At 39.6% G+C, this 72,089-nt stretch overlaps 1 protein-coding gene across 2 annotated transcripts; it reads left to right on the top strand.

Annotated features, from left to right (window-relative positions):
• The first annotated feature begins 28,252 nt into the window (after window positions 1-28,252).
• LOC148022170 (tRNA/rRNA methyltransferase (SpoU) family protein) lies at window positions 28,253-56,200 on the top strand. Of its 2 annotated transcripts, none has more exons than XM_087696710.1 (4): window positions 28,253-28,651; window positions 28,832-29,012; window positions 29,256-29,306; window positions 55,349-56,200. In XM_087696710.1, exons 1-4 carry the CDS (start codon window positions 28,317-28,319, stop codon window positions 55,751-55,753), a joined length of 972 nt encoding a protein of 323 aa, XP_087552836.1. In that variant the 5' UTR covers window positions 28,253-28,316; the 3' UTR covers window positions 55,754-56,200. The 2 variants fall into 2 exon arrangements, with proteins under 2 accessions (XP_087552836.1, XP_087552835.1); XM_087696709.1 differs by having other exon boundaries at window positions 28,254-28,651; window positions 28,832-29,132; window positions 55,349-56,199.
• The last annotated feature ends 15,889 nt before the right edge of the window (window positions 56,201-72,089 follow it).

Raw genomic sequence — 72,089 nt, 5'->3', positions numbered from 1 at the left:
CCTAGTTGGTAGAGTTGGCTAACAATCGATTGAGTGGGTTGGCTTAATAGAGCCCCCTTCAAATGCAAAGTCTTCGTTTGGAGAATATTGGTGGGTGGACTCCCTCTTGCAGCTACCCTTTCGAGACAACATTACCAATGGTTATTTCTTCTTTTGTATTACAAGTGAGGAGACCTATCAACGTCAATTTCTCTCTTGCCTGGTGGCAAGACACATATGGTCTCTACAGTCCAAGATTTGGCGACATGTTGTCAAGGCAACCATGCATCCACGAGATTGGGTTTTTGGCAAATCCAAATTGAGACTCTTTATAGCCACACGTGATAATTGTTTTCCACTTTTTGTGCTTTTGGGGCTACCGGCATAATTGGGCTATCCAGAATGCATACATTATTATCATTCCAGAGTGCACAATCATATTGGCTAGTTGAAAGATCTCCTACGCTGGCAATTTGGCACTATATTGTATGTAGATCTCATTTCCAGGGATGATTGGTCTCTTGGCCATATTCTAGGATATGTGGATTATGTTGTCTACCCAATAAGGTGTAAAGTCTACTCTAAATAAATCTCTTTTTCTAGACATTCTAAATAAATGTGTATTAGATAGATAATCTACAATGCCTTACTTAGCTGCTTCTCCTATGGTTATGCAAGACATATGGTTTGCCATGTAATGTTGTTTACCCTTGCATACTACCATAGAGAATTCAAATTCTAATAACAAAAGTAACCATCAAGCAATGTGTCCTATTGCGCAGGGTTTGTTCACAAGATAAAACAATGCTTGATGGTCAACAAAGAAAGTAAAGGGTATAGCTAGAAGGTAATGTCAAAATTTCTCAATTATAAACACCATAGCCCTTCCCACTCTATTGTGGAGTAGTTTATTTTTGTATCGGTGACTTGACTACTTGCAAAGCTCACCAAGTAATCCAATTTATGCTCTCTAGGTTGGTATAAAGCTGCTCCCACAGTAAACTTTGATGCATCAACGTGCACATGGAAGATAATGGACCAATCTAGCACTCATAGAATAGGTGCGATTTTCAGAGCCTTTTTCAATTCTTCGTAAGCGCATTGGCACTCCTTCATCTACCCAAATATAATTAACAATTTGTAAAGTGATTATGCAATGAGTGTGTAGTTCTGTGGAGGGAGCTCACACTCAACCGCCAAGACCCACGGACCGCTTATTGTTTCAAGCATTTCAAGCGAGCTCTAATGGCTATCTCTCACCTACCCGACACACCTTCGAACCTGCGAGTGTAGTAAGCTTACCTCAATGCCGAAATGAGTTGCCTCCTCCCTCACACACACTGGTAGCTCCACGATCCTAGATGCTAGCTCAAGAATCCTCAAGCCTTCTCCATCAAGCTCCATCCACCATAGCCACACGCGTACGAGAAAAGAGAAGAGAAGAGAAGAGGAGAGGAGATGATGAAGAGCTTCACCCTCTTGATCCCTCACTCTCACACACTCTCAACTCACTCTCTCAAGAGCACACACACAAGCAAAAGGTGAAGAGAAGAGAGGACTCTTGTTAGCCATACACCAAAGAATGAGCTTCCATTCATTTTTTGAACTTTACATACAAACCCTAAAATCCCATGGGCACCCATTCCTTTTTACATGACCAGCCGTTGTGGCAAGGTCATTAAACCTATTTCCCTCTTCTTGCCTCATGCCTTAAGCCTACACCCGTCTATTCTTTTACAAATGGCACACGAGGGAGCTTGTTGCTCTTTTACAAGAGTTTTTAGAGTTTTTTGAGGCGCCTTCCATTTAAAATTGCGCTTTTTGCCTCAGCTTAGCTTTAGGGGCTGCCTCTATGCCTTTGCTCTTTTTCTGTCATTTTTTCACTCTTTGCTTCATATTTTCGCCATCTCGAATTGAGGTTAATATTACCTCCCTCCGAGAGGCAGGTGCCAGTCCCATGGTACTTCGAGCTCTTTGTTATGGAAGGGTGGGCTCTCAGCAAGTGCGTGGTGGGATGATGATAGGGCCACATGTGGACTACATTAATTGGGAAGATTTGGTAATTATTTGGATGGAGAACCCAAGGCATGTCGAGTGGATGATGGGGGTCTCCGAAGTTGGTGGTTTGCAGCATCTTGTTGTACCTGAAAGGAGAAAGTGCTCTACCTAAGGGAGTGTCTACCTCACCATGCAGTGCTCTATGCTCGTGCTGGTGGAACAGGGAGTTGGATCTAATCACAGGTAAGTCTGGGTGATGTTCCACACTTGAGGACCCTGTTCATGTGGAGGGAGTTGCGGTGTGCATAGCTTAGCATGATAGGTTGAGTGTTACCTCCCTAGGTGTGTCCTACCCTCCTAAGTGTGAAGTGGGGAGTCAAAAAAGACTAGGGGATTAGAAACGAAGCCGAAAGACTGAGGCCATTGGACATGCCTAGCTTGAGGACCCCTAGGTGCAGTGACTATGAGCTGTGTGCCACGAATTGTGTTTGGACGTGTCCTGTGCTCCTTTTATTGTTGTTTGTTTGTTGTCTTTGTGTTTGGCCTTCTCTTTTCTTTTCTTTTCTTCTGTTTTTTTTTTCTTGCTAAGTTACATGATTCGGGCAGTAGCTAATTGTTAGTTATCATCGTCAGAATGTGGTGGGGAAGGGGATTTAATGGAGTGAATAAAAAATTTCCAGCTCTACATGTAACCCTTAAGGTTCAAGGGGACATGGAGAGAGGTGGTGGAGAGGAATAGGTGGTTATAGTGGGTGAATTGGCTATCACTCATTAGGAAGGTAGAAGGCTGGCTCACATCATTAGGCGAGTCATTGCGCAGCTATCTATGGCATTAGGATAAAAAAACAGTGGGGGGAGACCATGTTTTGTCGGGGTGGGATCCTGCTTAAGTAAGATTTTTAATAGCTTAAGGTAGTTGCATGTGGTAATGAAGGCGGAATTGGGACAGGAGGAGAATTCATCAATGAAGCGGGTCATGGTAGTATCTAGACTGTCCGAGGTGAAATTGAGAGCTTGTGCTAAGGTAGTAGTACAGGGGTTATATATGATGGGGAAGTCGTAGTGACCATGGATGTTTGTATCAAAATCTACTCCTACCCTACCAGGATACGCCATGAAGGTGGGGTTTTTTCTCTCATAGGGGAGGGTATTACAAAAAGCCGTCTAGGAGAACACATTGTCATCGCAAATGCGTCTCCGTCACAATGGCTGGCACTCATATCGGGGCACAAATCAAGGCACTTTAAAAACCTCATTTTGCCAATATTCCTCATCCTCGGTGCCCCAGAGGGTGGGATTCTTCTCTCTTTATTCTAGCCATTGTTGGCCTAGCCGGCTTCCAATGCCGATGACCTCTCCCACTACTTTAAGGGAAAGGACTCTGCATAGGCCGTTGGGGAGGAGAAAGCTGAATTTAAAAGGTTGTTTCTCTTTTTCTTGTCTCTCCTAGACTACGAGTTCTGCATGGAAGCTAGGTGGTAGGTCACTTGGGCATGGTGGAAGAGGTGCAGACAACTATGCCATAGGTTTTGGCCCTCAATCTCTGTCTGGCTTCTTCCACCATTTTCTTTCTCTTTTCCCTCAGGTCGGTTTTTCTTTCCGCGAATGTGTTTGTTGGCTACTGCTGTTCTTTAGAGTGGGGTGAAGGGGGTTGTGGGATCACTTCTTCTTCGAATCTCCCATGTCAAATTGTAGTTCAGCTTCACCCCTTTGACAATCTTTTTATTGTACCTCCTACAAGCCCCAGTGCATCAATCTCCTGGGGGGTTAGACCGGCCAACAAAAGATACTTATGTTGTTCAGCAAGGCTCAACCCAATTGCAACAGGTTGTGGTGGCATGTGTAGCCCTGCTTGTTGCAGAGCTCTGTATGCTATGCTCAGCTTCTTCTTTATCACCTCAAGGGACTCCCCTTCCTTTGTGTGAGTGGCATCCACCAAAGCATTTAGGAAAGCTCCTTGTTGATGAAGCCCACTTGGACTGCCTCTACTCTGCTTTCTGCTAGGACTTTTTCTTTTTCCACGAGAGCCAGGCGATGAACAAAGGTCTTCACTCTTTGTTTATTTTGGCATGCCCACTCTTTGGCTCTCTTTTTCATCTCCTCCATACTTTCTCCTTGTCTTTGTACCAAGGCCATGAGTCTCTGCTCCTGGACTTTTGATTCCTTGCTCATTCTCTCCTACTCTTTTCTTTCAAGGCTCAACTTTCGGTCATGGTTTCCATCTCTTTGTGCTGTTGCTCCTCTTCTTGTTTCCTTTCTTCTTGCGGCAAACTCTTCCATGCCTCGTTCGATCTGACCTATTTTTGCTGCCAAATCCTCATGCAAAGAATAAAGAATAAAGTGATAGTGATAGGCACTTGGCACTTGCCACTTGCAATGTATAGTGTATGGTCACAATGTGTGAAGTAAATATAGAACAGCGTAGGCATATGTCCCTTTACCCCTAGCAACCTCCCACTTAAAGGTGAATGTGCCTCTAGTGAGAAGAAAAAAGTGACAAAGTACAAATGCACATAAAATGCATGAGAGCATGGAACTTATGGTACCATTTCCAAGGTGTATGCTTAAGGCCATAAAGGCTCTTTCTCTCAACTTGTACACTAGGCGTTCCCTGTCCTTTTCTATAAAGCCCTTAGGTTGTTGCATATAGATATCATCATGCAAGTTCTTATGCAAAAAAACTATTTTCATATCTATCTAATAAAGTCTTAGATCTAACTATGCAACCAAGGCTAAAATCAAGCATAGAATGGTCATCTAGACTAAGAACAAAAGACTTCATCAAAGTCAACACCATGCTTCTATGTAAAAGCCTTAACAACCAATCTAGCCTTATATGCTAGCTTGGGGTGTCTAGGGATACTCTTCAACTTGTACATCCACTTGCATAGCAATGCATGTTTTTCACTAGGCAAAGGAACCAAATCCCATGTATGGTTTTTTTACAATGAATCAAACTTGGATTACATAGCCCTCTTCCAAGAGTGATATCACCTATGCGCATGGCCTTCTCATAAGTAAGGGGCTCACTAGAATCTATCACCATAACATAGTCCATGGAGGGCACGAATCAATTAGGCTAATATCCATCTCCAGTAGGCTAATGTCCATCTCTAATGGACTATCTCAAAATAGGTTGTGGAGCATGTACATCCTATCCAACATTATGATCTTGAGCCACTATAGCATCAAATGTTATAGGTTGTCTGGTTGCTTGTATGATAACAAAAGGCTCCTCCTGAAAGATCGCCTTGTATGACATGCTCTAACTACTTATGCATCTTCTCCTCATGGGAAACAACATCATGGCTACATGTGACCTTTTGAGCCTATAGATCCTATAGTTGATAGCCCTTCTCACATGCATCTTTATAACCAAGAAAGATGTATTTCATTGACTTAGGATCTAGCTTATTGTGTTTGCCCTTGGGTACATGGCAAAAAGCCTCACATCTAATGACTCTAAGACATGCATATGAGGGATATTTTCTAGACCATATCTCCTCTACAACCTAACAACCAATAGTAGTGCATGGGGATCTGTTTATCAAATGTACATCAATATCAACTAGCTCATCCCAAAAATATTATGGTAAGTTTTCCTAACTAAGCATATTGCCAACTCTTTCTTGAATGGTCCTATTCATGAGCTTGGCAACACCATTCTAAGGTGGGGTGTAAAGGGCGATTCAGTTAATACCCCTTTCATCACAAAAATGCTCAGATGCTTTAGAAATATACTCACCCCCATTGTCAAACCTTAGGTATTTTGGCCAATTTATAGACTAGTTCTCAATAAGAGCAAAACAATGTTGAAAGGTAGACAAGATATCTCATTTTTGCTTAATAGAATATACTTAGACCTTATGCAAATAATCATCAATGAATATAACAAAGTACTTCACACCACTCCATGACTAACACAGCATGGAACCACATATATTAGAATGCACAAGAGCTAGAGACTCATTCATGTCCATAATGATAAAATTCTTATGAGAATTGTGTGTTTGCTTGCCATAAATAAAGACAATGGTCACAAGAATCAAAACATTTGTAATTAAGAGGCAAAAGATACTATAAATGAGTAAGCATTTTGATTACCTTTAAGGACATGTACCCAAGGTGATAATGCCATAAAGATACATGTGGTATGTTAGCCATAGCCAAAACATGGTCAAGGGATCCAAACACAAATAAAAGATAGAGACTATTAGCCTTGTCACCTCACGCAAAAACAATATTCCTATGGGTAATCTTCCATGCAGAGTCACCAAAAGATACATAATAGCCTGCATAATCCAACTGTCCAATAGATAGAAGGCTTTTAATCAAAGCTGGTACATGATGTACATTATGCAAAGTAAAAGAGGTACATAAAGAAAATTGTAGACATACATCCCCAATTCCCATAATATCCAATGCCAAGTCTTTTTCTAGTCTCACAAAACCTATCATTCTACAATACAATTGAAACCAATCCCTATGTGGGGTAACATGAAAGGAAGCCCAATAATTAAGTAGCCAAGACTAAGAATATGTAGATGAATCATTGGTTAACTAAGAAGCATAAGGAGAGGAAGCTGCTAAGATGTACTTATGATCTGCTCCACTACATTTATCTCTTCAGTCTTTACATTAAACTGGACAATGATGCAATCATTAGACTTATCCTGCACATTTCCCTTGCCTTTCTCTTTGCACTTATTATCATGTATCTTATGGCACTACGGCATTACGATCTTGCTTTCAAGAGTGATGACATGCTAGAGAGGCATTACGACCACAAGACTTAGTATGAGACTGCCCATGAGATTGAAACCTCCGTAGTCTCTATCATGGCAATCATTACCGCATTTACCATCATATCTGTCTCTAATAGTCAATGCATAAGAAGTACAAGTTGTGTCTACATTCTTTTTATTTATCTCCTTTGTTAGTAAAGCACCCTCAACATCCTAGAGTTTCAAGCCATCCTTAGGTATATTATCACACATGGTAGTGCAAAACGTGTCCCATGACTCAAAAAGTGTCACGAGCAAGAATAAAGGAGGTAGATTATACTTGGACTCAATGTCATGTGAATTTATTTGGCTGAAAATTGAATGAAATTCATTCAAATACATAGACACACTAGTCCCTTCCTTCATGCAAAGGTCCATGAGTTGTTTCAACCAATACGTCTATGAGGGTGTCTCATAAAGATTGCAAATATTTTCCCATGACTGCCAGGCATTATCATCAAGTGCCACAACATTGAAATAAACATGTTTAGATATGACAAGAGAGGGGGAGAGATGCGCAACAGAGAGTGGACAACATGGGATATGGAGGCTCAACCATTTTTCATGTTCATCTTCTTCTTTTTTTCTTCATTCTTCCATTCTTGCAGTCTACTACAAGTGGTAACCTCGAGTGATGGATACCCTCAACTTAAGGACACTTTACATATGCTTCTACTTTAGATACATACAACCATAGGATATGACTTAGGATATATCATATTTATCAACACTCTCCCTCAAGCTCAATATGAGCTTGCACGCATAAGAATCCAAGTGCACTCCTGAAGTACTCAAACGTATCTTTACCTAATGCTTTGGTAAAGATATCAATAACTTGGTCATTTGTTTTCACATGGAGCAAGTAAATCTCTCCATTAATAACTTTTTCTCTAATGAAGTGATAGTGCACTTCTATGTGTTTTGTCCTTGCATGGTACACTGGGTTCTTTGCCAACATAATGTTGCTAACATTGTCACAATACATAATGACTCCACCATCAATCTCTATCCCCATGTCATATAAGATCAATCTCAGCCATTTCTACTCACATGCTCCCAATGCAATACCTCGATACTCTGCTTCAGTGCTTCATAGAGCAATTGTAGATTGCTTCTTACTGCTCCAACTTACCATGGCTGAACCAAATGAGAATGCATAGCCACTAGTAGATCTTCTATCCATAGAGCTACTTGCCCAGTCTGCATCTGAGTATCCAAACAATGTAAGCTTGATTCCTTTTTCATAAAACAATCCATAGCCAAGTGTCTTCTTCACATACCTAAGAACTCTTCTCACTACATCCAACTATGATTTGCATGGTTTTTGCATAAGTTGACTTATCAATCCAACAGCATAACTCAAGTTGATCTTGTAATGGTCAAGTAGATAAGACTATCAACCATCTTTCTGAGCATAGTGACATCCTCAACATAAGGTCCATCATCCATCAACTTAACATTTTGATCCCATGGTGTATCAACCGGTTTGCATCCTGTCATGCCATATTTTTCCAACATCTCCAAATCATATTGACTTTGTATCAGCCATATACCATAAGGTGTGTTAATAACCTCAATACCCAAGAACTATCTCAACAAACCAAGGTACTTTATATCAAACTCTTTATGTAACTCATGCTAGACTTAAGCAATCTCCTTCTCAAGTGTACCTGTAATAATGAGATCATGAACATAGATGACAACAACAACCATACCATCTTCTATATGACTCACATAAAGTGAATAATCAGCTTTGCTCTACTAAAATCCCATACTGCATAAGAATTTGTTGATTCTATCACACCGTGCTCTTGGTGCTTCCTTTAGTCCATATAAAGCCTTCCTCAACTAGCATACATAATGTGGGTATTTTGGATCTACATAGCCCTCTAGCTGATCCATGTACAGTTCCTCTTCTAAGTTGCCATTCAAAAATGCATTTTTCACATCCATTTGATAAAGCTTCCAACCATAGATAGAAGCCAAGGCAATCACCAATCTCATTGTCGTTGTTTTAGCTACTGGACCGAATGTTTCTTCATAGTCCAAACCATAAGTTTGTGCATATCCTTTTGCAACCAGCCTTGCTTTATACCTCTCAAGGGAACCATCTGACTTACATTTGACCTTATAAACCCATTTACATCCAATGGATTTCTTGCCATGAGGTAATTTCACCGAATCCCAAGTCTTGTTTTTCCTTAGTGCATTCATCTCTTCATCCATTGCTTGTCTCCACTATTTGCTCTCTACTGCTTCTTCAAAGCAAGTAGGCTCCACATGTTGTAAATAAGAAACCATGTATGCATAATGCATCTTCATGAACCCATTATAAGTCAATCTATCAATTGGATACCTTACCCTTTTTTACCTTCTCAATTGACGTGCACTACCATGTGTCTCAACTGATCTAGCATGTGGTGGAACATACTTTCCTAGACTTCTAGTGCCAAGTGTTTTAACATGTGGAATGTCATATTCATCATCTATAGATTCATCTTCTGAACTTTCAGCCATAGGTCTCTTTCCTTTTGCAACTTGTGCACTCCTTTGTGCACTTCTTAACCTACCACTCCATGGACTGTAATTGCCACTGCTTTCCACATTCTCTTGAGGTCCTAAAGCATCTTCCACATGATGATTTTTAGCCTTGTTGTTTGCTGAAATTTCCCTTCCATAGCCATCATCATCACTACTTTCATAGGAATCAACGTCCACTGCAATTTTGGGCTCGTAGCATGATTCATATTCACTGAATTTGGCATCCCTGCTTATGTATACTTCCTTACTCATTGGATCATAGCATTTGTATCCCTTCTTCCCATCAGGATCCAAGGAAAATGCATTCTACAGTCTTTGGTTCCATCTTCTTTCTCAAATCATCCGGAACATGAACATAACAAACACATCCAAAGACTCTAAAGTATGCAACAGTGGGTGTCTTTCCATACATTTTCTCATATGGTGACATATTATGAGTCAAAGCTATAGGTATTCTATTCATAATGTGAATTGCAGTATGCACTGCTTCTGCCCAATATGACAATGGCATGTTCATTTGGTTCATCATTGCCCTTGCAACCTCTAAAATGATCCAATTGTTCCTTTCAACCACACCATTTTTCTGAGGTGTGCACCAGCATGTCAATTGCCTTTTGATACCATGATCTCTCAAGAAGTCACAAAACTCATATGACATATACTCTCCGCCATTATCTAACCTCAAACATTTTATATAGTATCCAAACTGCGAGCCATAGATTTAAATTCCAAAAACTTTTTAAATGCTTCACTTTTATGCTGCATAAAGTACACCCAAGTCATTCTGCTAAAATCATCAATGAGTGTGAGATAGAATCTACATCTTCCGCTCATGGAAACATTCTGACATGGGCCCCAAATATCTGAGTGTACCATTTTCAAAGGATAGTTGCTTATTCTCCCCCTCTTTGGAAATGGCAATCTGGACCGCTTGCCAAATTGACAAGCCTCACATACATGATCAAATTTCACATATCCAAAATGCGATAGACCACGAACTATCTGCCTTGATTGCATTTGCTTCAATCTTTGCAAATTGACATGACCGATCCTTCTATTCCATAATTCCACATCCTTATTTTGCCCATGTTCTCTCTCAACATACATAGAGTTTTGAATCACTGGAGTACCTGCATCCAAAGCAAATAATCTCCCTTTCTTTCTACAATGAGCAATCACCCTGCCAAGTCTTCCATTATGGAACTCCTCAGTGAAACATCCAAACTTATTGAAACTCACCTACAATCCTTGATCAACCAATGCTAAGTTCTTAATTATTGTGGGCACATAAAGTACATCGCCAAGCTTATTCTCAATCCCATCTTTAGTAACAAGTGGCATACTACCAATATGAGTAATTTTATGTAAAGTATCATCACCAGTGGCAACATATTCCTCATTCTGCATATAATGCTTGCTATCAAACCACTCAGCATGATGAGTCATGTGGTTTGTAGCTCCTAAATCTAGAAACCAGTCATTCTCATGAGGAGAGTGAGTCACGCTCCCAAGCACATGCTCCCTGCATAGTGGCCATATTGGGTCTTTCCACAACCCCTAGACATGGCATTTTGTTTCTGATAACAATCCCTCTCAAAATGACCAAATTGTCCACAATAATGACAAGTGCCATCTCTCTATGAAGGAATAGATCACCCTCTACCTCTAGGGAAAGATCTCCCCCTGCCTCTATGCATGAAGTCACCACAACCAATGTTACCTCCTCCATGAGCAAACCATCATTACCATGGCCAAGTGAAGAGCCTCTCACTCTAGATGTGCTGCCACAACCTCTCTAGTGATAGAAAACACTCTCTCCACCTGCATTTTTGCCACTACTAGATGCATTCAATGCCAATTTGATTTCTTCTATAAGTAGCAATCCAATAAGCTCCTCAAAGTCAAGCATAGAGCCTCCTCAAACTGAAATAAAGGTACGCAAAGATTTGAAAGCTGGTCCAAATCCATTTACTATCACTGACACTAAATCATCACCATCAATAGGTGCATTAATGGATGCAACGTCTTCTATAATTTGCTTGATTTCTGCCACATAGTCACCGATACTGCGATTGCCTCTCTATGCACCATGTAATCTCTACTTGAGTTATATCTTACGAGCCTCTGTACATGTTTCATACATTTTTTCTATGATTCTCTAGATTGAATATGATGTCCTCGACTAGTCTACAGTGATGCTCCATTTTGGTTTATAGGTCATATTGGGTCATCAGTTGTTGTTGATGGATGTCGACTGGGAATTCTCCCAAGTCAAGCTCATCATTTTTTAGGTTGGCACTGGTTCCTAACATGTTGCTGACTTCTTAAGCCACTAGGGTGTCGATTAGATTGATCAAGTCAGGTAGAATTGTGTCCCTAATCATGCTTATCGTTGTTGCTCCCTAAGCGACTTAATGGTTCAAGTCTCTCAATGTTTGATGATTGGGGTGGGGGTCCTTGGCCACTCTTTGGTGTTTCAGGGTATGCTTCTACTGGTGGGTTCATTCAATTTATCTTATCTTTCATGAATTCCTTGTTATTCAAAACAATCCTCAATGTTACGTGCACTTAGATGCTAGTGGGATGCTCCTAAAAGTGCGTAGTGCAAAATCAGCTGTTCTAGTGCACTCCAAGTGTTTATGTGACAAAATGTATAAATTGAATAGCAATCAATGCAGATCACACTCCCTTTAATCAAATTTGACTAGTGCTAGCTCTTCCATGCAAGTGGCGACAGCTCGTAGTGGTCCACTCAGGTCCTTGCTATATGCTTGAAGCGTGATTTCAAGGGTAGCGGGTTCAGGTTGTCTGTCCAAATCTCTATCGGGTATGATCAATGACAACTAGAGTTGCTCTTGGATTGTTGAATGTCGACTCTCAAGTCAATCGACTCTATTGCCTTGTTCACTCACCTAGGGATCTATTGGGTGTCCTACAACTAGGGCTTAGTCTCTATAGGGTCTAATGAGGTCAAAGTTTGTTGGAATTTTATGTTCAATTTTCACGTCCCTTTTGCAGGTTTTTTCATCTAATTGCTAGAATTGGATGCTTGATTCTGGACGATCCGAGTTTCGATTGTTCAAATCCAAGTGGTCGTTCTATCCAAGTCCGATTCATCCAAATCGAATGATCAACTATCTGATTTTTGGGCCACGCGGTCCAATCGAACGAGCCGATTACATCCCATTTTGAAAATGGAATGACTTTAAGGAACTTGGATAGTCCGATTCTAGGAATGAGACAGTCTGAACACGACAGTGGAAATTCTAGAATGATAAAAATCTTGCCGAGTCTCACACACGCCTAGATCAATCTTCCATCTACGATCATGGGAGCAATCATCCAACACGAAGGTACACTCAAAGCTTACCTGCAGGGCTCAAAGGCATACCAGTGAAGATTGCCAAACACAAAATGGTTTCTAGTCATGTAGCTCTCTCCCTCAACTCAGAAATGACAAATGAGCTCTCCCCCTACCCTCTTGGCTTCTTAAACCCTTTCTCTCTTGTCCCTTTTACTTCCCCCTTTTCTCTCTTTGCTGTCCTCATGCCTAGAAGCTCCCTATTTTGGGCCTACTATTACAACAAAAACCCTACTGTGTATTTCTATGTTTTTCTTGATTTTTCCTTACCTAAATGCATCCAAATCTCAAGCAACCACTTACGCTAATCCAATCCACTTACCTAAATCCAAAAAACATAAAAACTTACTTGCAAAGGTGATCGAATACCTCTTCAACTCCCTCGCTTCCTACTATCTCAAGCACTGGTTCAGGGAAAAGTCTACTTCAATGCTCAATTCGGAGCACATAAGCACTCAAAGCTTAAATCCATTAGTCTCAACAACAGAACCAAAATGTGGAAGCTTCTCGCTTGACTGCCAAGACCCACAAAGCACTTATTATTTCAATTATTTCAAGTCAAGTGTAATGGCTACCTCTCACATAGTCCTACATGCTCTTATACCTATGAGTGTAGTGAGCTTACCTCCATGCTCGATTGAGTTGCCTCCTCCCTCAAGCACTCCGATAGCTTCACAATCCAAGGTGCAAGATCAAGCAAGCTCAAACTTGAAGCTCCAAGCTCCATACTCCATTTTTGCACACGAGACAAGAGAAGAGAAGAGAAGATGGAGAGCTTCTCCACCATGGTCCCTCACCCTCACACACTCAATCCCTCACACACTCTCTCTCAAGCACAAGCTCAAGCAAGCAAGAAGAAGAAGAAGAAGAAGAAGAGGAGAGCTAGTTTTGTCCACACATAAGAATGAGCTTCTTCATTCACTTTTTGTCTTTTTATACATAACCCTAATCCCCTTTTGGACACCCATCCCTTTTTTACATGTCCGACCATTTTAGCCTAGGTTCTCTTTTCCTATTCCCTTCCTATTTGCATTGTGCCTTCACCCATGCCCACTTACATTTACAAATTGCACAACAAGGAGTCTAATGCTCTTTTACAAAGATTTAGAGTGTGTTTTTATATTTAAAATGTGCATTTTCTCTTTTATATTTAAACTATTACATACTTTACTAATTTGTTTGATCCTAGTTTGGCATACTCAAGATTGATCTATACTTTAAGATGTTTTCCTTTCATCAATTTGTTTGCTAAATCCAGGTTCTTTTGAAGGTTGGTGGGATCAAGGTTGGTTCTTCTATATTTTTAATTGTTTTTTGTTGATTTTTGGATGGTTTTTGGTTGATATGAGGGTGTGTTAATTGAATTTGGACGACTTTAGAAGTTTTTTGGATAGTTTGATTATGTTTGGGAGAGTTGTGATGGATTTTGCTTGAGATTTTATGTTTTAATAGATTTTGTAATGAGTCTGTTTGGTTTTGTTATGGTCTGCTTTACCTTTATTTTGATCTTTTTTCTTTATATTGGTGCAATTGAGATGGTGAATAAGTCTTTTGAGGATTGATCGAGAGTGTGTTGAATGGTTTTGGATTGTTTGAAGTGGTTTTGGTTGAAGCTATATGGTTTTATGCTTTTTGTTGACCCTCTGTTGAGCTTCTGTAAAGCTTCTATTTATGTTTCGTTTGCTTTGTAAATGTTCTATGGTATGGATGATTAGCTTGGGAATGTTTTGTAATCTTGAAAGAGGAAGAATGAAAGCTCAGAATAGCTCGAAGGAGTAGCTAAAGAAGACTTAAAGTGAAGACTAAAGAGACAATGATAATAGTGAGCTCTCAAGGGACACTATAATGGTTTTGGTGACTCTTCATACCAGACATACTTCTTGGGAGGGGTATCCACAACCAAGAGATGGTTATTGAGGATTATTGATTGTAATTCTATTGTACTATTGAGTGAGGATATGTGTGAGAGAGATCAAGTGTGAGAGATATCATTTCTATGTTAAAAAACATTGTATCTATATGAGAAGACTATAAAGACATTAAAGATGAATACTATGTGATGAAATTCTATTCAAAGTGGAGTATTCTTTTGTGTTTTTGTGATTCTTTGATGGATTCTGAGAAGAATATGAAGATTGTGATTAATTTTGTTGAAGATAAAGTCATGGGAGATTCTTGTTATGATGTTGCGTGAACACTTGTGAAGATTTGTTGTGCCTGGTATTCTTTTTCCTGTTGTGGTTACATAAAGAATGAAAACAAGCTTGTTGATGAATACAAGATAGATTTTCTTGTAGTAGGATCCCTATTTATTTGGTGTTCTCTTGAGAGCTCCAATACGAATGAGCTTATATTATTTGTCAAATATCAATTCGTAAATATGATTTCTAATGATGAATGAATTAAAAGGGACTTTAAGGAGCACTTGGCTTCCATAGTGGGCAGTGAGCCCCGCAAATCAGGTAATTATGAACATAGGGGCAAGTTTGTTCTATTAGGATGTGGCAACTCCTATCCCTTGTGAAGAAGCTCACTTACTTAAAAGTCCATTCACTATCAAGAAAATCAATATAACTCTTGATTACATGAACCATGGAGAAGCTCTAGGGCTTGATGGCCTACCATCAGAACTCTTTTATGTTGGGGGTAAAGGCACCTCTGCCTAGCCACCCGTGTATTACTACACTGACATTACCCACCACTCCACACTGCAGGTTGCGGGCGCCTGTCACCATCACTTTATTATTTATTCCTTTAGTGACAGTTTGAATAAAGGAAGGCCCTATCACACATTGTGATTGTTGGAGTTCCCATTTTGTGTCTCTCTCTTTCTTGCTCTTGCTCTCCACCGTAGCTCACTTCCAAGCAAGCTTCGATCCTTCTCACCTTTCAACTAGTATTAGAGCTTGGCTTCCTGACTTCTCAAGCTTAGTTCCTGGCACTCTCAGCTTTTATTCAAATACCTACAGCAGTGGGTCTCCTTCTCGACAGCCATAGCCGACCTTCTCGAGCTCCCGTCACTCCCCAGCTTCCCAAGCACCTTCCCAACCTATTGAGGTACCCTCAGAGCATTGCTACAGAGGTATTGAAGTGTCGTTTCAGTGCTTTTATTCAATTCTCGGGTTGCAATCAATTAGGGTAGCCATAGCTCAATTGGAGCTTGTATCTTGCTACAGAGGTATTGAAGTGTTCTTTCAGTGCTTTTATTCAATTCTCGGGTTGCAATCAACTAGGGCAACCATAGCTCAATTGGAGCTTGTATCTTGCTCCCCCTTGCATTTGGACACTTGAGGCTTGTTATGTGCCTCCCTGGGCACCCCATCAAACCTTCTTCTAATGGTGCATACAAATACAAGAGAAAGAGAAAGGTAAAAACGAGAAAGAGGAGTGATGCACATGAGAGAAAGAGAAATTATAACTTAGACTTCTTCTAATGGTGCATACAAATAGCAAAGAAAGAAAAATAATGAGAAGAGAAGGAAGACGAAGAAAGAAGAAGAACAAAAAATAACACAACAAACAAACATTAGAAAGTAAAGTAAAAGAACTAAAATCACCAAGGCCCAAAAAGAAAATGTAATCAAAATTTTTGGAAAATTGAGTGTCTTTTTCAAGGTCCTAGTCAATTTATTGGGAATATGACTATTAGAGAAAATAAAATAGAGAAAATAGCTAGTGAAAATGGGAAATTAATATGATGACAATCTTTCCCTTATTTAACTAGTTAGATCTGATTACATGGGCCATTTTGCCTCAAAATTGGTCCTTATGTATTACTAGACTGGTCAGATCCAATGTTAAAGTTGGTGACTAGTAGGAGATTTTGGCCTAGGGTAGAAGCTGCAAAATACCACATTCACTTGTACTTGCAAGGTAAAAGCTCTAGTGCATTCTTTCCCTAGGGGAGTGCTAGTTTGTCCCACACTTGAGGACCCAATCTATATATATGTTATGGTGCATTACTATGTGAGTACACATACTCAAATGGGATATTAGTTAGTTAAAAGATAGTTTTATGGTTTCCTCTTATTGATTATTGATAAGATATGACACCAATTGGATGGGAAGTATTGTCATTGTTAAGGGATAGGAAAGTTGTGGGGTGTAATGAAGAGAACCTTGAGCCATTTTGAGTAGTTTGGATCTTAGTTCATGGATTCAATGGATAAGGTTAATTTACAAGACATCAATTAGTAGAGACTATCATGCTAAATGAGACTACAATAGTAGGTGGTTCCTAATTGACTTGTTGGTTGTCTAGCTTCTAATATTGTTGTAGTGGTAGTGAGAAATTCGAAAAGGAGTGAAGAGAATTGTGCTAGTGATTTAGGGAGATATACCTAGCCATGACTTTCTAAGTACCCTTTTACCCTTTCTTTGCCTTGAGTTCGTGTGAGGGGAATAGGAAGTGGTGCTAGGTGGTTAGGGATCGAGCCTACCAACCATAACCACCAAGCGTATCTAACTTGAGGAACCCCCCCTAGTGTGGAATTGTGTTCATGATTGCATACTTTTCTATTTCTATTTCTTTTCTTTTATTTTACAATATAGTATGAGAGGGTTTTCAGTTTGGGGGTAAAGGCACCTTTGCCTAGCTGCCCATGTATTACTACACTGATAATACCCATGCCACGCTTGCACACTACAGGTGATGAGCGCCCAATCATTGTCATTTCATTCTTTATTTTTTTAATGACATTTTAATAAAGGGAAGGTCGGTCACAGATTTTGACTGTTGGAGTTCCCACATTTGGAGTCTCTCTCTCTCTTACTCCTGCTCCTTTCACCATAGCTCTTGCTCCCGCTCCCTTGTGCTTTCACTTCAGGGCGGCTCACCTCCCTTCAACTAGTATCAGAGCCTTCTTCTTTGCAAGCTTGAGCCTGGTTTGACACACTCTCAGCTTCCATTCGAATACCTACAATAGTCATCTCTTTATTGGTAGCCATAGCCACTCTATTCGAGCTTCCTATTGGTTGCATTCTTCTTGGGCACTCTTTGAGCCTTCTCGAGCAAGTCTTGGAGCAGTCCCCCATAGCCAACCCCCTACTAGTGCAGCATCACATCACGTGGAACATGCCCTTGTTTAGCAACAGCTCACGTTTTTCATCTCCTATAGCATATCTTCTTCATTGGGCAACTATACAAGCACTTATACACATGGTTTTGATACTTGGCATTGATTCTTCTACTCTTGGCATTTGATTTGAGCGTTAAGCTTCAGTTTTGGATTGTTATAATAGTCCACAGACTATCATAAAATAGGGCAGCACTTATCTTTGATGTCTACACTCATTGCCATTAGTTGGATGATGCCCGGTTATGCCCAATTAATGCTTATATATTCGGGGATGCTCTATCATTTCTTGGAGTTGATTTTGGACTAATTTAACCACTTCATTTACTCTATGTTGACTGAGATTTGTTGGTTGGAAATACAAGGCAGCACCCTATTTGATGCTTCTATGGTCAACTTGTTGGTCTTATGATGCTCAAATATGCTAGAGTTATGTCTACATGTACGAGAATGCTATGCCCATGTTATGGGTTGGATTTGGAGCTAATTTTAGTATTGAAATAGCTTGGTTTGACAATGTATTCATTATTGTACACAACAGGGCTAAACCTCTTTTAACAAGGATTTTATATGCCTATTGTTCCTCGCTATGATTCCGGTGTTCTATATGCACTACTGATGTGTACCATTGATGCTAGTACACTGGTATATCATATGCCCATGATTTGAGGTGGCTTTGAGCTTGATTTGAGGATTGATTTACTCAACTTTGACAATGAATTTATTGCTATAATAACTAGGGTTGAAGCTGATTTGGTCTGTGTATGCTCTATCTATTGCTTATTATGGGTGCTTCTTAGGTGATTCATTTGACCATACGGATGTATATGGAAAATGCTTTGTTTTGGTTTCGAACTGCTTTTGAGCAGTGATTAAGCTCTATTTTGGTCTACACTAACTAGCATTTGACTACTGTTGGCATTCTTTGTGACAATTTATGCCTATTGTTTATGCTTGACATCTAGGCTTCATGCTTTGATGCTTATGTCAGAAATGGATACTACTTGGAATGTCTATGTTAGACCAATATTTGGGGCTTCATCTATGATTGCATTTGAGCATTTTGGAGATCTTGGACACTCTGTTTGGTTGTGAGCTACTCAACTTTGGAAGCTTCAATGCTTTATGCTTTATGGGCTTGAGCTACTTTGGGATTTATGCTCCAGAAGTATCCTACTTGGATGTTAGATGTCTGATGATATGTACTTGATGTATTTGAGCAGTGCTTGCTCCATCTACATCTAACTTTCCTTCCAGTGGGAGATTCTAGCCTATTTGGATATACATAGAGCTTTGAATTTGCAGTTGAGCTTGAGATCGTGGGACATTGACATGTATCTGCTCTCTCTGTGCTTCATGTATGTAGTTCATGCTTAGTGGGCTGATCCGACCCTACTCTTGGGCATGCACCTATCTTTGTCATGGTGTTGTCAATTATGTATGCATCTTGAATGGCTCTATATTGAGCTTTACTTACACTGCTCTATCAGTCGTGCCTGTGCTTGGTCTCTTTTGTTACCCCGAGACGTGTTACATGCATGACTTTTATGTCTATGTGATGTCTCTTGTCTGACACCCTACTTGTTTGATAATTATTGGTATCCATTGCTCTTTTTCACTCACTGTTGGATGTATTTGCTTCCTTGCAGCTGCAGTTGGTCATGTATCAGTGATAGCTCCACTTTTGGCTTCTTTTACCTAATGTTGCGATTTATTACAGCAAGCTGTAAATTACAAACTGTGAGCATTTATTGAGGGTAATCATTACTATTTGACATCCTTTTTGTCATATTTAGTAGAAACCTGATCATTTTAGCAGTTTCTCTTATTTTCGGCTTATTTTAACAGTGATTTTGGCATGTTTACTACTAAATATATCAGCTTGTTTGCTGCTAATTACAGTAATATGTTTTATGCATAGTATACCTCTGTTACCTCTGTTTTACTTGTTATGGCTGGTCATCTCAAAGATACAGCTTTGTTCAACATCGCCAAGTTGGATGGCACCAACAATGGCTACTAGAAGTCTCAAATATGGCAGATTTTGGTGCAAAAATTACAGATTAAGCCACTAAGAAACAAAGGGTATTAAACCCGAGAAAATGGATGATAATGACCAGGCTGGTTTAGATGCACTATGTATGTCCATTATCGTTTTATCACTCTCTGAAGAGGTCCACAATAATGTTGTTGAAGATGAAGATTAGACTGCACGGAATTTATGGGAAAAGATTCATGAACTTTATGCAAAGCACAGCCCTGCTTCACAGATGTATTGGCTTAAACTGTCGATGGATCTCCGCATGAAGGAGGGGTCCCCATTGTTTGCTCACTTTAGCCACTTTCATTCCATCATGAAGAATCTGCTTCAATAGCGTATTGAGTTTCAAGATAATCTTCATCCTTTGTTTCTGCTTGGCACTTTACGTGAGTCTTGGGATGTATTTCGCACTACGATCTGTACCAACAAACTTGATGGGCTGAAATTGAAAGATTAGAGAGTGCTCTTTTGACTAAATAAATTAACATGAAAAAAAATGATGCTTCTCGCAGTTCACATGATTTATCCGTTAGAGGCGGTAGAAGTGGCAAGAAAGATAATAATCATCGTGGAAATGGCTCTTAGAAGTCTTGACCTAAGTCACGTGGACACAACAAGTTTTGTGGACGTAAGTTTGATCTTACATGTTATTATTATGGGAAAGCATAATACATACGATCACAATGTAATAAGATGTGCGATGACAAAAGCAAAGAAAAGAGAAAAGAGAAAGTGCAATAGAAATCCAATGATCATAGTATTATACCTACAAAGTTCAGCGTAAAGATTGAGGAGATAAATCTCATGTAGCTTGAGGAGTACAATGGTGACTACGTATTAGCAATCTCTTCATGTGATGCCTCTCAGCTGACTGAGGCTTAGTCTATGCATACATAGTGTTGGCTCTTGGATATTCAGGTGTCTCTTTTCATGTGACCCCCTATCATGAGTGGTTTCATACCTATCGCAATGTATATGGTTATGTGCACTTAGGTGATGATCGGTCTCTTGCTATTGTTGGCATTGGTAATGTCACTCTATAGTTTCCCTTTGGTAGCACTTTTTTTCTACATAATATATGTCATGTACATGCACTAACTAAAATACTTATGTCTATTGGGCAACTTGATGATGTAGGTTATCATATATGCTTTAGTGATTCTATATAGAAGATAACTCATGGCAGGCTTGTTCTTGCAAGAGGTGCCAAGTCTAGCAGCCTCTACCCCTTGGTTGTATATATCTGGTACTATTGACCATGTTTTGTTAGTGGGTTGTATCCCATATGTATCTCTTTGGCATGCTCATATTGGGCATATGTCACTTAAGGGAATGAAAATGCTTAGTGCTTTGTAGTATCTTCCGCCTTTTGACTACTCGCATTTTGAGTCATGTGATAACTGTTTATGCATGGGTGAGCCTTTGGCTCTTGTGCATTCAGATGTATGTGGAGTCTTGCCCTGTCAGTTACTAGGGGGTGGGAAGTACTTTGTCACATTTATTGATGATTATTCATGTAAGGTTTGGGCTTATCCCATAAAGCAAAGATCTGATGTCTTAGTTGTCTTTCAGTATTGGCTTGCTCTCGTAGAGAATCAGTTTGGGCATATGCTAAAATACCTAAGGACACATAATGGAAATGAGTAAATCTCATGTGCCTTTGAGAAATTTTGTGACAAGCAGGGTATTAAGCGTCAATTGACCGCCCCTTACACCCCTCCCTAGAATGGTATGGCGGTTGAATGCATGAATATGACTATCCAAGAGAAGGTCCATAGTATACTTAGCCAGATAGGCTTACCACATCATTTTTGGGCTGAGGCAGTCTTGTTTAAAATCAAAGTTGAAGGCTTGAGAGAGTGTGCACAAGAGGGAGAGAGAGAGCTCAAGTACAAGAACAAGATCTTGTTTAGTTAGTTGCTCAAAGTACAACTAGTACACTCTCCTCTCATGAGTGTGTACTTTAGGCTGTTTATATAGCCACTAGAGGAGTTAGGGTTAGGGTTTCCCCTGTCCTCCAGCCCTTTTACACCTAGCTACCCTTATCCTCTCTAGTGTAAGGAGAGTTTCTATGCTTTTCTTTCAACATCCCCCCTCAATGCTAGGTGGCATTGGATAAAAACATAAGAGGATGCCTCCCCTTAAGTCTCGATGAGATGCCTTTATAAATCAGGCTACAAGAAAAGGTTATAGGTAGAGAGTGTTACAAGACTCAAAAGAGTCGATCACTTGTGGATTGGGAGGCAAAGTTGACCTCCAATTCCTTAGGTACTTCTCGAACACCGGGACACTTACAAGTGATATGCCCAATCTTTTTGCATTTATTGCGCTTCATTTTGTGAGGATATTTCTTCCACCAGTTGCTCATAATATGCTCCTTTTTGTGACAGAAGGAGCACTTATTAGAAGTCATACGGACTAACACTTGCTCACAGGAAGCAAATGCTAAAGACTCTTCAGTATGGTTTCTCTTCTCTTCATCTAGGCATGATTGAATGGTACTTGCTAGAGTTGGGTTCGAGATATTAGTTAGGGTAATCACAAGGGTTGGAAAGACCTTCTTCACAAACTTTAGCAGGATGGCAATGGCATCTTTATCATGGATAGGTGCTTGAACGGAGGCGAGTTGTGCCATAAGCCCCTTCATATGTGAAATGAACTTGCTTAGATCTTCTCGATGTTTGTATTCCAAGCTTAAAAACTCAATCTTGAGAAATATATTGGAGTTCAGTGGATGAACCTTGTGTTGGACAAGGACGATCTATGATTTCAATGCTTGTTGTTGATGATTCTGTGGAGAGTACAATGACACTCATCCCTCTGATTTCATTGACCCGTGTACTTGAAAAAAGTCACACAAGATATGCAATACAAGTTTAGGGTAGGATGGTCTATGTGTTTATAATTGTACACATAGCCTTACAACATGAAGGAAATCACTTAATTGTTTTAATTTTCTGATGAAAACATTCAGATTGTGTAAGTACCAGCAACAATGATGATTAAGCAATTTGCCTTAGTGCTTACAACAAGCACTCATCTGTAGCTTATGTTGCTAGAGATGGTAGATGTCGGTCTTGATGAGCTTGATGATGACCCTTTGAGTAGAAGGACCTCTGAAATGAAGTTCCCAGATTAGTGTTAATGACCAAACATTGAAAATTTTTGAAGATGGAAGAAGCTTGAAGTTTCCTGGCTATGGCTGCCAGGAGACCCACAAGCTAGGGTTTTAATCACAGCAAGCTATAGGAGATGAATTAGGACAAACCCTCTTAGGTGAGGATGGTCCACTATAGGGGCTAAAATAGCCCTAAGGTAGCCACCATGATTGTGCCATGTACCAATCGTGCTTCAGCTTAAATCAGGTCACCTGTGAAAACTGCGCTAGATCTGCGTTTTATGCAATGTCGTCCACCACATTGCCTAATCCCAGCCTTTGATGTGCTAGACTGAGTCGCCTTGAGCTAAGGAGAAGATCTCCATAAGACATTAAAAGCTGAAACTGCGTCTATTTCCCACACCAGCTCCTCCAAGGTTAGGGGGTCTGGCTGGCTATGGTGGAGAGGAAGGTAACTGAGATGGCAAGAGTACTTCTTGTGCACTCAGATGTGTAAAGAGGCTGAGAGAAGCTGAAGGATCAGATATGGCTTTGATACCATGTTTAAAATCACAGTTGAAGGCTTGAGAGAGTGTGCACAAAAGGGAGACAGAGAGCTCAAGTACAAGAACAAGATCTTGTTTAGTCAGTTGCTCAAAGTACAACTAGTACACTCTCCTCTCATGAGTGTGTACTTTAGGCTATTTATATAGCCACTGGAGAAGTTAGGGTTAGGGTTTTCCCTGTCCTCCAACCCTTTTACACCTAGCTGCCCTTATCCTCTCTAATGTAAGGAGAGTTCCTATGCTTATCTTTCAACACTATTGTTGTGCATATCATAAACAGGTCACCTTGCAGTGGTATTGACTTCCATTTTGTAGAGGAGGTATGGATAGGAAAGCCTCCCTCATATGCTCATTTGCGTGTATTTGGATGTGAGGCCTTCTGCCATGTGCCCGAGGACTAATGCAATAAGCTGGATCCAAAAAGTGTGAAATGCATTTTCCTTGGCTATGGAGATGCAGGTGAGATGGATTATCATCTTTGGGATCCGCATGTGTAGAAAGTCATCTGCAACCATGATGTAGTCTTCCATGAAGACAAGATGCATAGGCAACCTGAGAAAGTGGTTAAGATATGCGGGGTTATCTTTTAGGAGGAGTCCCCGTGCTCCCACACAACCAGCTAGATAGCTTGCACCAGCTGATGCCCATGGCCAGGATGTTAGAGAGGATATTGGACAGGTAGCACAGCTTGCCTTGAGGCATTCTACTAGAAATAGACAACCTCTTGACCGTTATACGCCCTCTATGGATTATTTCTTGGTTACAAATGCAGGAGAGCCTCTCACCTATGATGAGGCTATGCACAAGGGTGACTGTCACTCCTAGGAGAGGGCTATGCAGTTTGAGATTGACTAATTGCATAAGAATCATATGTGGGACTTGGTTTCCTTGCCTAGTGGCAATAAGGCTTTGCCTTGCAAGTGGGTGTACAAGTTGAAAAAGTACCCCTGGCCTCTCCAAGCTGGCATATAAGAACATGGTGTTGACTTTGATTTCTCCTATGGTCAAGATGCCTACCTTGTGCTTAGTCCGAGCTTTGGTTGCCTAGCTTGACTTAGAAGTTTATCATATATTAGAGTTGGGCATTCAGTGAAAGAAATAGTAGCTATGATAGGTATGGTTGTCCAAGACATGCTTGGATGCAGAGGATGGCCTTTACAGATTGTGGTCTTGGAAGTCTTGGACTTGATTGGATTTCTCACTTAGTCCATTGCTTTGTTGGTGGTATACCCAATGGTTCTTTGAGAGAAGCGGTTTTATTTGATGACTTGGGGAGACATGATCCGTTGATTTTAGTGACCTATTTTTGCCATACACACTTGGTAAATATTGAGAGTATGTACAATCAAATTTCTTTGAATAAAACAAAAGAGTTTGAATAAGAAAATCACCACTTGGGTTGAGTGGATATTGGTCCTTGTTGCATTAGCTTGATAGGCATGGCTTATATGGGTATGCAAGGTTTTGCCTACTTAATGTTATTTATATATGATCATTGAAAAGCATATTTTATCTATGTATAAACTTACATGCTATGGTTCCATGTCATTGGGAGGTGGTAAAAGGTAGTTGTAGAAGTCAAGGAATGTGGCACAAGCATCAAAGAGTTGAATAGGTTTTATTGCTAGAACACTTCATGGAATTTGGAAGCTAAGCATCGTTCTTTGGCTTCTTCATTAGAATGTGCCATATGAGATCATCTAGAAGCTCATCATAGTGTTCATTAAGGTGTTCTTTCTCTTTGCACAGGTGCTAGGTATTCTTTGTGCTCCTTTAGCAATGTGCCCATATCAATATGGACATATATGCACGTGAATAGCCTCAACCTAGTATTCAATTAAGGCACTATGTTACACTTCTATTCTCATTGCAAGCATGCTCCAATGCTGTTTCCCTAAGAGGTCTAACTATTGATTTAGGCTTTAGTTCAATTGGGGGTTTGGGTTGAGATGAGTACAACTAATTGGGTGTTGTATTACTTGTACTTTTGAGGTCCTCATCCTTAATGCACTGTAACTACTCAAACTTGTTCCTCATTAGATGCGAGAGGTGTAGTTGTGACTTGCAGTTGCAAATGCCTTGTGTCCACTTTTGATTGAACATTAAGAGTTTTAGTTTTAGTGAAATGAGTACTATTAGTAGCTATTGAAGGTAAGGGTTGCTTTGAATCCTTAGAAGCTTTGGAAGCATTCTTAAGCACCATTAAGTTACTTGGTTGCTCATCCTTGTTCTCTTTTTCTTTTGTCTACTCATGAGGCTTCTCTAAATTATGTTGAGAAACATCACTAGACTGTGATGACTCCATGGTCTCTAATTTTGGAGAATCTAGCTTTTCAATGATTTCTCTTTTGCTAGGTGCTTCATTAGTTTTGGTTTTGGCTATGGTCTTGTTTAGCCATGGATTCTAGGGTTTTCTTTTGCTAGGCTGAGGATTGTTTATCCTTAAGGGTTTTGGTTAGTATTGCCACCATTATTGGTACATCTTCTAGCATGGTTCTTCATTTGGGTTTGATTCTTCTTCCTCAAGAGGGCATTTGGATACTTATATGGTACAACTAAGGTGGTCTTGCAGTTGGTTTAGGTAACCATAACCATGATTACTGCATAGGACCCTTAAGCATGCAAGAGGGACTTTGAAATGCATCATTGCACTATGTAAATCTCTATTAGCATCTATATCTGTAAACTTTGGGTATTTTCCTTCAATTTTTACTAGGCCTTTGTTGCTTAATTGCGGTGGTTTTGAAGGTCCTACCCATATTCTTGGTATCATCCATGGAATTTTTTGATTGGGGGATGGTCACTTCCCTCACTATGCATCTCTTTTGAGTTAAGGGTTTGCTCCTTGCCTTTCCCTCAAGGTTTAGCAAGAGTACCCTTGCTGAAAGTTGCAATTAAGTGAGTGTGTGCACAAATAAGTTTTCACTTTCTTAGCCCAATGGGTTCAATTACAATTCAAGTGTCGAAATGTTGTGCTCAACCAAGCTTCTGCTCTCCAATTAGTAGTGTGTCATGCACAAACAACTTTTTACCACAATGTTTAATGGCTTCTTTATTTGGTTTTAGGCACAATGTTCCCTCAATTCAACATGGTCTCCTTGGCTCCTTTGATCAACTAGATATGCAATGCAAGTTCTCTAATGTGTAGCGTAACTAGTTGAGGCGATGTGAACATGACTTAGGGTTTTGTCATTGTGCACTCTTGTACAGCTAAATGTAAGGTGAGAGACCAAAGAGGCTGTATCCAAGGCACTATGGCTCTAAGTGAGGTTCTCTCATAAAGTCATACAAGCTCTTCTTTGCAAATTCAATTGATGGTAATTTACCTACTAGAGCTCATTCCACACTAAATTATGGAACTGTAATGAGCTTATCGTGCTCAAAGGTCCTTGCGTAGATTCCAAATAACCTAACTATTGCCAAGTTATTGATGCTTCTAGGGGTTCACACTCACTCTTTGTTCAAGCAAGGGTGCATTACGTGCTTGTGTGTTTGATTCCTTCAAATTCAAGTTGTTAACAATCTTCTTCTAAGTATGGATGTAATGATGCGGAGGTCCTCTAGGATGTTGTCAAGTATGTTTAACCTTTGCTTCAAGGGCAAGGCAACTTGCTTCCTTCTCATTGGCCTTGTTGCTTTAAGTGTACTGTATGCAAAACTCTAGGGTAGTGATGAGCGAAAATGTATGCCTGCCATGTCTAATGCTCTTCAATGGGATACATGAGTCCTCACTAGGTTTCCAATTGCAAGGTGGTTCTTTAGCCAAAATACCACATGTGGTCATTGCTAGTTGTAGTTTAAACTATTGAGGTCTTAGTAAAGTTATCAAGGTTCACTCATCGTCCTTTCTTAGCTACAACTAAAAACCTATTCTTAGTGTTGGAGAATAGATTGCATGCTAGCTTATGGAACACCCAAGCTAATTGGTTAGCAATGACAACTTGTTGTGCTTAGAGAGAGACACCTTAGACTAATTTCTCTGGTGTACAAGGCGTGATGAGAACCTAGTTGTGTGGTTAGGTGTATGTTACGCACGTGATGTGACCCTAATTGTGTGGTTAGGTGTATGTTATGCACGTGATGTGACTAACTAGTGTGCTATGTGATGAGTAATGTGCAATGCCCCCATGTTGGTTTCCTAGGTAAGTTACCGTGGAGGAAGAGAATTCTATAGTGAGAGAGGTCCATCTAATCATAGGAGGCCCCTTTTTCAAAGGTTGATACCTTGACAGGTCCTTTTTTGATGCTTGGCCTTAAATGAGATGGTCAACTTTATGTTGAGCTTGCTACTCCTCTATCCCAAGCCTGGGAAAGTGTGTGGATAATTGTTTATTCGAGGCACAATGTCAAGGGAATCTTGAAGATCTAGGCATGTCAACCTCAAGGTCTTGACTTTTGAGAGATTTTACAGATATGATCCCCCTTCCCCCCATTTGGGGCTTTGTTAAGTGTGCCATGGCGTTGGAGCTAAATGCCAAATGCACCTATATAGGGAGTAGCACCCTCTTTCCTCCATTTAGGGCTTTGCAATTGTGCCATGATGTTAGATAATGACTCAAGCGCAGCTTAGGATGCAAACTATATGTGATTCCTTATGCTCAACACTGAACCCTCACATATGCGGTATCATGAGGGTGTAGTCCTAATATGTACCTATATCTTGTACCTTTCTAGTTTGTGAATACAATGATTCTTGATCGATATTGTCTGTGTCCCTTTTAATTGTGCCATTTTTGTACCTTTTGAAATCCTGTGAAAGTCAGGGAACTGCATGCAAAAAAAGGTCCCCGCGCATTGTAAGAATAGCGACTAGTGTAGTTGTTTTGGGGTTACCATGCAAACAAAACATACAGGCGAAAGAGCCATGACCAAAAATGTCACTGGGATTAGGGGCCACTTACAGTCAGCTTCTGCGCCAGCAGACAGAGCAGTCGACGAAGGCATGTGTTCCCACAAGGTCCGAACTGAGAGCTTCTTGCTTGAAGAAGCTCGCGATGGCTTGCTGTGCAGACGCCATGGTGCAGCTCCAGCCATGTGGCAGTACAAATGTGGTGGCGGGACAACAAGGACCAAAGAGGCTCCCAGCGCATGTGGATCGCCTCTCCAGCATTAACAACGACTTTGTAAAGCATGTTGTGAAGCTGAGAGAAAGCTCGTCTTACCGGCATCACTGTGGCTTGGTCGTCATCACAGGAGATGCGCCATTGAGGTGCAATATTCTTGTCTCTTTCCTTATAAACAATGGAATATTTCTATATGTCATGTGTTTCAGCTGCTTGTCTATCTTTAAATAGGTTGTATTTGCAGACCTAGAAGCAGAAGCTATTTATCAAAGCCCGTTCGCATTTTTTCTGAAGCCCTTGCTGTATTTTCCTCTTGACATATTCAGAGAATTGTGTGCAATTGCGCCTTCAAAGCTTGGAGCCCATGCCTCTTTAAATTGCCTATTTGTGTTGGAGAACATTACGGTGCCACCAGAACTCGCTGAATTCACAAAACGAGTTGTGCGTGTGACTACACCTGTAATGCACAAGCTTTGTGGACTGGAGTCTGCAAGCCAGATAAATATGGTAGGCCTTCTGCCTCTGCCTATCTCTTTTATCTCCTTGCAGCATGAGGAAGATGCTTTGTCAGCATTGTCCAAGTGGTGCTCAAGTCCAGAGCGGTTGCTTGTCCTGGACACCATTCAGGTACTGAGCACTTTGATATTGCCAGGATTGTCCTGTGATTTTAGGTGTCAGAACATGTAGTGTTGCAGATGGCACCTCGTGTGCTAATTTTTAGTTCTGCTAATGTGTTCTTTTACTTTACAGGACCCTGGCAACTTAGGGACTCTATTGCGCACTGCTGCAGCCTTCAATTGGGTACTCATACAAGCTCTAACTATTACTTCACTGGCCTGCTTGCATGTTTTGTGAATTACGCAAACCAAAAAATGTTTTTTATCACAATTTTTGTCAAGATATCTCAGAATTAGCCTAAAAAGGACTCATATTATTAGCTAAATTCCTTAAACTCTTCTACAGCATCAAAACCCTTTATAAATTAAATTCAAATAAACACAAAATTGAAGACTTGTCGGAAGAATGACCCAAAAATGTTAAAATATCAAAGTGGAAACATGAAAATGTATGCATAAGAGGAAAAAGAGAGCTCAAGTATTAGAAAAAGATATTGCTTAGTAAGTTGCTCAAGTACAACTAAGGCACACTCTCATCAATGCTCGTGTAGCAAGTGCCACTTGGACAATGTCCCTTGTGGGGAAATTGTTCACTTGCCTAAGCGCCCTAGTCTAAAATGATGAAACATGCCATACGTAGGAGGAATATCGGACTTTGTGTGGTGCCGAGAATTATAAGGATATGCCTATGCTCAATCTCTAGAGTTGGCTCCATGCTGACCAAGTGACCAAGGCAAAAAGAAGAGGAGGAAGAAGATATAGAGTATCCCTAAGATCCAAGATTTCCACTTGAAAGGTAACCTGCAGTAAAAAACAATAGGCAGAGTGAACTGGAGAACCCGAAACTTAACCTCGAGAGAGAAGTCACTAGCTTCGTGCATCCATGCAAGAAGGAATACAAAGGCTTCATCACCAAGTCGCGACTGAACCTCCAAGGCCCCGATCTAGATAGATCCTCAGGATCCTGGGAATCAATAGGTGAGATGACCGTTGGAAGGAAACCACCCCATCCAGGGGTAGAAGAAGAAGAATGTAAAAGGCCTCTGTCAAGGTGTGCGAAGGATTGAGCGGGGGGGTGGGGACCCCCTTTGAAACTAGAGGAATAGGAGTCCCAGAGGACAAAGAAAGATCATCCCCCTCTAAATCCCCCTTTGAGGTAGATAGGGAATCCAAAAACTCACGGATTACAGACTTTGAAATGTCTAAGGATGAAGGAAGTGCCGCCGGTTGTGCCAAAGAAGGTATCTGTGGTAGTGAAAACCTCTTAGAGGTGGCCTCTCGAACCTGAGTATGTGAGGATGAAGTGTGGGGCTCAGACTGAGCAATGAGAGGGCAATAGTCGCTACTTCTCAATGGAGCAGACCGGGAAGCCGAAGAAGAGGAAGGAGTCAAGTAGCCATTGTATCTCGAAGGAGTGGACTGATGAGGAGACGGTATTAAACAATCACTGTCTCTCTCGATGGAGCGGACTGTAGAACCCCGGGCCATGGTAGCCATTGCACTCGAAAATAGGTGGGAGAAGATTGCCGCTGGCATTGTGACGATCTCCAGGAGGTTGTAGCACCAATTGATCCTCCATGTGCTCGAAAGGACTTAATGCGCATTGGATGCCACGAACCATGAACTGCAATGTCCGCCTCAAGGGTTAGGAGGGTAGTGGAAGGGCTGGAAGCGAGCTGCTAGTGGGAGGAGGATGCGACCAGCAGTAAAAGGTTGCAACCAATAGAAAAATGCAAGTGAGGAGAGAGAAATACTAAAAACGCAGGTGAGGAGAGAGAAAGACTAGACGTAGGCTGCAGGAGAGAAATACTAAAAACGCTGAAAAAACCAGCAGTAGTAGTTAGTATGCTGAAATCAGCTCTGAACAGTCTGTGGTAGGTTGGAAACATGCACCAAGCTGTTATAGACAGCAATGGCTAGCTTGGACCACGATGTCTGTGGGCAGCAAGCTGAAATACCTGAAATCTGCAAAAACGAGATTACTTTCTGAATGGAGAGTGATCAGCAATAGTCGCTCTGCTGTAAATAGCTGCAAACTACAGGTGGAAGGTTGGAAACAGGTGTCAGACTGTAGATGACAGCAAGGGACAGCTGAGACTGCGATGTCCTCTGCGAAAGGGGTGTGGACAGCAAGCTGAAAACACCTGAAACCTACAAAAACGAGATTTTTATGTAGCGGAGGAAGAAGAGAAGTGGATGCCGACGAACCCGCCACCAATCTTTGTCATTATTGGAGTGGAGGATCTTTGCCACTGTTTGAGCAGATCAGCTTTGATATCATGTCAAAAGATGACGCACCAGTGAGACAGTAGGGTTTGTGGGGAGGAACACGAAGTGAACTCGGCAAACATGGAGAAGAGAAGAGAAGAGAAGAAACTTTGATGAATGGAATGATGAAGTTCTGCATCATGGAGTGAATGTGATACAAGGGAGCAAGGGTGTCATAGCACAAGGAAGATGATGAAGACAGCCACGAACCACGAACCGCAATGTCCTCCCGAAGGGGTGTGAGGATAGTGGAGAGGTTGGAGAGAAAAGGTAATGGACTAAATGAATTGGCCGTGAGGAATGAATGAGAGATTGGCCTATAAATAGGCACAATTAGTCTGGGGTGGCGCCCCTTTTTGGGGCTGCAAACCCTAAACGCAAAAACACAAATTGCGGGTGAAGGGTTTCTCAACAATACTAACACCACTCCCCCTCAATGCCAAGGTGGCATTGGATTACATAGTAGGTAAATGGATTACATAGTTGATTAGGGGTTGTTCAAGTGGATGTTGAGCTAGTGCTGTTTTCCTTTTGATTTCTTTTCTCCTTATCCTTACAAGACTGAATTACACCTTCAAGTGTAGGATTTGGTACATTTGTTAGGGTAGTGACAAGAGTTGAAAAAACTTTTCTTACAACTTTTAAAAGTATTGCAACGGCATTTTCTTAAGCAAATTGGAGCTTGGACCAAAGGTAATTGGGCCATTAGTCCCTTTATGTGGGAAATGAACTTTCCCAAACCTTCTCCTTGCTTATATTCTAAGCTGAAGAACTCTATTTTGAGGAAGTTTTTGGAGTTCTTTCCTTGTGCACCATACAATTTCTCGAGCTTATCCCACTTTTCCTTTGTAGTTGCAAGTTGATCAATGTGGTGGATTAGGGATTCATCTAGGCACAATATTATTATGCCTTAGGGTTTTTCATCATCTTCTACCTCCATAGGGTTGGATGGATCAATTGTCTTGGTCCCTTTGAAGGGCTAGTAACCCCTTTCCATCATTTTATATTTCACTGATACTTCCCATGGGTAAAATTCTTTTCCATCAAACTTGTGGATTTGAGCCTTTACATCAACATATGCCATGATAGGAAGGTCTTACCGATTGCACAAGGCAATGGCAATGTCTGATTCTTTACAAGGTGAGTAATAGATGCAAAAGCAAATAAAATGATGTTTTAAACCAAGTGAATAGCAAGCTGAAAGTAACTGATGTGTAATCGGGCAAATAAGATTAGATGAAGAGATGAAAATGGTCTCTGTGTTCATATTTGATACATAGCCTTACATAGTGTTCCCATGCTATACTTCTAACCAAATAGTTATTTAAAAAGGATTCCAATGCTAGGTTAATATCTTCTGTTAGCAGATATGTCAGTTCATGGTTGAGTTTGTGCATGTGATTTAGTGGGCTAGGGCACTAGTTTATGTCCTAGATTATTTAGGCATTTTATGATGGTTGTTTTAGCATTTTATGCTGGTCGACTAGCATTAAATGCTAGCCGACTTGTTGTTTATGGCATTCTTTTTGCCTATTTATTCAGGCTCCTTCTCCACAGTCATCATATTCATCATCTAACAGGTCCTGTGTGGAGAGAGGAGATGGTGCTAGTGCCTTCACAACCAATGACTCACATTGGTTTTGTATTGTCTCATATCTTGGTATATGGATTCCATTTCTTGAGCATCTCTTTGCTTTTGAGTTCTTTGTGCAATGTTCTTTTCTTGTGCAGTGTTTCTCTTTTCTTTTGTCTCTTGTGTTCACAGCAGTCTATTACAATAGTTTTCCACGCTTCCATCATTGCATCCACTTCTCACATGTAATGAGATTGCAGGCTCATTGTTCTTGCTGCTGTTTCCCACAGTTTCAAATCTGAGTTTTGACTTTTTGTGTGCTGTTTGGACCTGTCCTTGCTGCTGTGATTGATTTACAGCTTGGGCGACCTTCCTTTGCTAATTTTCAGCCTGTTTTTTCTGCTCTTTTCTTAGCATTTTGAAGTCAGCCATGTATGTTTACTGTTTTTTGGGGCTGTTTCAGGGCTGGGGACCTGTTATTGACCCTTCCACATCAGTATTTTGGTGTCTGCTGGTTGAGGTGACCTGTTTTTTCTGCAAGGTGATTGCATTTACTGCAGCTACTATCTACGCTTTACTGATCAGCTTTGCATTTTGCTCTTTTGCTTATGTGCAAGGCTGGGCGACAAGTTTCAGGCTGTTTTTTGGTTGTCTGGTTTGTCTTTTCACCTTGTGATACAGTGCTCGGATTTAGAGAGGGTTCATGTGCATCTGGTTGTCATATTCTCATTACTACACTCTTGTTACTGTTGATCTTTTCTTTATGTGCTTTCTTTATTGCTTTGAACTCGTGCAATCCTCATGAGTTTGTATTTTTGGCATACTTTTCTCCGTGAAGATCCCTTTTGTTTCTTCATCTTCTCTGTATCTCCCTCATCATGGCTCCTTTGGCATCTCCTCCTAATGATCAGCATGTAAACATTCTTTACTCATCTACAAGTGTTATGTTGGAGACTTGCTGTGTTCAGCTTCAGGTTTCTATGAGGATGCTACCACTTGGTGCTTCAGATGTTCTAGACTATAAATTTTTAAATTTCTAGTACGTTCCTTTGTTGTTACATGGTTGAGATTCGATGGCATGCTTCTTTAGCCAACTGAGATACTATCACGGGGATGTGAAATTTTGAGAAGCTTTAATCTTGCTAGTAACATTTGATTAACTTATTGATCAAATGTGCAAGGTTGTTAAGCATGTGTTACACATGGCAGTTATTTCATGGTAATAGGCCAAGGACCCCAAGGACGCAGTGGGTGTCAAAGACAAGTGTGGTGATAAGTTATGCCGGCTGGGCTTTGGTGGTTAGTTAGTCCTTGGGAGAGTTGTTTGGCCACTAAGTGTCAATGGTGACATTAGAAACTAGGCATTAATTAATTAATTAATGCCAATCTGAGGGTCAACAGAGGTTGAGACTAGTCTAAGTTGCAAATGGCCTAGCCAATTTAATTATGAATGGGCATATTTAGTTTTGGGTAGGGTCAAAAGGGTTGAAATTAATTGGGTTTAGAAGATTGCCACTTAGCAAAAATACCCATGCAAATTGAGAGAGCATTTTTTGGGCTTGGTGGTTTCAGCCATTCAAAGAGTTTCCAGCTTGGGAGAGAGAGAGAGAAGGTGCTGTAGATAAGAATTTAGACCAATTTTCAGTCATTTGATGTAGGAGACAGTAGCTAGAGGTCCTAGGGATCAAGCAACAGCCTCTTGAGGCTGGTGACAGTAGTCTGGGCCTCTTTGGCACTAGGGCGTTGCTTGAGGGGCAGACTTGACAGGCTGCATGTAGAATTCAGCCATTTCTTGTGAGGAATTTTTGAATTCTCTCTCTCTCTCTCTGTGGCATTCTCTCACCTATTCCAGCCCATTCTCAAGAGATCTCAGCTTGATTTGGTGGACAATAGAGGAAATTCTGTAGTAAACCCTAAATTTTTGTAGAAATTAGGTTTGAGTAGCCACCTCAAGACTCGTGCCATCAGTAGAAGGCATCGTACATTGAATTCAGCACTTGAAATTTGTGGAATTATCAGGGAATTGAGAAGCCAGCCCATCCATTGTGAATTTGGGGCAGTATTTGGCCAGTTGGGGTCCAATTAGAGCAAGTCCTGGGTGAAATTCAAGGGGCAATTGGCCTAGTTTGTGTGTTGATTGCATCTACAGCAAGGGGCCTTTGGATGGAACATTCACATGGGAATGAATGAAATGCAATGCGTGATCTTGGACAAGGCTCAGACCACGGACAACAAGCTGAAAATATTGCTGTTGGGCAAGATACAGGGTCTTGAAGGCATAATGAGATTCATGACCAGCAAAGTGAAGAGGAATTTGATGACTAGTTCAAGGATCAGACGAGGACAATAGCAAATCTCTTTGCTGAATTGACAAAGGATCCTCAGTTCTGTTGGTAGTCCAGATAGCTCATGTGTGAGTCTGCGGGCATGGCTAGGTTATTTAGGCATTTTATTATGGTTATTATGATGTTGATTTGGGGTATTTTATGTTGGCTGATGTGCCCCTATTTTAGCATTAATTATTTTCTTCTTTATATACCCAACTCCCTCTTTATTTAATCATATTATCACCTGCAATAAGTTTTGGGGAGAGAGGGAGCCAATGCTAGTGCCTAGTAGCCAGAGACTTGTATACGCCATTCTCATGTTTGGTATATCGATTCCATTTCCCGAGGATATCTCTAAGTTCTCTTCCTTTGCAATGTTCTTTTGTTTTCTTTCTTTTTTGTCTTGTGTTCAACAATTTATTTCAGCACTTATCTATGCTTCAATTGCTACACCACTTCTGACATGGTATTAGATTAGCAAGTGCTCACTTGCATAAACAAGAATGAGGACCTTGATGAAGAGGAGTCATAGCTGTAATAAGATCCGAGATACACACTCGACCTTCTAGGGGGTGAGAGTGCGCAATGGCGTGCAAGGTCAAGGCATTAGCTGAAGAGCAAAGCTGAGCTGAGAGTTAGAGAGAGTGAACTCAGAGATAGGTGTACCGATGTGACGGTACACAAAGAATAAAAAGAATGTATTTATATGTTAGGGTACATTAAGGGTGTGTTCACACCCGTAAGTCTATTTACACGGAGACGAAGGGACTTTACATCCAACAACCTCCCACTTAAAGGCCCGAAGTGGTACCTTTAAACTAACCAACTTCCACTAAACGAATGCAATGCTCATGCTGAGCCTTTGCAAGAGACTTAGTGAGAACATCTGCAGGGTTATCTTGGGTTTTGACCTTAGTCAGTGTGACAAGACCATCATCCAAGACATGTCGAATAAAGTAATACCGAACATCTATGTGTTTGGTACGTGCATGGAACATGGCATTCTTAGCCAGACATACTGCACTTTGGCTATTACAACCAAGCACTGGAGTACGTGAAGAAAGACCAAAATCCTTGACCAGATGGCCAAGCCAAATAGCTTCCTTAGAAGCTTCTGTGGCTGAAATATATTCAGCCTCTGTAGTACTCAGTGCCACAATTTTCTGCAATCTTGAATACCAAGAGATAGCCCCACCAGCCAAAGTAAAAACATAACCATTGGTAGATTTCCTAGTGTCAAGATCTCTTGCCATGTCTGAATCACAAAATCCTTGGAACTCTAGTGTACCCTTTCCATAGCATATACACTTTTCTTGTGTATCTTTCAAGTATCTGAAGATACATTTCACTGCTTCCCAATGTGGATTGCTAGGGTTAGACATAAATCTGCTAACAACTCCCACTACATGAGCAATGTCAGGGCAAGTTGTAACCATGGCATACATCAAAGATCCACAAGCTGATGCATAAGGTATTCCCTTAATGGCACTACAGCTGCATAATCCTTAAGGCAATCAGCTTTGCTAAGCTTTGTATGTGGCGGTAAAGGCACACCAAGAGGCTTAGCATCAGCCATATTAAACCTGTCAAGTACTTTGCTGATATACTTGTCATGTGAGAGAAACAACAAATGCTGCCCTCTATCTCTTTTAATGCGCATGTCCAAAATGTGTTCAGCTGCCTCCAAATCTTTCATAGAGAAGGCTGAACTCAGCTGCCTTTTAAGAGCATTCAAAGTACTCTTATGCTGTCCTGCAATCAGCATGTCATCCACATATAAAACCAGCACAATAAGGCTGCCATCATCAACCTTTTTAGTGTATAAGCAGTGATCTGCATGACTGTGTTTAAATCCATGGCTGAGCATAAAGGTATCAAATTTTTTGTACCATTGTCTAGGGGCTTGTTTCAGCCCATATAAGCTGCGTTTTAGCTTACAAACCAAATGCTCTTTTCCTGGAATAGCAAATCCTTCTGGCTGTTTCATGTACAGCTCTTCATCCAAGTCACCATGAAGAAAAGCAATCTTCACATCCATCTGATCCAACTCTAAATCCAAGGATGCAGTGAGAGCAAACAAAACACGGAGCGTAGTCATCTTCACCACTGGTGAAAAGACCTCCTGGAAGTCTATGCCTTCCTTTTGTGTATAGCCCTTAGCAACCAGCCGTGCCTTATACTTGGGCTTCCCATCAATACATTTCACTTTGTAAACCCATTTATTAGGAATAGCTTTCCTATCCTTGGGTAAAGGTACAAGCTCTCATGTGTTATTTGCATATAGAGACTTCATCTCTTCTTGTATAGCAAGCTCCCACTTTCTCTTGTTTTCACATGACTGTGCCTCCTTAAATGTCAGAGGCTCACCCTCATCAGTCGACAAAATGTAATCCAAAGATGGTTGAAACCTCTGTGGCTGCTTTTTGACACGTGTAGACCGTCTTACCCGATGATCTGTATTATCAGGCAGTGGGCCTACATCCTGAGGAATGTGCACACCATCACCAGGTGGCTGATTTTCAGCATTTTCTTGCTGCTGTAATCTGTTTTCAGCTTGTTCTTCTTGCTGTCCTATTTCATCCTATGCATCTATTTGCTGTCCATGATCCTTTGGCTGTAGCACAATAGGTTGCTGCTCATTTTCAGCATCAAAAGGGACAGAATTTTCAGCTAATGGCTGCTGAATGGCTGGCTGTTCATGCTGAAATTTGACCTTCTTTTTATCAAGATCACCATGTGTAGCATTTTTCAACAACTTTGCCTCATTAAATACTACATCTTGGCTGCGTATTATCTTCCTGCCCTGAGGAAGCCAAACTCTATAACCCATCTCTCCCTCGTCTCCATATCCCATGAAGATGCCCTTGATGGATTTCATGTCTAGTTTGGTCCTCTGTTCTACAGATACATGCACAAAGGCATCACAGCCAAAGACACACAAATGATCATATGAAGCAGGTTTGCCAGACCAAATCTCTTCAGGAATGCCATTTTCCAATGCATGATTGGGAGAGCGATTGCATACATGAATTGCAGTTTTAAGAGTCTCTCCCCAAAACTGTTGTGGGAGATTAGCTGTGGACAGCATGCATCTGACTCTCTCACAAAGTGTATAACGGGCTATCAACTCACTCTTAATGCCATGCATCTCAAACTTGTTAAATTCTTTTGAGACATACTCACCCCCATTATTTATTCTTATGGCTTTCAACTTAAGCCCGTTTTGTGTGGTAACAAAAGCATGAAACTTTTTCCAACACTTTCTTTTTGCTCTTAAGTGCATACATCCATGACTTTCTACTAAAATCATCAATGAAAGTAACAAAGTACTGTGCACCCCCATACGAATTAACAGGCATAGTGCACACATTAGAGTGTACTAGGTCAAGAGCATTAGACTTCTTAACGACACCAGAGTAATAAGGAGACTTTACTTGTTTTCCATATAAGCAATCATTACAAAATTCGAGACCAGAGCCTTTTACATCAAATCTCCCTAAAGAGGAGAGAACCTAAAGGCCTTTCTAGCTCATATGACCAAGTCTTTTGTGCCAAAGCTCCATCTGTGAATGGACTTCAGCCACAACCAAGAACTTGCTAGGTAATGCTTTACAATGCAAATAATATAAAGTCCCCCTTTTGTTGCCTTTAACAATCAGCATAGCGCCCTTATGGACCTTCCAAGATCCACCACCAAATTTAGTAAAGTATCCTTTAGCATCAAGATGCCCAATTGACAGTAGACTCTTCTTTATGCTAGGTACAAATCCGACATTCTGCAAAATCAGCTCTTGGCCATTTTCAAGAGCCAAGTGAATGGTGCCAACACTCTCTATCTCATATGCATAGTTATTACCCAAGTAAACCTTGCCTAGGCAACCTGTAGTGTATTCAGAAAATGACTCCAAAGTAGGGGTAACATGAAAAGAAGCACCGCTGTCCACTATCCATGATTGTGACAGCCCATCATGAGCTGAAAGTAAGGCATCAATTACCTCCTTTTTGGTGATGTGCATATCACCTGTTGCTGCCATAATATTTGCATCATTAGATGAGGCTACAACAAGTATCTCTTCGGTGTCAAGAAGCTTTTCAATGACCACACTGGATGCAACATTTGCCTTGGAAGAGTTGTCATCATCTTTCTTTTTCTCACCCTGCTGTTTCTTTCTTTCTTGCTCTTTCTTGAAGTATTGACAATTGGGCTTTTTATGCCCTTTACGCCCACACTGATAGCATGTGACATCTTGCTGTTTGCCCTTGCTTTTGCTTTTGCTTTTACCTTTACTGGCTGCATTACCTCTCTTTTCAGACTTGCCTCTTACATGGTAAGCTGAGCCACTGCTTTCACCACTAGGCTTTCTTTTGATTTCTCCTTTGAGGATTGAACCTCTAACACCATCAAAAGTCAAAGCGGGGTTGTTGCTAAGTGACACAACCAAAGATTCCCAACTGTCAGGCAAAGTCATCAATAAGAAAATAGCTTTCAATTTATCATCAAAAGCCGTTAAACTAGAGTCCTGCAATTGACCTAAAACCCCTCTGAAAGTACTCAAATGCTCAGATGTTGGTTTAGACTCATCCAACAACATGTTCACAAGTTTACGCATAAGATGCACTTGATTCACAGGAGTTGTATTTTCATAGTGTCCTTAAGCTTTTTCCATATAGCATAACCTGTATCAAGATGCTTGATGTTTGTAAGTACATCATCAGACACTGCCATCTTAATGTATGCAATGGCCTTCTTATTAAGTCTAGCCCAATCCACATCTGTCATAGCGGCAAGCTTAGTCCCCAAGAGAGCATCTTCACAGTCCTTGAGAAACAAAATACCTTGCATCCTATCCTTCCACAAGTCAAAGCGAGTGCCATCAAACCTCTTGATTTCAAAGAGGGATTTTGTGTCACTGCTGCTAGAAGCATTTGCAGCCATTTTTCAGCAATACACCAGAAATTCAATGCTGCAATTTATGACAGCAAAAATGAGCTGAATATTCAGCTGATTTCAGCCTAATTTTTCAGCAAATAATAGCAAGATTCAGTCCAAGTACATGTATAGCAATAGAATGAATGACTTTCAGCAGTATGACTGCAATTTCAGCATACAATAAATGCATACATCACTGCCAGATAACTCCCACTTCAGCAATATCACCAAAAATACATCTGCACCAATCCTAGATTTGGAAATGATCACTAAGATTGCTGCAACATGAATAATCAGCAAAACATCAACTCAATGGGAGCTGCCCAACATGTGTACTGCATACATATGTGCTCGTATCAACTTGTGATACCCCAAAACACCAAGAATTCTCTGCAATTTCTTCAAAATCACACAAGCGGGAGATAAAAATGCTCAAATCACTCTGCTTATGGCAACAAGATTGTTTCAGAAATATTCCCAAAGTGCATTTCACGCATTAACTTTGCCAAAATCCACAGATTTCAGTAAAAACCCCAAAATTTCACTGACCAATCTGCCCCGATTGCATTAATACATGTTCCCGAAAGCATAAAATGGGCAAATTTAGCAAAATTTCACAAAATTTTGCAAAAGCCCCAAATTTCTCGAGTCCAATTGTGCACCAATGTTAGCCAATCTGACTCAATTGATCAAAATTTTGCCAATACAGCAAAAGCCCCGAATTTTATGGGTCCAATGTTGAGAAATTTCACTTGGATGAGCAAAATTTCAGTAAATTTGGCGAAATCCCCAATTCAAACGTACACAATGTCAACAATTTTTGACGCAGATGCCTCGATCTTGCATGAGCAACACTCAATCTGGAAAAGCCCCAAATTTTTGGGCATAAACTTGCACAAATCTGAGCTTTGTGCCTCCAGCACGTGAACCCTTGTCAAGAGGAAGGGGGTAACTTTGAAATTAAAGAAATTTTTATTTCTTTTTATTAAAAAAAAATTGACAAAGTCACAAAAAAGGGGGGTCCGTTGACCCTACCCCTACGGCTATCATCGCTTGCCGGCACCTGGTTCCGATCGTCGCACTATGGAGTCGCCCGCCAATGCCTGGTTGTTTCTTGGTCCCAGTCGTCACGCTGGATACGAACTCCAGTTGTCTGCCATGTGCCACCTGTTACAGGCAGCCGCCTGTCGATTGGTCCACTGCCGGCCTTGCCGCCTGGTCGCCTGACTGTCGCCTGGACTGTGCACCGCCTGGATTGTTTGTCACTAAGCAACAAGTCGCCTGCACATGCTGCAGTGTCACCTGTGACTTGACTGTCGCTTGTGAGTTGCCAACTACTCATATCCTTTTGGTGGTCTTGAGAAGCGCACGAAGCCTTAAGCTCTGATACCAGTTTGAAGGGTGTGAGAGTGCGCAATGGCGTGCAAGGTCAAGGCGTTGGTTGAAGAGCAAAGCTGAGCTGAGAGTTAGAGAGAGTGAACTCAGAGATAGGTGTACCAATGTGATGGTACATAAAGAATAAAAAGAATGTATTTATATGTTAGGGTACATTAAGGGTGTGTTCATACCCATAAGTCTGTTTACACGGAGACGAAGGGACTTTACACCCAATACTTCTTATATACTTAAAAGATGTATGGTGAATATTATGCTGGCGTAGAGAAAAGAAAGATGTAGAGAGAAAGAGAGAGAGATAGAGGAATTGACAACACACTAGGGACTGGAAGATGGGCCAGTCCCCCACCCCCTTGTGGAGTTATATTATTGACAAGGAGCAAGCTTCTCCGTTACACATAAACCAATTCTTAACTTGTAGATCTTGGGAACAAGATCACGGTTCCTTGCACAGTATACAACCTGCTAACACTTGCACAACTTGGAAGTTGGCACCTTTTGATTCTTCTTGAGCCTCTCCTTCTCTTCTACACAATATGTGCAGGGCTCTCTTCTTGGTGCTTGATTTTAGCAAAGCTTCCGTAGCACTTGCACAATGGCTGATGGCTGTTAAAGTGACTAATCATGTTGAAATTTCACTTTCTTTTTGTCCAAGTCATTAGATGTGACATTTTTTGGCAGCTTTGACTCATTAAATACCACATTCTGGCTGCATAGCACCTTTTTTATGCTTGGAATCCAAACTCTATAGCCCATTTCACCCTCATCTCCATAACCCACGAAGATACCTTTATGAGATTTCTTGTCAAGTACATAGCATTTGCAGCCAAAGACTCTTAAGTGTTCATATGAAGCAGATTTGCCAGACCAAACCTCTTTAAGAATGCCACTTTCAAGTGCACGGTGTGGAGATCAGTTGTAGATATACAATGTGGTTTTAAGTGCCTCTCCCCAAAACAATTGCGGGGGATTAGCTGTGGATAGCATACACCGAATCTTCACATAGCGTGCGATTCATTCACTCAGCCACACCATTAGATGACGGATTATAAGGAGTTGTAAGCTCCCTTTTAATCCCATTTGCATTGCAAACTTTATTGAATTCTTTAGATGCATACTCTCCCCCGTTATCTATTCTTATGCATTTTAATTTTAAACTCTTTTTGAGTACCAACGAATGCATAAAACCTTTTAAAAGCATAAAATGCCTCACTTTTTTGCTTAAGCAAGTAAACCCATAGCTTTCTAGAATGGTCATAAATAAAAGACACAAAATAGCAGAAAACACTATGAGTTTTTATTGGCATGGTGCATACTTTAGAATGGACTAAATCTAAGATACATGCCTTCCTAGAGGCTCCATGAGAGTATGGACTCTTTACATGTTTATCCAGAACAACACAATCATCATAGAAGTCAAGCTTTGAGTTTTTCACATCAACTCTTCCAAGTGAAGAAAGTGCCTGCAAACCCTTTTGGCTCATGTGTCCAAGACGCTTGTGCCATAACTCCATGTGTGAGTGCACTTCAGCAATTGCAATAAATTTTCCAGGAAGTGCCTTGCAGTAGAGATAATATAGAGTCCCCTTTTACCACCTCTAGTGACTAGCATAGACCCTTTCTATATCTTCCACATTCCACTACCAAAAGTAGTGAAGTAACCTTTGCTGTCTAGCCACCCAACAGAAAGCAATCTCTTTTTGATGCCAGGTACATACCTAACATCATGAAGGATCAAGTCTTGACCATTTTCAAGAGCTAGGTGTATGGTGCCCATTCCTTCAATATCACATGCATGATTGTAGCTAAGGTAGACTTTTCTAAGATTACCTTTTGTAAAAGAAGAAAAACACTCCAAAGATGGAGTTACACGAAATGAAGCACCACTGACAATAATCCACGATTGTGATAAACCATCATGAGTTGATTACAAGGCATCTATCAAATCTGTTTTAGTGATATACATGTCCTCCATTGTTATAGCATGTGGATCTGAAAATGCAACGAGCAAATTAGCATCTTTATTCTCTTTTATCTCCTCAATAACAACACTAGATTACCACATTTGCTTTTATTGTGTCTTTAGGGGTAGAGCTGCCATTCTTTTCATTCTTTTTGTCTTTTGCATTAGCTTGCTTCTTGCGTTCTTGTTCCTTTTTAAGGTACCTGCAATTGGGCTTTTTATGCCATTTGCGACCACATTGATAATAAGTTATAGCTTGCTGTTTTTCCTTGCTTTTGCTACGATTTTTGTTTTTATTTGCAGCATTAAATCTTTTTTCAGTTCTTCCTCTTACATTGTAGGCTGATCCATTGTTTTCCCCACTTGCCTTGCGTCTAATCTCTTCATTGAGAATAAAACCATGCACACCATCAAATGTTAAGTTGGAGTTATTGCTCAATGACACAACCAATGCTTTTCATGAATCGGGCAAGGTCATGAGCAAGAAGATAGTCGCATTAAAAGCTGGCAAGCTTGCATTCTCTAATTGATCCAAAATACGAGTGAAAGCATTCAAATGCTTTGAGGCAGGCTTAGGCTCATCAAGCTTCAAGTTGACTAACTTTTGCATGAGATGTACCTGATTGACAGGAATTGTATTCTCATATGTAGCCTTGAGTTTCTCCCAAACTGCACAGGCAGTATCAAGCCCCTTTATATCAACTAAGCTATCATTTGTGATTGCCATTTTAATGTAAGTAATGGCCTTTTTATTCATTTTAGCCCAATCCTCATCTGGCAAAGCAACATGCTTATGTTTTGCTAAAGCATCATCACAATTCTTTAGAATGAGTATACCCTACATACGATCTTTCCAAAAGATCAAAGCCATTGCCATCGAATTTACGAATCTCAAAGAGATTTTTTGTGTTAGATGTAGATGCACTACCAACCATCTTCAGCAATAAACAACTGCAATAAAGGGCTGAATGCTTAGCAAGGTTGCTGAATGTAATAGCAAGTACACACACTTGTACTTCCAAGGTGTCCAAGAAGTAGATGTTTAGTTGCAATTTCAGTCTCAAGTACTAATTACAACATATACATGAATCAAATTTGATACATTTGCATTAATTACAACTCCCACTTCAGTAATACATTACTAGAATGCCCCAATACAATAATCCAAATGATGTACATACCACTATTTCACTGCATAATGAGCATTCAACAATACATATACCAAGAGAAGCTGCCCTTTTACAACATTTGAAACATCCAAAGCTCAAATTTTCCCCACTTAGCAATGAATCTGCTGTAAATTTCAGTGTCCAATCTCAAATCGACTCACAATGCATTACCAATGTGGAAAGCCCCAAAATTTTTACAATAAAACTTCCAAGAGGTTTTCTCACGTGTTGTGAAGATGACCACTCTACGTGTGCTTTTTACTCTCACTGTTGTATTGGATTTAGAGCTGTACCAAATGGATGTAAAAACAACTTTCTTGCATGGTGACATTGATGAGGAAATCTACATGAAACAGCCCAAGGGCTTTATAGTTCCTGGAAAAGAGTAGATGGTGTGTAAACTAAAACGCAGCTTGTATGGGTTGAAGCAAGTACCACGGTAGTGGTACAAAAAGTTTGATACTTTTATGCTATCTCATGGGTTTATACGCAGCCATGCAGATCATTGCTTGTACATGAAAAAGGATACAGATGGCAGCCCCATCATACTTGTTTTGTATGTGGATGATATGTTGCTAGTTGGAAAAAGAAAGACTAGCTTGGATGCTCTCAAAAATCAGCTGAAATCAGCTTTCTCCATGAAATTTAGGGAATGCAGAGCATATTTTGGGCATGAGGATTCGCAGAGATAGAATGCAGAAATTGCTGTTTTATCTCAAGAAAAGTACATTGAAAAGGTATTGGACAAATTTAACATGGCTGAAGCTAAGCCTTTTGGGGTACCCTTACCTCCTTATCTTAAGCTTAGTAAAGCTAACAACCCAAAAGATGATGTGGAAGCAAATGCTATGAAGGGAGTCCCTTATGCATCAGCTTATGGCTCTCTTATGTATGCTATGGTTGCTACTTGTTCAGACATTTCTCATGCAGTGGGAGTTGTTAGCAGGTTTATATCAAATCCTGGCAAAACACATTGGGAGGCTGTCAAGTGTATTCTTCGATGCCTAAAGGGTACAAAAAGAAAGTGTAGAAAGATGGTCAAATCACATTGACCAAGATCAAAACACAAGACAACCCTACAGATGTTTTCACTAAAAGTCTAAGCAAAGCTTAGCAGGAGCATCGTATATGACTAGTGGGAGTTGGTTCGAGGTTCACTTCGGACCTTTAAGTGGGAGGTTGTTGGGATAAAGGCCTGTTTAACCTTCTGTGTATAGTACACGCACATTATTTATTTGTACATGTGAATGCAACCCTACGTGCCCTAAGTATAAATACATTTTATTCTTTGTGTACCAACACATTGTTGGTACACTCATATTGAATTGTACTTTCACTCTTCTCTCTCTCTCACTAGTCGACACTCTCACGCTCGGACTTCTGTTGCATCCAGCTGAGCTCCAACAAAATGCGGGTAAATGTGGCAGAAATTTTGCGAATTTTGCAAAAGCTCCAAATTTTCGGACCCAAGAGTGCACAAACTTCAAAGAAATTGGCTTAGCCGAGAAAAATTTCACTTACACTTGAAAATCCCCAAAATTTCCAAGGCTCGTGTACTTAATGTTTGAAATTTATGGGTCAAGAGTCACTAAAATATGTGTCCGGTACCAAATTTGAGAAGAGCCCCAAAATTTCAGGAGTAAATTTGCACAGATTTATGTTCTGTGATTATGCGTATGAATGCCCAGTAGAGAAGGGAGAGAAACAAAAAATTCTTGATTAAAAATAAAGGTTGTTTACCTGCCCATCTCCCGCGTGGCTCCCGTCACATGTAGTGCATCAGTCGCTTGGTCCCCGTCTGATGCCGCGTGTTGGTCGCCGTCGACTAGTTGCACTCCCGCCTGGCGTATGTTGATCCGTCCCAGCCCTGCGTGCTAGCCCCGTCGACTTGGTTACCCTTTTTCCATAGCCCCGTAGCCTGTTAGCGGCCTGGCATTGATCCCATGTCAACATCTCTCGCTTGGTCCTGTGTTGCTTGCGTGTTACCTGGGCCTGACGACCGTCGCTGCCTAGAGCTAGGGCCTGTGCACCGATTGTGGCTGTTGCGTGCAATTGGCGACTACTCCTTGTGACTTTCGGTGTTATTATAGCTGCTTGCGTGGACCATCATCTCTGATACCAGTTTGATGAGTACGAGCAGAAGTAGAGAGAGCACACACGTCAATGAAGCTGCAACAGGAGTTTAGTGAACAGTGAGCGAGTGTGAGAGAGTGAGTTGATAGATAGGTGTGTACCAGTGTGGTACATACAAAGAATAAAAGAATGTATTTATACTTAGGGTACGGTATACTTATACCTGCTAGGGTGAGTTTACATATGTAAAGTAATATATACATGGGAGAGCGTAAGAGGCCTTTACACCCAACAAGTCCTTTAGTGGTGCACAAGATAGGTTGAAAGCTTTGACTTTCATTTAGTAGTTTGATGTAGTCTATTCAAGGGGAAACTTTCCCGAATCCTCTAAGTTTCGAAAGTCAATCACTTTCTTGAAGGGGAATGCATTGCAATGGTGGTCCACGCTTTTGATGCAAGGTAGAGCACCATCAACATGGGGCGATTCAAGTAAATGTTTGCATCGAATTGGTTGATAAGTACCTTTGAGATGGACATCATGATAGCTTGGAGCAAGCTGGATGCTAAGGAATGCAAGAATTTGGAGCAATATAATAAGAAGTTTTGGGATGCATTGTTGGCCGTTACTTTTGATCGCCCTATTACAATAAGAAGTTTTGGGATGCATTGTTGCTCGTTACTTCTGATCGCCTTGTATCTCTTCATGAGCAAGTGGAAAAATATGTTTGTAGGCTTCCTAAAGAAATTAGCGATTTTTATATAAAATCCATCGTCTCTAGCATGTCTCAACTCATAGAGACTGTTGCTACAACATATGTTTTGCTACATGGGAAGGATTTAGCCTTCTTAGAGAGTGGAGAAGAGCTGAATAAAAAGTTTTAAGGCTGAGAAAAGGGGCAAATCTGAAAATTAGTTTGAAGGCCAAAACAGCAAAGAAAGGGCTCTAAAACATTGGCACAATGTAGAGAATTTATGACTGCCTATACATGCTTTTTTAAAAAAAAAGGAGGGTCACATTGCAAGGGACTATCCTAATAGGTAGTAAGTTGGAAAATCAAAAGATTAGGGAGATCCTAAGGGAAAGAAGCCCACAACATTAGTGGGGTTGGTGCCCAATATTGTTAGTGATTGGCCCAATGATGATGTTACCGAGTTGTGTAGAGCATGGGCCAAAATAGCATGCATTGATAATTGTGCACAAGTCAACTTCGTCTCTATAGACATGCCAGCCTATGTAGGCATCAGAGAGGATAAGTTGGGACCCATGGGAGAAGTTTGAATGGCATGTAAAGGCCATGCAGAGCCCATTACACTGCTCATTGGAAAGCTTCGATTGTATATTTAAGGATATATGGACAACGAAGAGTTCTTCATTGCTCAACTTGAGGATTTTGATGCGTCGCTTGGTTTGCCATTGTGTCACTGTATACATACAATGTTGATTCATGTGCAAAAGAGATTACTATTCAGCATAAGGAAAAGACACTCACGCTTGATATCAAGTTGAAAGGGGAATCTATCCCTGGTGTATCTGCAGCAACTACCATTCTTTTAGCATACATGGTTTTTACCAAGGATAAAGATGATAGTGAGAATGTTAGAAATATTTTAAAGTTTGAAAAAGATCGCATGTCATTTCAAAAAATGTATGCTGATTGCTTCTCTCAATCACTTCCAAGGCAGCTATGGCTTGAAAGACATGAAGATTATAGCATAGATCTTATCCTTGGAAATAGCCCGCCTAATAAGCCGCCCTACAAAGTTAGTGCAACACAACAAGAGGAGATAATGAATTAGGTGAATGAACTGTTAGAAAAAGGGTTGATTCAGCCTAGCTCATCTCCTTTTTATTCTCTTGTGCTTTTGGTGCAGAAAAAAAGATGGTTTATGGTGTATGTGCATTGACGATCGTGCTTTGAATAAAACCACGATAAGAATGTGTTTTCAATCCCTCACATTGATGATGCTATGGATAGATCATAGGAGGCAGTCATATTCAGCCGTATAGACCATGAGGTGTGATAAGTCGCAGGACACTTGAAAGCTTGTGTGACAAGGTCCTTGATGTAAATAGACAAGAAGAGAGAGAGAGAGAGGTGAAGCAACTAAGAGCACACAAACATTAGGGACTTGAGCACATAGAGATGTAGGATTGCAATATTCTTCTTTTTCTTCCTTACTTTCCATACAAAAAAACTTAGTTTACAACATGATAAAAGACTAATATGAAAGTATTAAAATATATGTATATGGGGTCACTAAGTGTGCACTTGCTAAGGATAGATGAGGTGGTACAATAAATATGCCATAGCCAAGAGTAGACTACGTGGGTGTGGTCCAACTTTTGTAGAATCACTGGCATATTTCTCATGTTAGTCACCTAACGTGCTAGTGAGTAAGGTCCTACCATATCACCAAGGTGTGTAGTGGATGCTAGCTCATGTGAGGCTTGACATCTTAATACTTCCCCTCGAGCTTAGTATGAGCTCATGTACTCCAAGCATAGTCCTAAAACAATGGAGCTTCTTAGCTTGCAAGGCCTTGGTGAAAATATTTGCAGCTTGATCCTTTGTATTGATATTAACCAAGTCAATATCACTTGCTAGAATTGGCTCTCTAATGAAACAGTGATGGGTCTCTATATGTTTGGTCCGTACGTTCTTGGCTATTTGCATACTATTAAGGTTATTATAGTAGATGATAACCTTCTTGTCTACCTATAGCCCCAAATCACCAAATGCTTTACCGTAGTATTCTTGTACTTTGCCTCACTACTAGATAATGCAACTGTAGGCTGTTTCTCCATTGATAGACCTCTTATTTGAAATACTATCTACCCAATGTGCATTTGTGTAACCATGCAAGTCCAACAACAAGGCATAGTCAAGTGTAGACCTAACATATTGTAATGTGCACCTCATTGTATCCCAATATGGTTTTCATGGAAGTTGCTGCATGAACTCATTTTCTAAACCAATTGTGTGGTTTAGATTTGGCTTAGTGATTGTCAAGGGGCACCAATTTTGGGGCCAACAGGGTGTCCATTATCCAAGATTGTAAGCTAATTTGCATTTCTTAGTTTTGTAATAAATATTGTTGATGTAACTAAGTTGTAATTGGGGAATCACCAGACATCAATGCTCAAGACACCTTTGCATTATACCTGTTGTTTTGCTCAACAACTCCATTTTGTTGCGGAGTGTAATTATATGTAAATTGCCTATGAATAGTATTGTTCTTTAAAAACATCAGAATACTCATTGGAGAAGTAGTCTCCCCCTTCATTCGACCTTCAGCATTTAATATGCGACAGTGTCTCCTTCTCAACCAAGCTTTAAAGCTTTTAAAGTGAGTGAACACCTCACTTTTTTCATGTATAACATAAATCTATACTTTTCAAGTATGATTATCTATGAAAGAGACATAATACTTGCAACCACTCAAAGTTGCAGTCTTGGTATGATCCCACATATTAGAATGTATCAACTCAAGTAGCTTCTTGCATACATACTTTTCATGTGAAAATGCATGCCTTGATTGCTTTTCAAAGTGACATGCTATACATATTGTATGCATCCCCTCAACTTTAAACTTTAGTAACATATCCATCATTTGATTTAATTGTATACTTTCAGATGTTGTACATTTACACGACCAATTTGCTTTATGTCGAATTTCAATGCTAGTCACAACATTTGAACCTTGTGCAAATATAGCAACATCCATTTTAGGCAGACTTACATTAAGAGTAAATAGTTTGCCACTATGCTTACCTTTTGCAATAAACTTGTAGTCATTTTCAGGGTCTCGTACATAACAACCATCATATATGAATCGAACTTGCAATCCTTGTTTCACCACTTGACCAATAGAAACCAAGATTTTAGTTAAGTTTGGTGCATGCAATATATTTGCCAAGTACTTTGTTTTACCATCTTGTATGCTTAAGGGAACATTTCCAATGTGAGTAATGGGATGCCCTGTATCATTCTCTATCTGTACATAGCCCGGTGACTTTGGACTACGCATCTCTCTAAACCACTCTTCACAAGAAGTTATGTGGTTAGAGGCACATGAGTCTACATACCATACTTTCGTTTTAGATGAATCATTAGCAATCATAGTATTTATAAAATGCTGCGACACCTGTTCAGATTTGCTCTTACCTTGAGAAGAAGAGGAATCCAAGGCAAGTTTCTTCTTCTCAAGTATTAGTATAGAAATAAAAATCACAAAGTTAGGGATTTTATTCGTGGTATTCATAGATGACTTGAAGCTCTTGTACTCATCTCCAAGTCCATCTAAACATGCTTGCTTAACATCATGATCATCAACGGCTACATTGATAGATCTAATAGCTTCCACAATATTCTTGATTTTTAATGCATAGTCATTGGTGAACAAATTTCCTCTTTTAACTTGATTTAGCTTGGACTTGAGTTACAGATTCCTGGCCTTTGTGTTTATCTTAAATAACCTTGCCAAATTCTTCCAAGTAATACAGGGGTTTCAGATTCTTGCAAATAGCCTACTATACTATTTGTGACGCTCACAAATAGTTGATACATCACTTTATCTTTGATTCCAATCTTTCTTAGCTTTTATTTGTTCTATAGTAGTTTCTCGGTGAGGATCTTTGAGTGCCACTGACACGTCTTCTTTAATGTAGTTTCAAATGTCTTTGCTCTTCAAGAAATTTATCATCCTAATCTTCCATATAGGATAATTATTGTTATCAAGCTTCTCATTGACAATTTGGTTAAAATTATTAGGCATTTTGACAAGACAAGCAACCTTGCAAAACTTGTAATTTGCAACCAAGCCTATACTAGGTACACTACAACCAAAACACGTAGTCTTTTTTACTGATTGTACAACAAGAATTGCAATATGTAATTTGTATGCAGATGCCCTTTGTGTTTGCAACCTAGCAAATGCTTGAAGCCTTATAGATCCAAAATCTGTAACCTCTGTATTTGTAAATGGTAAAACATAACCGAATTTGCAATATATCCAAAAATTGCTTTTGGCGAACTTATAGGATCAAAACAAAGGCCAAATTGCCTCAAATGGCAAAAATCATTGCTCTTTGAGCTCACTAAGTTTTATTGCAATTAGAGATTGTACCCTTGTTAGCCTCAGGAGCCTCGTGTGGCTATATTCCAAGGCAAATCGAATAAGATGGAAGAGCTTCTTACCGTTGCTTGCTTGTTTGTTGTCATACTTCGTCGCCTTCACCTTAGCCTTCTATTGAGCTCCGCACAATCGTGGGACACTCTAATACTATATAAAGAGACAAGAGGAGAGAGATGCGAAGCAACCAAGAGCACACACACAATGGAGACTTGAGCACATAGAGAAGTAGAGCTGAATCTTTTTCTTCTTTTTCTACACAAAGAATTTAGTCTACAACATGATAGATTGCCTCATGTTTGATATTGACTGGCCCTAATCTTGCTATGTTGTACGATGTCTACTATGTTCCCTTGCTTGGTGTGAATCCTTATTTGTCTAGTAGCTTAGCTTATTGGAGCGAGTGGTACTTTTTACTGCGATTGCATTCAAAGTTCGTGATTCCACAATTGGTTTAGTGATTGCTTGTGGCAAGATACAACCTAATGCCCTCTATGATGACCAATTTTCTCTCCCAAATGGCCGTAGAGAGCTTTGAGATCTATTGATTTCATGCCCTAGCTTTCACTAGAAAACTGACAAATGTTAAGCGTCTTTGGTGTTTTTGCATAGGACATCTTAGGTATGACTCTCTATACGAGTTTTGGCACCGTCAGATGGTTGATTACCTTCCATACTTGAAAGTGTTCAAGGATGTCTATGAAGCTTGTTAGCTTGAGAAATAGCACCACACTCCATTTCGTTAGTAGTCCACTCATAGAGTTTAGGAGTCTGGTAGGTTGATTCATGTTGATCTTTGTGGGCTAGTATCCACTACTGTGATTAATGGTGCATTTGTACTTGTTTTTGATTGCGGATGACTTTTTGAGATATATATGGGTCTACTTTGTAAATAAGAAATTTGATGCCTTCGCATATTTTTCTACTTGGATAGTCTTGTACAAAACTAGAGGGGTATTCGTACAGGTACCATGAGGAGTGACATTTGTGACGAGTTCGTATCCCACAAGTTTTCTAGGTCCTTACATGAGCTTGGCGTTTCTTGTAAAAATTACATGGCGCAATGAACAAAATCCGAACAAGGAGTAGAGAATACACAACAAATATGAGAAGAACAGATACTTATTTAATTCCAAACAAACTGATACAAAGATCGCTTTGTCTACTCATACGCTTCTAGTGTGAAACTTAGATGGCTATCCAAAGAGATGATAGGTGAAGAGCTTAAGGCTAGTTGGAAGAACTGTGATTGGGTGAAAGATCAATGATAGCTTTGAAAGGGTTTTCCTTTTATAGCTTGAGAAGATAGTTTGGTTGGCTTATCTGACCATATTATAAATCTATTTTAGTTTGCCGAGGAATATTCCCCTCACCATTGGGTCAGGCACGCTGCTTTCGGATGGTAGCAGCCCCCCTAAGACCCCCTTGCTACAAACCACTTTCACGGACCTTGAACCCCAAAGTAGGGGTTCTTGATAACTCCCATACTCCACAACTTGATGCTATGTATTTCGAGTTGCTACCGGCATAACCACTTTGTTTAACCCAAAGACTAGATCCACAAAGGTCACCTTTTTGCCATCCTGTCACATAGACCTCATCTAACATACAAGTCAAGACTTAATCAATGTCTTAGGCTCATACATTGCTTCTCCTGATAATGGGGGCCTTACAACTTAGAGCACCATGGATCATTGGTAGCACCTTTCGAGGGTGGGGCATTGAGTATAACATTTTTCCCCAACTTACCTTTACTTTCCTTCTTAGAAAGGAGTCATAGAGCGTAGGAATCAGATAGTGATCAACATGGCATGCACTATGTTGTTTGTAGCAGCGCTCCTTCAGTGCCTTTGAACTAATTGCTAACTCTTTAGTATACATCCTTAACTAATGTTTGACTACAATGGTTCCTTAGAAGACTCCCTTTGAGATATTCTTTGGCACTTGGTCAGAAAGTTGATGGAACCTTGGATAAGTACAAGACTCACCTTGTGGTGGAAGAGTTTCGACAAGAACAAGGCATTGATTATGAAGAGGCCTTTGCCTCCACTGTGAGGTTGACATCCTTTTGTTCATTAGTAACATAGGCCGTTCATTGTGGCTGGCCACTCTATTAGATGGACATCCCAAGTGCTCTTGTGGATTGTTATTTAGATGATGAAGTATATGTGGAAGAGCCTCCCAAGTTGTCTCCTTATAGAAAGCTTTATGGGCTGAAGCAATCCCCATGTTTATTGTTCCATAGGACGGTTGAGTTTCTCCAAACTCATGGCTACCATTTGACCTCATATGATCTGAATTTGTATATCAAAACCACTTTAGAGGGGGTCAACTATATTTTGTTGTATATTGACAACTTACTCATCACTAGTTTAGATTTTGCCAGCATTGCACATATAAAGGCAGAGCTTTGCATTGCACTTGAGATGATCTTTTTAGGCATGGAGGTAGCTTGATACGGGGTTGAAATTTTTATGTCTTGATAGAAATACCGCCTTTAGTTAGTGGAATGGTGCTGCATTGATCAGACATGGCATGTGGCCACTCCACTTGATCCCATTGTGAAGCTATCTAAGGATTCCCATGGTCATCCCTTCAATGAGCATGGACAACAATGGAATGATGTAGCGCAGCAAGTCAGCCCATGTGAATGAAGCTGCCCAATGGCCCCCTAAATGTGCCAACATATGGTCCACTGAAATGCACAATAGTGCTCACTAAAGGATGCCTAAACTAGTGACATGAGAAAAGCTAACACCTTCTCTTACATCACACACACACACACACACAGACACACACACACACACACGTGACACATTGGATTGAGTTGATGAGAGGGTCTTCATGCCAGATTGATAGCTAATACAGTGAGTTTTTCATAAATATATGTTACTGATGATTTTAAAGAAAGCAATGCTCCACGAGAGAATCAGCAGGCCATTCATGATCATCATTGACTAGAAGAATAACACATGCTTAGGAGTTTTGCTTTGATTCTATTAAAACTTCTATTCTCCAACAGCTTTTTGTTCTTTATGGTGGATGGCAGGTGAGAGAACATGTGAAAATACATTGAATTGTCTGCATCATAAAGATGATGATGATGTTAGTGAGTCAAACCATGCCACAGTCCATGTGCACAAGATTTTAATGAAGAAACAAATAATTTCACTTGCATGTTGTTGGGAGAAACCCATGTGTTGGAGTGTGGAATGGATCAATTATAGTGTAAAGTTTCAGAAAGATAATGTTGACTGTTTTCAAAAGATGCGATCAGAAAGATAACTTTGAATATTTTTAAAAAATATGGTTTTTAGTGGAAAAGGTGTGCATCTCTATCAAGCATGTGATGCTACCATAGGAATGAGTCTTATTCCAATCCTTTCATTCTGCAGGATGGAATCTTCCTATTGAATGGGTGTTGTGATCCTTTCAATGAAAAGGCCTTGCGAGCTTCTAGAGGATCTTGTTTCTGGATCCCTATAGCTGTTGGCCACTGGAGTCAGCTTCAGCCTTTTCTAGCTTCAAAGAGGATTAAATTGTTTGCGGGTGAGCCTCACCAGACTAAGTGCAATCAGCACACTGCAAGTCTGTCAATTATTGCAGAAGAAGAATCCTTATGCTTGATTCTAGGTAGTGAAGGCCAAGGTCTATCAGAAGATGTCAGAGCAGCCTGCAATCTCATCTCAATACCAATGCCTGGTAAATTTGAGTCACTCAATGTTGCAGTGGCTGGGGGCATCTTTCTGTTCATGTTACAGAAGTGGAAGCCAGAGAATTTCCATAATTCATTTCACTGAGATCAAATTTGCCGTGGAAAATTCTTTGCCAAAAGGAGCCCTCTTATTCAACTCACAAAACACAGCAATTACCTTGGTGAGTTGGTTGCAGCTCGTATTTTTCTGGTTGTAGCCCATATCCAAATGAGTTATGCAAGAAGTAGAGCACCATGTGAAAATTTATATACAGCTGAAACTCTCATTTTGTAATATTTCACAGAGGGAAAATAGCTGAAACTCTGTTTCACAATGATAATCTAACTTCCTCTGTTAGCCTAACATCATATTTACAGTCCTTAGCTCTCAAATTCTCAATAGAGAACTTATCCAAACTAAATGTATCTATTGAATGGAATGCATAGCAATTGAGCTCGAAGGGACTAAACTAAGTATAGAACGGATATGTCCTTGTGGTAAGAAAGAAGTTATATATTGGTATTTCTAATATCAAGTCACATGCCATTTGAGTTGTGTCTACTACTTTCTCTTAACCCATCTACATGGATATTAGCTCCCAGGCCTGCTCCTAGGGATTTGTTACCTTATTGGTACCAGGAAGCCATGCGTAATTTGGGGGGGTTATTCTATCGGATTCCATCCGAGAGAGACCTAGAAGATTTGCACGACTTATATGTGTTCGCCTTTATGATAGATTATATAGCGTACTTTGAGCCAAAGAGTTGTGAGGAGGCTCTAAAGCATCCCCAATGGCAAGAAGCCATGAAAAAGGAGCTTGAGACCATTGATGGGAATGGAACGTGGACCTTGGTGGATTGTCTAGGCCACAAGAAGCTCATTTGGGAATAAGGTGTTCTTTCATACTAAAATGAAAGTTGATGGAACCTTGGATAAGTACAAGACTCACCTTGTGGTGAAAGAGTTTTGACAAGAGCAAGACATTGATTACGAAGAGACCTTTGCCTCGATTGCATGGTTTACATCCTTTTGTTCATTAGTTACACAAGCCGTTCATTGTGGCTGTCAGCTCTATTAGATGGACATCAGAAGTGCTTTCATGAATCATTATTTGGACTGGTCTTTTTACAAAAAGCTCTTTATGGATTGAAGTAAGCCCCATGTTTATGGTTTCAGAGGATGGTTTAGTTTCTCCAAACTCATAGCTACCATTTTACCTCATGATTTGAATTTGTATATCAAAACCATTTTAGAGGGGGTTAGCTATATCTTGTTCTATATTGACAGCTTACTCATCTCTAGTTTAGATTCTGCCACCATTGCATATGCAAAGACAGAGCTTTCTTTGTACTACATTTGGGATGGAGATAGTTCCACATGGGGCTAAAATCTGTGTCTTAGTAGAAATACCGCCTTTAGTTAGTGGAATGTTGTTGCATTGATTAGACACGGCATGTGGCCACTCCGCTTGATCCCATTGTGAAGCTGTCTAAGGATCCCCATGGTCAGCCCTTTGATGAACATAGACAAGAATGTAACAACATAGGGTAGCGAATCAACCAGTGAATGAAGTTTCCCATTAGCTGCCTAAATGTGCCAACATACGACGCATTGAAAATAGTGCTCACTAAAGGATCCCTAAACTCGTGATATGTGAAAAGCTAACACCTTCCCTCACACACACACACACACACACACACACACACACACACACACACACATATACACACACACACACACACGCGTGTGAGACACATTGGATTGAGTTGATGAGGCAGTCTTTATCTGAGGTTGATAGCTAATACAGTGAGTTTATCTATGTTACTGATGACATTGAAGAAAGCAATGCTCCACAAGAGAATCAACAGGCCATTTATGATCATCACTGACTAGAAGAATAATACATGCTTAGGAGTTTTGCTTTGATTCTATGAAAACTTGTACTAAGTAACACGTTGTCCAATAGCTTTTTGTTCTTTATGGTGGATGGTAGGTAAGAGAACATACGATCACTTTGACTTTTGGAAAGTCCTTGGAAATTTCATTTCTTGACACAGTATGCCCTAGAATACATCCGTGTTTAACCAAAATTTGTGTTTAACCAAAAATTGGCATTTCAAGGGGTTCAAGGAGAGATTGTATTGTTGACATTGTTCAAAGATTAGCCAAAGTTTCTCTAACGGTCCTTCCTAATTGGGGTGTGTGCAAAATGCCATCTATGAACATTTTGGGCCACTTTCAGAGCATGCCCTTGAAGGTTGTACACATGAGTCTTTGGAATGTTGTTAAAGTGTTAGTCAAGCTGAAGGGCATGATTATATAAGTAAGCACTCCCTATTGTATTACAAATGCCATTTTATTCCTGTAATTTGGATGAACTTGCACTTGATTATATCTAGAGAATCTATCAAGGAAGTTGTAAGACTCCTTACTTGCCATTCTTTTTGGCATGTGCTTTATGTACGATAGAGGGTAGTTGCCTCTCTCTCTGTCGCATTATTATCTTTCTTGTAGTTGACACACACTTGGATTTTATCATTCTTTTTGAGTACTATGACAATTTGCAATACCTAATCCGTATGTTCAATCTCATGGATGAATCTAATATTCAAGAATTTATTAATCTCTTCTTTAATAACGTGCGCATGCTTGGGACTCATTGCATAGAGTCTCTATCTTAATGCTATGGTGTCAGGGGACTATTAGGATGTTGTAATGTGACAATGCTAAGGTCAACTCCTTTGATTTCTTCCATTGACTGATCATCAAAGAATTTCCTCAAGCGGCTCACAACATTAGTTTCCTCTTTTTGAGTTGGATCATTGGCAATGAACAAGGTTGAGAAGCTTTTTCCCTTCGTCGATGACAAAATTGACTGACTTGACGTTGGTGGGTTGTTTGATGGATTCATTGACTTGTTCTTGGTATTTTATGTCTAGTAGCACCATGACATGACCTCCTTTCTTGAATTTCATAAAGTGCTTTGAAGTCTTTGAGGTTTCTTTTATTATTTGACTTTTGAATCCTTGTGTTTCTTTTTCCTATCCACTTCCAACTTTTTGCATGTTAGATGGGCTAGAAGGTTCCCCTTGGTGCATAAGGGATTATGGGATCTTAGGGTCATTGTTTGAAATGAGCTCTTTCTTTTTCTAGAAGGGTCCACTTGTACATGAGATTTAGGTCATGCACCTTAGTCTACTTCTACTTGTAAGCCTCTAGAAGGTCTTCAAGGGGCTTTAAGCTCATTGCCAGGTCATTAATCAATGCTCTCCCAAGGAAGTCAAGGACTTTGATGAACTCTAGCTTATTGGTAGCAGGTACTTGTAGTCATGCAAGGGGACTTTCCTTTGATTGCACTTCTTGCCATCATGCAAAGTGGAATTGAGAGTATGATTTCTTTCAAGGCATCATTCATGACAAAAGCCTTTCCTTACATGCCTACTTTCTTGATCACTCTTTTGTAGACATTGTCATGAAAGGAGGGCAAGTTGATTACCGTGTTTGTGGTAGGATGTGGTTGATTCTTCATCATGTCTTTTTACATGTGGGCTAGATACTTAATTCCCAACAAATCTAATGTAACTTGGGGATGATGGTGGGTCCATGCTTGAGAGATTTTGATTATCATAATCTAATGCTAAATTTATGACTTTAAAGTGCACTTGGGCCTCTTCTATCTAGCCTATAACATTCTCTATGTTTGCATCTAATGGTTAGGATTAGGGCATTCTCCTATCTTTGTGCTCCATTTGTTCATTGCCTTAGGTGATGAGATTTTTTCTTTTGCATCAAGGACTTGTCTTCTTGTTGTCACCATGTTTGCTGTGTCACTTTTCGAGTTGATCTTACCCTCAGACCTATTTTTCATCTTCTTTTTTCTTTCCTCTCAAAGCAGTATCCTTTGAAACTCCCACTTCTTTTGGTTGCACTCTAGTAATCACATTGTGTGGGATTGCTATTGCTTCTTTGTTTAGAAATTCTACTCCAAGGAGACCTAAAGGCATTGATGAAATGATTGCCTTGCTAGTGGAAGAATTCCATCTTAGGCAATGTATAAGTGCATGATGACACCACATTTAAGCCATCTTTTAGCCTATCTCTATTGGCTTGCTCTTTTTCTTAGTATTGAGAAGAGATGTGTGCAAGGTAATAGGTTACTACTTCTTGAGGTAGCACACATCCAAACCCTTAGCTAATTCCTTTGCCAAATATCATTATTGTAATTGATCTATAATCCATAACAACTGCATTGCTCTCTTTGTTGTATGAAATGTAAGGGTGTCTAGTGGCTTGTCCACATAGTGGATTGGAGTGTCACTTTGTTTTGGAGGTATTATGATTGGCACATCTTGGTATCACATTAATGCCCACGCTAGGTGCAACTTATCTCTGATCATTAGGTGCAAGTAGTCTTAATGGGGCTCCACTACCATAGTGAAATTGTGTATTCACATAGTGTATTGGAGTGACACTTTGTTTTGGAGGTATTATGATTGGCACATCTTGGTATCGATTTAATGTCCACCCTAGGTGTAGTTGATCTCTGATCATTAGGTGCAAGTAGTCCTAATCAAGCTCCACTACCATAGTGAAATTGTCAATTCATGAGATACGTATCTTGATGGTAGGGTTGAGGATATGGCAATTTCCTTGGAAATAAACACAATTGGCTACCTCATTACTTTGTGCGTAATCTCGATTGAGGCTTAGAAAATTTCATTGAAAGGTGGTTGCCTTTGCAATGTACGCACTAAGATTAGGCCTTGTAGGCCATTACAAAGTCTCTTGGAGCTTGGCAATCTCCAACTTGAGTTTTGACATTTCTTAGGAGAGATTTGGCACATGTGATGTACTCTAAGTTTTTTTTTTGAATCATGTTCATGAGTTTGACAATAACGCTATTTGCAAATCCTAGTTTGGAGAATCTCTCAACGAATAGATCCTTGAGCACATTAAAGTTCTTCTTTTTGGCATAATGAAGACTCTAAACGAAGTCCTTCCTTTTTTTCCCAAACATAGCCAAAGTGCTTGTACTCTCTTATTTGTTAGCTAGAATGCTTTTGCTCTCTTATTTGTTAGCCTACACTATGTAAAGTTTCCGTCTCCTAGTTGTGAACTTTGTGAAAGTCTGATAGAGATATGGGAGCTCTAACAATTTTTGCCCATTCCTGAGGGTGCTAATATAGCACATTACACTTTTAGTGAGTTTTCTTGTGTGTTCATATTGGCTCAAATTTATTTCTAGCATTTGCATTTCTTGCGTTAGTAAGGGCCTTTTGCAAAGTGCATGGGGCATCTACAACTTCTTTGTGTAGGGTATAGGTGATTTTTTCTCTATTTGGGAAACCCAACACTAGAACTCAATAGATATGTATCTATAAGTTTATTAGAGTTATGGACATAGATGAAGATGAGGTGTCCATCTATTCTTCTGAAGATAGACATTCTCATAGCATAGATTGTCACAAACGAGTGAGATGAAGATATAAGATTGGAGCCACATAACTCAAATTAGTTAAGAAGTCAGAGTAACCTTCTCCCCTTGCTTCTCTACATGTTTCTCATAGGGCTTATGCCTTTGGTCTTGAAATAGTTGTTATGGCACCTTTTGTGCATGTGCCCATTCTTTCTTCTTTGCCCAAACAAGATTGACTTGATGGCGTGAACTACTCCCTTCGGTCATGCAAAGTGGAGTGCATTCTTGACACCTTTGACTTGTGGATATTTGTTACCACGCCTATTCCATATGACAAGGGATCTCAACATTGGACCAAGCAAGCCTATGGGATTGGCTTAAATCTTGAGCTCAAATTTTTCTCTTGATGAGTTTGCAAGACCCTCTCCTTGTACATGTGTGTAGACTTTGGACCATAGTGGACGTCTTGACAAAGCTCTCCTCTCTGTATCAATAGAAGACATTTTCCATCACATCAACATAGAGACAAAACTCTAGTTGCCTTGTGTGACTTTGCTTCTATGAAGGACCACATTAACAACATGGAGGAATTGTAGAATGATCTTGTATCCCTTGGTAGGATGATTTCATCAAAGAATGTAGGGATGATTCTTATCGCTCATCTTCCATCTCCAAAATATGATGTCTTCTACACTAGTTTGCTTACTTCCATGACTCTGGAGACTATTCTATGGGATGAGTTGGCTCTACTTGTTTCAGAGCATGGAGTGAAAGAGATTGGGGCTAGTGGATATGACTTTACTAAGATTTTAGGTTTAGGAGGGGGAATAAAAAGGATAAAAAGAAGGCTAACAATAAGAAGCAAGAAGATGAGAAGTCAAAGCCAAAGTGTCCACACTATGGGAAAGGCGCTCATCTCGAGGAGAAGTGTTGGTAGTAATACCCCCATTGGAAGCCAACCATGAAGGGCCATGCTAAGGATTTGAAGGCTACATTGGCTACTTCAAAGTTAGTATTTGTCCATTTACTTGAGGTTAAAGACACTTCACTTGCTTCTTCAACCATGGAGAAGCCATGGATCATGGATAGTGGAGCCTCTTTACATGTTGACATGATTGGCTTCAGAACGTTTGTGCAAGAGGGGGTTACATCACCATTGGTGAAAATTCTTTGTACCCATTCACAAAGTGGGGTCCATTCCCCTTCTACTAGATTGCCATGATTCTTCTATCAATGTACTTTATGTTCTAGATTTAGGGTTTAACCTCTTATCTATTCATGGTTTGGCCCCACTAGGTACATGGGTGGTCTTCACCCTAAGATGCTGTCATTGTTAAGGATGCTTTTACAAGTATTGTGATTTAGATGGTACATAGAACAAGCTCACCACCCTTGCAACATAGTCTTTCCATGAGCTTGAGTTGGCATGCTTGTTATGGGCACCTAAATTTTGATTCCATTTGATGGGCTTCTTAGAATAACGTGCTCCCTTGGGAATGCCAAGTATCTAATTCTTATTTTTATGATTTTAGTACGAATATATGGCCTTATTTCTTGTAATACAAAAATGAGGTGCATTTTAACTTTTGCGAGACTGGAAAGTGGTTGTTGCTAAAAAGCAAATGGCTCTCAACATTTGAGGTGTATAAGCGGACCATAACAACGAGCTTTGCTCTTCTTGAAGAAATTGAACCGGGAATCGATATACAAATTGCACAAATTGACATTGAACATAAAAGAAATAGACATTGAACATAAAAGAAATAGAGAGACCAAGAATGCATGGAGAGAAGGCATGGCACAAATTGGGTACAACATCCCCCCATGCATTGAGAGGCAAATTGCACAAATTGACATTGAACATAAAAGAAATAGAGAGACCAAGAATGCATGGAGAGAAGGCATGGCACAAATTGGGTACAACGTCCCCCCATGCATTGAGAGGCCATACCGGCTCAATGCATGTACTTATTGATTCCATTGATATTATGCCCAAGAATAGCATATTACATCTACTCTTTTTTCTCCTTTTATGAATCACTTATCTGTTGCTAATATCTAAACTTTCGAACAATATCTTTGTGACTTAAATAAACATGTCCACAACCTTAGGACTACAAAGTAGAAGCACACAAGATATAAAATGTCTTGCATACTAAGTGCATAATTAATTCATCTCAAAATGTCCAAAATATTATTTGCACTACATGTAGTGTTTATTTGGTAGAATTAAAAAAAAAACTTCATTCAATCCTCAAATCTAATAATTTTCCTACAAAACACGTTAAATCCCAAGAAGACTAGAACATGTTAAGTAATTTTCCTACAAAACATGGTGTCTAGGTCAACATGTGTGGTATTTCAACTTTCCATATCTATTTTGACTACTTCACATCTAGATCCCAAGAAGACTAGACCATTTCCCTAGCTCTCAATTAGTGAAGCATTTCACATTCAAGGGTGACCAAGAAATAGTCATAATCTACCCCTTTCATAAGCACACAATTAATTGGGAACTTAATCCAAATAATGGAACTAGAAGACTTAGAGGATAATGGATGTAGGGATACAAGAGAGGATTCTTTTGAATATGAAAGTGCAGAAGAAGAAGATGATGCATCTAGACTCTACAATTTTGATGGTAAGATGATAGAAGAGATTTTGGTAGATTCCAAACTCCAAAAAACTAAAGGACTACTAGTTGATGCCAAAATAGTTAGAGTGAAGTGAGAATTAGAATGGCTACCAAGGGAATCAAGGTAAAAGCCCATGGACCTTATCCCAATCTTGAAGTCCTTGTAACAAAGGAGCCAAAGGATATTGATGAAGACTCTAATCAAGAGTCACATTAGGAGAAATTTTGAGCCAAAAATGATCCTTTAAGGATTTGGATTAATTTTTTAATCACATCTCAACTAGATTAAAATAGGGGATGAAGGACACCTCATTAATTGCTTGATTTCTCTAATTTTAGGGTCAATTTTGCTTTAAATAAGGGTGGCATCTCTCTCTCTCTCTCACACACACACACACACACTCTCTCTCTCCTTTACTTTTGTATTTAATGAGCCCATTCCTGAAGACTTTATCTAAGAGATTGAAAATAATGTCCCATTTTTCAAGAAATTTGATTGTGATCGATAGATGTTGACTTAAAATTTGGTCATGTTTTATTTTTTAATTTAAAAAATTGAAATATTTTAAAAACCTTCCATATATTATTCTCTTATTTTGGTTATGTTTTTATCTCTTCCTCAAAATTTCTATTTGTATGTGTTCCATCTATGCATTAGCATTGGAAGAAGCATTCTCAACATTATGCTTTCTTTCTATTACAATTTGCACCATTGGAAGAAGCTTGAGGTATACTATTTTTATTGTAAGAGGCTAGAAAATTGCTAAGGTATTTTTTCCAATACCAAGAGCACACATTCTAATTGTATTTACATTTGAAAGGGTTTAAGAAGTCTTTTTCATTGCTATAGGCCTTTTTATTTATCTTTTGTCATTCTTACCCATTACTTTTGTTCATTTGATATATTTGTATGATATATTGTGAGAAGCTTGCATTTTAATTGCATTGCAAGAAGCAAGAATCTTATCAAGCCATTGAAAATGCTAATATGAAAATTTTAAATCATGTTTTCACTTGTATTAGTTTGAGAAGTATAAACATATTTTTGAATGTTTATCTTTTTTCTTTCCAACTATCACACTTTCTCCTTTTCTATACTAGTACGTCTAATAAAAAGAAGCTTGGGACATTGGTTTGCTTCTTAGAGACAAGAAACTTATCAAGGTAATTGATATGCTAAGGCTTAAATTTTCCATTGTGTTTATATTTTTGCATTAGTTTGAGAATTTACTCATAAACATATTTGTGTTCTTTCTCCTTTGACTTCTAATCTAGTTTGAAGATTTTAACTAATATGATATTTTCCCACCCAACTACATCGTTTTTTCCTTTGCAAACAAGTTCCTTGAAAGATTGATCCAAAAACATAGATTATTATAAATCAAGATAAATTGATTCTCCTTGATATTTCTTTTTCTAGAACAATGTATGCTGTAAAGTAAATACATTCTTTTCAATGATGAAGGATAAAGGACGTTTAGGGTAAATAAGGTTTCCAAATTTAGCATGCATGATTTTGACTATGCTTGCAACTCTAGTTACCATTCCATACTTCTTGATTGAAACACATATGCATAAAGTTCTCAAGGTTACTCTACAAGATCAGTGAAAAAATAAAAACTAAAATAGAAAGATACACTTAATGATAAACTTTCTTGAACATGCTTACAATGAGGTGAAAAGTATTTCTATATATAGGAGTAGATTCTTTCTAGAATACACATGTTAAATGTTTGTGTAGTATTTTTTATGCTATAACTTAAATCCCAAATTTTTTCCCTTCTAGTGAAAGCTCACATTTTCCCTTTTCCATTTGTTAATCTTGTGAGGACCTTTACAATAATGAATCATTGATATCAAATCATAGAGCTCGAAGAGTATTAGATATAATATATCATACTTTCTTATCTTGTAGCATATACATGCATCTATAGAATTACAGAATCTCTTAGAAGAAGCCATAAAAGAAATCTAGGAGAGGTTGGAATAAAGTAGAGGTAATGAAAATGGAGTTTGGAGGAGTGTCAAAATAATGAGAGCTATGAGAGAAATGCGTATAAAAGGGATGTGAACTAGAAAAACTTTTGAAATATATCTTAAATTAAGATACAAAATTCTAGATTGTTAATTTTAAAGTGACTTTAAGGACGACCCACTTTTTAACAATCAAACCATAGTATTGAATGAAATAAAAGATGGTTGAAAAACACAATTATCAAAGATAGACACTTTGGTTGAAACTGTGGTGAGGGAATAAGTTTATAAGCTCATTTTTAACTTTTTGCTAAAGATAGATAAGGTTTAGCCAGATAAATAGAATGTCAAATGTTACATTAGGCCACACATGGTAGTTTTCTATTAGTCTATTTACTAATCTCATCATTAGTAAACATTAATAAAAAATCCATTTTTGAATTAATTTTTTTCTTAATGAATGCATCAAGTTTAGAGTTGGATGTTAGCATTGACATGGATCTTGAGATCCCTTAGCCAAGCAGAGTTAAAGGAATGAATAAAACCTACCTATACACCTCAAAGTATGAGCACTAAAGGATACTTAAAAGAACAAAGGATCTGAAAAAGATAACCAAAATAAACCATAAGATTTTCCTAAGAGGCTCATTTGATTCAAAAAGGGGGATGATGTCATCATGATGCTTGGTACAAAGAGAGAGAAAAACTCCATAAGACAGATGAAGGGCTTGCAAGAGTCAAAGATGAAAATCTTTCTAAGGAAGGGAAAATCCCCAAGCTAGTGTATATAGTTGATGACCTTATAGAAGAGAAGGAGAGGAAGCTTGTTGAGCTACTCACATAACTTTAGAACATGTTCTCTCAAATGTACATTGACCTCAAGGGAGCAGCACCACATATGCTAATGCACATAATCCTAATAGAACCCAATATCAAAAGAATAAAACAAAGTCCTTACTCAATGAGCTCTAGATACACATATCTTGTTAGGAGAGAAAATGGACAAGATCCTCAAGGCACGGTTCATCTATGAAATAGAGCATATGGATTTGGTATCACCAATACTAGTTTAACTCAAGAAAAATGGTAATGTTTGAGTATGCGACAACTATAAGAATGTTAGCATAGCCATAGAGACAATTGTCAATTGCCATATATCAAGAGCATATGATCAAGCTTGTGGTAAGCAAGGAGTTGTACATTTTCCTTGAGAGCTTTTCAAGGTACAAACAAGTATAGATCGATCAACTGGAGGACCACGGTCTTTGCCACAAAATGGAGAGTGTCCACAAATATAATCATGTTCTTTTGGAGCCCCAAGAGGAACACCAAGGAAAATGGGATTCTACTACAATAAAATCTATCTTGTAACATCAACAAGATTTTATTTCATTCTTTTGGTGACCAAAACAAAGAAAACAACAAATCTTCACGTAGCATCATATTAGATATCTCCCACGGATCTAATAGAATCAACCATAATCTTCAACATCTTCATAGAATTCATCAATATAATAATGAACATAAAAGAATACACCATTTTTGAATGGAAATCAATCACATAGTATTCATCTTCAATGTCTTCATAGTTTTCTCTCTCAATCTCTTATATACAGTTACACTGTTTTGATAGAATTGGCTATCTCTGGCTCTCTCTTTCTCTCTCTCTCTCAATAGTACATCATCTCCTCACTACAATACTCTCATAATAACTCTAAATAATCCTTCTTAGGTCGTGGATGTACCTCCCAAGAGGTATGTCTGATGTGAAGAGGCACCACAGCCACTACAGTGTCTCTTCATAACTCACTACTGTCATTGTCACTCCAGTCTTATCTTCAGTCTTCAGTATCTGCTTCTTCCATTTGTTTTAGGTCTTTTGAACTTAGATTCATCCTTTCAAAAAGTTAAAAAACTTTTCCAAAGTCACACATACATTCTACAGAACACTTACAGAAGATCTACAAAACAGTACAGTACAGTACAGTACCAGAGCAGATACATAATAGTTACAGAGCAGAGACAGAGGCTCTACAGAAGGTTTACAGAGGGTTACAGAAGGTCATCATAACCTCATAACTTATACTAAAACCATTCCAAACTATCAAAAACTATTCAATAAGCTTCTAAAGATTTCAATCTTCATCAATCATCAATCCATGCTTCATACAGAAGAAAATCAGAACAAAACAGAAGCTATACAGAAGGTATATAGAACCGTTGAACCTCAACAGAACCTATCAGATCATTATAGAGCTTCATATTTCTACTGAAAATCATCATGAACTTCCAAAACATAATCAATATAATCCAAAACACTCTCAAACACTTCCATTATCAACCATATATCACTCTAAATCCATCAAAAATCAATAATTCAGTCCTCAAAAATAATAAAAATCAATAAAAAATTTAGTATTTTTCCACTCTCAACATATTTCCACACTTAGAAAGGAAGCTTCCTCGTGACCTAAGGAAAAGAAGAATATAAGTTCACTAAAGAGCTTAATTTTATCTTCCGTAGGATCTTCAACAATCTCTCTAAACTACGACCCCAACTTATCATCTGTATCTTGAGAAAAAACTACTAAAGGAAAACTTTTGTTTATTAACTCATCTAATAATCATTTAAAAGTCATAACAAATTTGTAAAGGATATAAGCGGTTCTTCTTCAGCTTTCCACCATAGGTGTTCCATCCACCAGCAATAGTTTGAAAAGAGCTCTCGAACAAATTATGCAACCAGCACAAACTCATCACATACAATTATTACAACATACACAAACACTAATACAACCTTCTGAATGACACCTTCAAAAAGAGAGAGATATATATATATAATTAAAAATCATTCAAAATACATTGCAAAGGCATCAATGAAGGTGATCCCTTTTGAAGGCTTGGTGGTTTCAAAAATGATCCATGGAGAAGGACTCATCCACAAATGTCTTTGAAGGATTTTGAAAGAATTGCAGGCAGCACATCCTTTCTAGCAAAACAAGGTATCTGCTAGGTAGACATAGGGCATGAAAATAGAGGACATCCAACTGTTGGGGATCAATGTTCACATTGACATTCATACAAAGCTTTGGAATGGCCTTTTGATCGTTATGGGAATGCCTATGCATATATGCTAGATACCAAGCAAAATGAGCTGTCAATCTCACTGAAGGATCTAGAGATTGTGAATATTGGTAAGCAAAATGAAGGTAATTCTGGTATGCTTGACTAGCAGTAGTCCAGTCCCCTAGAATTAATGGCTAGTTAATCTGGGGTCCCATGAGAGAATCAATCGAGCTCCATCCTCTTCTTCTTGGGATCTGCTGATCAAATCCATCATACTCACTAACCAACTGAGGGGGTTGAGAAATAGAAGTGGAATAAGTAAAAGAGAATGAAGAGATGGATAGAAAAAATCATAAAAGGAGGAATAAGATAAAGAAGGAGCGGCTGAAAATTTAAGTGAATCAGTTAGGAAAGGTGTCAATTGATAAACAGAAAAAATAGAAGGTATATTGATAGATAGAGAAGGGCATGGTGAAGAAGGGGAAAAAACTTGATCTTCGATGAAAGAACAATAGGTAAATATAGGAATTTGAGGAAAATCCTGAGGTTGGAAAAGAAGAGGTAATATAGTTGCTGAGTTGGTTTGATAAAGGGAAAGATAAGTATCATAGCGATGACCCATTTGTTGATAGTATAATAGGGTAGGAACAGAGGGACCTATGACAGATATTCTCTAATAGGCATAAAAAAAGGATGAATCAAATGGATGGTTTTTGGAAAGATAAGCTAGGAGATCCACCCTCAATTGGTTAGTGCTCTGCACATAAGTAGAAGCTGTATTCTGATGTTGATTCAGGACCATAGAATCAATCATTAAATGCCATGAATTGTCAGGGCAAGTAGCCACTTTTGAGGAATAACACTGGAATATGTCATCTATCCGCAACTCCAAATAGTTGACATACAAAACAGCTTGCAAAACCATATCCCCCACATACCAGGCCAAATCTACATCGTCTGAAATCAACAGATCACCTTGTAGATACATGTAAGATAGCAATATGGTATCCATCGTGAGACAATTTTCAAACACCATACGGACCACTTCTGTCAGCAAATCAGAAGACCAAGCCCCACTCCAACCATCCTCTGGAAGCGGAAGATCCATCGTTGAAAGCTTCATATAGAAGGCCAACTTCTGCAACTGATAGTGGACAAAGAAAGAATGGTCCAGAGGAACATACTCTTGAAAGTGCTCAAATGTAGACCATAAAAAATCCATCCTGGACTGCAATCTTTCCACTTTATCTTGAAATAATGGACACAATGTGGCCTATCTCTGGAGAATTGCCAAGTCCTGCTGAGAGATAGAAGGAATAATAAGAACATTGGGGCTTGGAGGAATGGACCGTGATTATGCCAGTTGGTCTTGCAACTGCTTGATTTGGAAAGCTTGTGATTCCATTGTATTATGAGCAGTTTGTAAAGTTGACAGTTTTGCATCTAAAAGAGTCTGAAACTCTTGAGCTTCTTTGGATATCCTCTCTTTCTCCTATGAGATTTTAGTGACCTTTGACTGAGCTTCTGCTAACTGAATCTTCAAAGAAGATATTTCTTCTCGCTGAGTCTCAATCATTTGGGTCTGCTGCTCCATCTGCTTAAATAGATATGCAAGTGTGTCTTTAGTAGAGGCTAACTTTGAGGTTGCCTTATGCAACTGGTCTCTCTTTGGACTGCATCAGTTCTTTATAGAAAGAAGCATACAGCTGTTGAACACAAGCTGTCACTGAGAGTTCAATAGAACTCTGGATGTCATTACAAAGGAATGGAATAGCATCTCCTGACACTAAACTGTTCAGTGAAGGGACTGATATGTCCAAAGAACCCTCTCTATGTGCCCTGAATAAATTGTTACATGTGAGGTAGGCATGGAGGTTACTACCAGATGTAGCAGGAATTGTGACTGAAGGAATGACGGAGGGAGTTTTATCTGCCACACGCTTCAAGCGCTTCCGCTGAATGGCCAATGGAGGAGGGTAATCAAGATCCTCTATGTCAATAGGTTCTGACTCTTCTGAAGGTAGAGGGGGAGGAACTGGATCAGATGGAGGAGGTGGAAGCACACCCTTCTTAAGGCCTGAGTATGTCACGAAAGCATATAGATAGGAACCATAGGTGACATTTGTGACATTCCCTCTGGTTACTTTGACAAAATGTTGGTCCATCTTTGTAAGCAGGTAAGTACTCCAATCAATGGCCACCTCTTTTAACACCATTCTGGAAGCTGTGAAGAGCTCTTTGGACAAATAATGAGATGGTGTTTTGGTAGGCATAAACCTGTCTTGGAGGAATTGACAGACTAACTTCCAAAGAGGATCAGTGATCATGGAAAAAGATACTCCTGAAGTGTTTATCACTTTTTTAACATCCAGAATCTCTTTGGTCTGCTTCTGTAACAACTTGAAGATCTCGTCGTTGGAGAATAATTGTCTAGCTGTAACAAAGGGCTCTCCTTTAGAGGGAAGAGACAAAGCCTTCCGTAACCCTTGGGGTATCAATACCATGGAAGCACCATGAACTAGGCTCGACTTCTTACTGTATGATGCAAGAAACTTATCACACAGGGATGGATCGTCTGGAATCAATGGGAATGAAGCAGCCATGAAAGTCGCAAGTCCTGCTTTCGCTATAGGATCAAAAGCCAGTAGGGAAGAATAATCCCTACTGATCAACGGGACATACTGGATAGGAGGAGGACCGTGAGGCGCCATTCAGATGGAAAACACACACACCACAACACAGAAAATCACAAAGAATGCCTGTAAAATAACCAAAATACCTATAAAAAAAAAATCAATCAAAAGAAGGACACACACAAACGTAGCTAACCAATTTACCACCCCAAACAACCCATATCCTAGCAGAATTCGACATGACCTCTACACATATGCGACCGAAAACTTCATGCAATGCAATAAGCAGGCACCCAAAACCCCGTATCAAGTAAGTAAGAAAGAAAAACCCACATGATGGCGTCGTGGTATGCATGTTGATAGCGTCCACCCTCTACATGTGATTTCTCGTCCCTCAAGCCTTTTTGTTTGCACTCATAATCGTAGCACATAAGCAAACCATATAAAAATCAAATTAGGACCCTGACCATAACTTTGACCAATAATCTCAACTAAGAGGACTTTACGCACCCATCCCACGAAGCGTGTTTATTAAAAAGAGAGAAAAAGTGCAGTGATGAGAAATGGTTTTAATGAAGGGTTCATTTTAAGAAATTATTAACAATGGGTGACATTTTATTAGGTTATAAACCTTAATAAAAAAACGGCGATTCCTTCTTAAAATTTTAATTACAATTTATTAGGGTGAAACTGTGCTTTATCGAAACCCGGACTGCG

Source organism: Lygodium microphyllum, chromosome 17, assembly GCF_053477565.2.
Source record: "Lygodium microphyllum isolate KBCC chromosome 17, Lygodium_microphyllum_v1.1.10, whole genome shotgun sequence".
Lineage (NCBI taxonomy): Eukaryota > Viridiplantae > Streptophyta > Polypodiopsida > Schizaeales > Lygodiaceae > Lygodium > Lygodium microphyllum.
This window is presented reverse-complemented; position numbering and strand designations above follow the sequence as displayed.

What these genes read in the sequence shown, in the direction of transcription:
- LOC148022170 (XM_087696709.1), top strand. Translation starts at nt 28,317, where the DNA reads ATGTCACTGGGATTAGGGGCCACTTACAGTCAGCTTCTGCGCCAGCAG. An exon ending in ACAGGAGATGCGCCATTGAG is followed by an intron (nt 28,652 to 28,831) that starts GTGCAATATTCT and finishes TGACATATTCAG; the next exon opens with AGAATTGTGTGCAATTGCGC. An exon ending in CTGCTGCAGCCTTCAATTGG is followed by an intron (nt 29,307 to 55,348) that starts GTACTCATACAA and finishes TTCATTCTGCAG; the next exon opens with GATGGAATCTTCCTATTGAA.